Source organism: Macaca fascicularis, chromosome 4 (genome assembly GCF_037993035.2).
Source record: "Macaca fascicularis isolate 582-1 chromosome 4, T2T-MFA8v1.1".
Lineage (NCBI taxonomy): Eukaryota > Metazoa > Chordata > Mammalia > Primates > Cercopithecidae > Macaca > Macaca fascicularis.
Genome location: NC_088378.1, coordinates 366,408 through 438,002, shown reverse-complemented (window position 1 = coordinate 438,002; position 71,595 = coordinate 366,408). Strand labels below are relative to the sequence as shown.

Sequence of the window (71,595 nt, the reverse complement as noted above, 5' to 3'; positions counted from 1 at the left end):
AGGGTGAGGGTGAGGGTTAGAGGGTAGAGATAGGGTTAGGGTTAGGGGTTAGGTTAGGACTAGGGTTAGGGCTAGGGCTAGGATTAGGGGTTAGGGTTAGGGATTAGGGTTAGGGTTTTAGGGTTAGGGCTAGGGCTTTAGGGTTAGGGCTAGGGTTAGGGTTCATGTTCGGGTTCGGTTTTGGGGTTGGGTTTAGGGTTAGGGTTTTAGGGTTAGGGTTAGGGATTAGGGTTAGGGGTTAGGGTTAGAGGTTAGGGTTTTAGGGTTAGGGTTAATGTTTAGGGTTAGGGTTAGGTTAGGGTTAGCGTTTTAGGGTTAGGGTTTAGGGTTAGAGTTAGGGGTTAGGGTTAGGGTAGAGTTAGGGTTAGGGTAGGGTTAAGGTGAGGGTGAGGGTTAGAGGGTTCGCTTTAGGGTTAGGTTAGGGTTAGGAGTTGGGGTTAGGGTTACGGTGAGTGTGAGGGTTAGGGGTTAGGGTCAGGGTCAGGGTTAGGGTTTTAGGGTTTTGGGGTTTTAGGGTTGGGTTAGGGTTAGTGTTTGGGTTATGGTATTAGGGTTAGGGTTATGGTTAGGGTTAGGCGTTTGGGTTAGAGTTAGGGGTTAGGGGTTAGGGTTGGGGTTGGGCTTGGGGTTGGGTTTAGGGATTGGGGTTAATATTACGGTTAAAGGTTAGGGTTAGGGATTAGGGTTAGAGGTTAGGGTTAGGGTTTTAGGGTTAGGGTTAAGGTTTAGGGTTAGGGTACGGTTAGTGTTAGGGTTTTAGGGTTTAGGGTTAGGGTTAGCTTTTAGGGGTAGGGTTAGTGGTTAGGGTTTTAGGGTTAGGGTTAGGGTAGAGTTAGGGTTAGGTTAGGGTTAAGGTGAGGGTGAGGGTTAGAGGGTTTAGGTTAGGGGTTGGGGTTAGGTTTAGGGTGAGGGTTAGGGTTAGGTTAGGGTTAGGGTTTAGGATTAGGTGTTAGGGTCAGGGTCATTGTTAGGATTTTAGGGTTTTGGTGTTTTAGCGGTAGGGTTAGGGTTAGTGTTAGGGTTATTGTTAGAGGGTTAGGGTTATTGTTAGGGTTAGGGGTTAGGTGTTAGGGTTGGGGTTGGTTTTGGGGTTAGGGGTTGAGATTAAGTTTAGGGTTAGGGTTTAGGGTTAGGGTTAGCGTTAGGGTCAGGGTGAGGGTGAGCGTGAGTGTCAGGGTGAGGGTGAGGGTGAGGTTGAGCGTGAGGGTGAGGGGTTAGTGTTAGGGGTTAGGGTTAGTGTTTTGGGGTTAGGGTTAGGGGTTGGGGTAGGGGTAGAGTTAGGGTTAGGGTTAGTGTTAGGGGGTTAGGGTTAGAGGGTTAGGGTTAGGGTGGTTAGGGTTAGGGTGGTTAGGGTTAGGGTTTAGGGTATAGGCTTAGGGTTAGCAGTTAGGTTTAGGGTTTTAGGGTTAGGGGGTTAGGGTTAGGGTTAGAGGGTTAAGTGTTAGGGTTAAGGGTTAGGGTTAAGAGTTAAAGGTTAGTTTTAGGGTTGGGGTTAGGGTTAGGATAATGTTAGGTTTAGGGGTTAGGGTTAGGGTTTCGGGGTTAGGGTCAGGGTTAGGGGCTAGGGGTTATGGTCAGGGTGAGTGTGAGGGTGCGGGTTAGGGTTTAGGTTTAGGGTCCGGGTTAGGGTTAGGGGTTAGGTTTAGGGGTTAGGGTTAGGGTTAGGTTTAGGGGTGGGACAGGGTGTCATCCCTCAGTTCACCTGAGACAAATACCTATATGATTGCTTCCTCTGCCCTGTGTAAAATGCATCTTCACTGAGCCACACTAAAGTGTAAGTCACCATTCCTCTACCCCCACTCACAAGTCAATTGTATATTTACCAAAAGGCTTATGAAAGACTCAAAACAATGCAATCCTTTGTCTCTTGTCCACCTATAACCTGGAAGGCCCCCACCTTTGTGTTTTCCTGCCTTTCCAGATGGAACTCTGTCTCCGAAAAACAAACAAACAAAATGTGGCTTTTAGACATTTGGATGTGGGAGTTTTTCTTGCAGGCCAGATGTCAGACCCTTGCCTGAGACGGCGGTGGGGCCACCAAGGAGATGGTGGCCCTCATGCTGCCCCAGTCTCACTCCTACAGGCTCACCCCCAATCTTTCCCACGATGCAATGCGACTACAGAGAAGTGGGACATACTCACTTTAGGTACTGCTGATACTCATGCGCATTCTTCCCACGAACAGCATGAACGTTGACCAACTCCAGCGTAATGAGGAACAGGATCAGGCTGAGCACAGGGGACAGTAGTCTGATAATAAAAACAGATGAAAGTAAATTCAAACGTGAGGAACATTGGTATTTTCCACCTTCATCAGGAAAAAGATGTTTCACCACATCAACATCCTTAAGTTACAACTTCTCAAAAAATAATTTTCCTAATCCTCAGATCCCAATGCCTGCTTCCAGCCCCCAGGCCCGTGGCTGGCAGGAGTGCCCGGTGTAGCCCTTGCTCCCGGCCCATCCTGCACGTCCGCATTCCTTGCTCATCAGTCATCATCTGAGACTCTCAGACATCTGACGGTCTACGTCAGGGCTGCCAGGGGCTCTGCACACTCACGGAGCACCAGGCAGGCCCAGTCTGCGCCCAGCAGCCCCCCTGCTCCCTGCCCTCTGACATCTAGGGAGGGACTCTCACCAGAGGAAAACAAATGGCCTCAATACGCTCAATGCCACCAGATTAAAGAAATCCCAACTATAGTAAGATCTTATTTTTCCCATGAAACTAGTTGAGACATTTAAAAATATTCTGGTTTTGGAGAGTGTTAATAAGAGAATGACCTTGTCTTATAAACTGCTGGTAAGAGTGTAAATTGAGTAGCACCCTTCTGAAGGGGAATCCAGTGGTATCTATTTAAAACTTTAAAAACACAGATACCACTCAACCCAAAAGTTCTAGAAATGTATCCAAAATGGTCATTTCTTAAGGATGTAGCACATTCTAAAATATATACTGTAAGTGAAGGAACCATAATGCTGTTAATCTGCTATTAAGTTAATCTGCTGTTATATTTTAAATCCAAATCCAGTTAATCTGCTGTTATACTTTAAATCCAAATATTCATTTAGGTAGATAGAACTCACATTTCCATAGGCCAAATTACAAACACTATTTAAAATAGTATGTACTATAACTTTCTATGAAAATCAGCATAGGGAGTCCTCACAGTCCTCAGGTAACATCATTTCATTCCACACCGTTTCATCACAACATCAGTGAGAAAAGAAATCGATACACCGTGAGGGCCACGGTCTGTGTGGAGAAGCACGTTCTGCATGGGTTTTCTCCCATCCCCCAGTTTCCTCCCACATCCCAGAGCCGTGCACATTAGGTGAACTGGCACATCTCCATGGTCCCAGAGTGAGTGTGGGTGTGTGACTGGCCCTGCGAAGGAACCATGTCCTATCCAGGGTGGGTCCTGCCTTGTACCCGGAGCTGCTGGGATAGGCTCCAGCCACCCACAACTCTGAACTGGAATGAACAGGTTGGAAAATGAATGAATGAATGAATGAATACAAATTATAAGAACTTGTAAAGTCTACCATCATCATACAAGTGCTTGACAGTGCGTGTCGGTACAAAAGTGCTCAGTGACCCACAGATTTGTTCCTGTTGGTGCTGGAGCTGTGGGTGGGGGGAAGGGGGCGGGCCTGGGGAGGTCTCGCTCTGCAAACATTTACTGCCTCATTTAACCACCACAGGACTGCCGTCACTCACTGCCTCGCCAAACACTGAGTAGTTCTCACTTGTTTTTATTCATCTTTCTTAAATGTCCATAGAGCTCATATGTGCCTCAATGTTTAACACTGTAAGTGTTTTGGATCTTTCTTTAGAAGTTTGGCAATATTTTTATGACCAGAAACATGCTGTGGGAACTTAACTTTTGTTTCCACCGTGCAAGGAAAATAAATCTCAGTACCCCAAACTCACTAAGCCAAAGGGAAAAGTCAAGCTAGGAACTGCCTCAGGCAAACCTGCCTCCCATTTTATTCCTAAATAAGGTGGCTACAAGAGAAAAAAGCTACATACAGACCTCCCTCACAGTTTGTCCACAAGGAAATGCCTCGTGGGCCTCAAGATCTCTACCTGGAAAGACTTCTGCTGAATTTCACCCTGGCAATGCAGTTGCCAGCTGATCTTCCCAGGTGTGGGACAGGGCGTCATCCCTCATCTCACCTGAGACAAATACCTATATGATTGCTTCCTCTGCCCTGTGTAAAATGCAGCTTCACTGAGCCACACTAAGGTGTAAGTCACTATTCCTCTACCCCCACTCACAAGTCAATTGTGTATTCACCGAAAGGCTTTCGAAAGACTCAAAACAATGCAATCCTTTGTCTCTTGTCCACCTATAACCTGGAAGGCCCCCACCTTTGTGTTTTCCTGCCTTTCCAGATGGAACCAATGTACACCTTACACCTACTGACTGATGTCTTATGTCTAATTAAAATGTATAAAAATGTATAAAAGCAAGCTGCGTCCCAAGTACCTGGGGCACATGCTGTCAGGATCTCCTGAGGCTGTCACAGCACGTCCTTAACCCTGGGAAGGTAAACTTTCTAAAAGGATTGAGCCCTGTCTCAGATACGTTGGGTTCATACTATCCGTTGTGAACTCCAAGTATACCAACACCTGTCGATGGGTTCAGTGAGGGGCCTACTGTGTGTGTCTTCAGTAGGGACTGGAACTGCATCTGTGACAGCTTCCTGCCCCACAGTGCCCCTCCAAAACAGGAAAGTGAGCGCACACCTACTCCATATACGCAGGTAGTTCTGCCGCTGGCGAGACCGCAGCGTCCTCTCCACCCACTGCCTGTGTCTCAGCTCCGAGGCAATGGTGACCTGGCCAGACACGTGGTGACACTGCTTGCCGATGCTTTGGAGCACAAGAAGCACTTCCAGCACAATCCTGGGGCAGAAGAGGGTAGGAAAGGGTGTGCTGCAGAGCTCACGGAGCAGCTGGGGCCACCTGCAAACAGAGCCAGACTTGGAGCAGGCATTGTGATCCTCACCTGTACCTCACTCTCCTTCTGTACCTGCAAGGCTGCGGCTTTCTGGGAGCCAGGGCTAGCTGCGTATCACTGGTGGGTCTGCAGCGACAACCGTGACATGCGGCAAGTGTTAATTAAATACACTGAATTGTGGCAAACAGAATGTGACATTCACAGCCTCATCAGATGTGCCACGCTTGCACAGAGATTGTCATAACTGATCTCATAATTCCTCTTGGAGCAGTTACAGTGGGATTCTAAGACTACTTTATAAAATCTAAAACATAGAAAATGTCTAAGTTTGCTATGCTAATCTGCAGAATCAATGTTTCAACAGTTGTCAGGATGTCCTGGAACTTACGTCTCAGTAGGAAGATGATCCAAGTCCTTTAAAACACAATGATTCTCAGGCACATGATGATACAGTCCATCCGTCATTTTTGTAATTAAAGAGTGGCTGGCATTTGTTTCAGAATTATCTTCTAATCTGAAAAATAGAAAATATTTAAAGATATATGACAATTAAAATGCCCACATTAGTGCCCATGCACAATAATGGTTAATGGTTCACTGAGCAGCAACCTGACTGTGAATCTTAGTTTCCCCAAATATAAAATGTAAAAAGCCACCATCACGGGACAGTGGAGAAAGAAACGATGCCCTAAGCCATAAGCAAAGTCCAATGATGACTGATGACGAGACGACGAACCACCTGCGTATTCCTCCTGCTGAACAAGTATGTCTGCTGTTGTCTACGATTCCAGAATGCATGCCTCCATCCCCACTTCTCTCCTGAGCTTCAGACCCATCTTTCTTTCTGCCTACTCAGTAGTTCTCATGGACGCCATTGTCTACCCTCAAAACCTGCCTCTCGTTCCATGTTCAGTCTCCACCAGGGCCCCAGGCCAGCTGGAAGATCGCGTTCAGCATCACTTGCAGCTCCTCACAGCCACCAAGGCCCAGAAATTCCTCCTTCCCCTTTTATCTTCCAACAGCCTCGCTAAAGAAGAAATGCTGCTGAAACTAACAGTACCAGACAAGCTTGAGGTCAGCCAGGCCCCAGGATGCCACGTACCTGACTGCTTCCCAAGTGAGTCCTTTGGGGAAAGGCAGCAGAGCCCAAACCCTGATACTCTCCTCAAAGCTCAGCACCTGCGATGAAATGTTTTATTGATTTTGTAGATTTCACGGTAACTTCCTAGAAAATCTGTTTTTAGATTGTTATGGATGTTACATCTCTCTCTAGAAAATACGTATCTATAAAATTATTACAAATTCTAAACATTTTAAAACCAGATGGTGGGTGTCAGTTCTTCAGTACAGATGGGGGAAGGCTGGGGAAACTACCAGGGGATTGGTAGGGAGTGAACGTCTGGGGTGGCTATGACCATATCCACAGGTTCTTTCGACACCTGCCATTGAGAGGGAGGACCCCACCAAATCTGTACCAGCTCTGGTGACTGGCCTGGAACCAGGAGAACACAGCAGGTGTGAAGATGCTGCGTGTTATGTAAAGCCATGTCAGAGGCGCAGGTGCCTCTCTAGTTCAGGCCGTCCTTGGGGTGCAGCCGCTGTCACCTTGAGACTGTCCCTGCAGGACCCCCATGAGGCCTCTGGCCAACTTCCAGTCTTCTCAGACGCAACATCCACGAAGCCCTGGGGGACCACAGCTGTCCACACCCAGGCCAGGCCACAGGACAGATCCCTCGGCAGATGCTCCCCATTTCTAACCCACTAGCATATGAACAAGTCAAACGGTGGCTGCTGACACCACAGAGCGTGAGTGGTCTCAACAGCAGGAATATCCGAAAGCCCAGGATGCAAAGCTGCCTGAATACCTGTGAGATGCCAGGAGGGGGACAGGAAGTGGTAAGGACCCAAATAGCCACCGTGGGGCACGGGAGAGGATGGTCTGGAGCCTCAGCTGCTCTGGTTGGAAGACAAAGGCTGCCTTCTTGAAGCTCCTCTTCCTTCCTAAATCTTCCCTGCTCCACCTTCCTAAGGGCTTGCACTTGGAAAGCACGTCAATCCCCACTGGTAAAGCTGGTCTGCAGCGCCAACGGGGAATGGCATCCGACCAGTGCAGCCCGATGCTCTGCCTCCAAGCCACACCTCCAGGAGGCTGTTTTCCCAACCTCACTGCTGACAGCCCCCTTCTGACAGTATTTTCCTTAAGGCATTCTCAAGGAGGCCTCCGAGTTCTCAAGGCACCATTTCTTTAAAGCACCTTTGCAAATCTCTCCTGACCCGCTGTATGTTGATTTTACAGCTTCGTTTTAGAGGTAGTCTCATTCATGAATTTTCACCTGCACAGCTGTTACGATGCTTATATTCTTGGAGACTGTCTTTTTCATCCCCTTGCACTACCCTTGTATCCTCCCGTATGTAGAATAAAACACCTTCGCTGATTGCCAAATTGGAGCTTCCTGGCAGAAATGCTTAAAAAATTGTTTGTTTCAGTAAGTTAACAAAAGCTAGTCCGTGTAGGAGAAGAAAAACTGACATTACTCACCACTGACAAATAAAAACTGCTCCCAGCTCTGCATTACTGCCTACAGTAATAAAAGCCTGCCAGGGGATTCAGCAAAAACACTTCCCAGTGCTCATCCATTTAACACTAAAAACCTCAGTGTCATCAGCACTGCATTACTTTCAACCGTGAGACATGGAACTTGAGGCTCAGAAGACTGAGCAACCAGGCCAGGGCCACAGCAAGCACCACGCTGGCTAGAAAGCTGGATCTGCCCAACTCAAAGTCTGACTCAGCAGGCAAACTGCACCCTTCCAGCATCTCTGCAAAAGACAGGTGGTTTCAGAGACGTACACACCCCTCCCAGCACCCTGCATTCGGCATACCTGTTTTTTAGGCTGAAAAACCGGATGGCAGCGAGAACTATAGCCTTCTGCAAGACTAATCAACAATTCTACTGCTGCTTTTTCCTAGTTTAGAGAAAACAGTGGCTACTATAGTGTTTGGGTAGACTTAGTTTTCTTCTATCGAACTGTAGGCCAATTAGAGTCCCCATTTCTCATTATCTTTCTTCAAACAATTTTTTGCAGCTAGAAAAGCTGCACTAAATAGGTTCACTAAAACGCTTCACTAAAATAGGTTTCACATGGCAAGGAAATCACAGCCAATAAAATGATTTTAAATGGAGGCCATTAACAATAATAGATCACAAAGGCCACACCCACCCTCTCTGCACAAAACTGGAGATGAATAAGAAAAAAAGGATTCCAAACAATTGGAAATTTAACTAGGAAATAGTTACTTAAACACTAAAAAACAATACAACTAAAAAAAATCACATAATCATTTAATTGCTAAGCACATACATATTTTTACAAGCATAAAAATTACATAATTTGAAGCTAATATAACCACATAACTTAAAAATCCAAGTCAGTCAACTGAAACCTATGAGAAACGAAGTCAGTGAATTGATAGTTGACAAATTAAAAAATCTGTAACTACCTACAGTTCTTTTTACTTTTCTTTTTTCTTTTTTTTTGAGACAGAGTCTTACTTTTTTTGCCCAGGCTGGAGTGCACTGGTGCGATCTCAGCTCACTGCAACCTCTGCCTCCCAGGTTCAAGCGATTCTCCAGCTTCAGCCTCCTGAGTAGCTGGGATTACAGGCACCCACCACCAAGTCTGGCTAATTTTTTTGTATTTTTATTAGAGACGGGGTTTCACCACGTTTGGCCACACTGGTCTTGAACTCCTGACCTCAGGTGAACCACCTGCCTCGGCCTTCCAAAGTGCTGGGATTACAGGTGTTAGCCACTGCACCCGGGCCGCTACCTACAATTCTTAAAAGCACAAAACAAACAACTCAAGTAGCTAGATGTTAACTACAGAAGAAATGTGCTGGCCTTCCCTTCACTCAGATGTGTGAGAGCCTGGAGTGCACCAGGGAGTGTGCTGGGCAGAACACGGGAGGCACACACATGTGCCTGCACGGGTGATGTCCCCACAGGGCAGACCCACACGCAGCATATGTGTGTCACTGCAGAGCAGCGTATGTATCCCACTGCAGAGCGGCGTATGTATCCCACTACAGAGCGGCGTATGTATCCCACTACAGAGTGGCATATGTGTGCCACTGCAGAGCAGTGTATGTATCCCACTACAGAGCGGCATATGTGTGCCACTGCAGAGCAGCGTATGTATCCCACTGCAGAGTGGCGTATGTGTGCCACTGTAGAGCAGCCTACATATGCCACTGCAGAGCAGTGTATGTGTCACTGCAGAGCAGCGTACATATCCCACTGCAGAGCAGCATATGTGTGCCACTGCAGAGCAGCGTATGTATCCCACTGCAGAGTGGCGTATGTGTGCCACTGCAGAGCAGCCTACATATGCCACTGCAGAGCAGTGTATGTGTCACTGCAGAGCAGCGTATATATCCCACTGCAGAGCAGTGTATGTGTGTCACTGCAGAGCAGCGTATGTATCCCACTGCAGAGTGGCATATGTGTGCCACTGTAGAGCAGCCTACATATGCCACTGCAGAGCAGTGTATGTGTGCCACTGCAGAGCAGTGTATATATCCCACTGCAGAGCGGTGTATGTGTGCCACTGCAGAGCACCTGGCTTCTGTTCCAAGACGTGAACCCACCTGAGGGCTTCTGAGGAGAGGATGACATGTTGCAGAAGGATCAGTCTGGCTGCTGTGTTATGACAAGGGGAAGGGCTCGCAGAAGTCGGTGGGCAGACCAGTCAGTGCCAGCGACATTCCAGGGAGGGACCAAGGCGGTATGGCCAGGTGGTGGCACAGGAGGGACAGGAAGAAGCAGATGTGGAACATATTTCTTTTTTTCTTCTTCTTCTTTTTTTGAGACGGAGTCTTGCTCTGTCATTCAGGCTGGAAAGCAGTGGCACAATCTCAGTTCACTATAACATCTGCCTTCCGTGTTCAAGCTATTCTCAGGACTACAGGCACCCACCACCATCCCAGCTAGTTTTTGTATTTCTATTAGAGACAGGGTTTCACCATGTTGGCCAGGCTGGACTCGAACTTCTGATCTCAGGTGATCCACCTGCCTTGACCTCCCAAAGTGCTGGGATTACAGGCATGAGCCACCGTGCCCGGACTGTGGAACATATTTCTAAAACCTATTCCAAGGACGGAGTATGAAGAGAGGAGAGGAATCTGAGGCTTCCAACCTGAGCAGCCACCTGGGAGGCTGGAGGTGCCACGTAGGTGAGAGGACTTGAGGAATGAAGATGGGGAGACACTGTGTCCCTGAATAAGCTTCAATATTGTGAAAAATGTCAATTATCCCTAACTCAATCCATGAGGTGTTCTTATTTGTTTTGGGGGTTTTATGTTTGTCCAAGTTTACACAGAATAATAACTATTAATTTTTTTTAAAGTAAAGCTAGACTCTGTACCTTACTCTCAAGATGAAATAAATTCCAGTTGGATCCAAAGACATAAATGGAAAATAAAGAAAAAATAGGTAGGGCACGTTGGCTCATGCCTGTAATCCCAGCACTTTGGGAGGCTGAGGCGGGTGGAACATAAGGTCAGGAGTTCAAGACCAGTCTGACCAACATGATGATACCCCGCCTCTATTAAAAATACAAAAAAACTAGCCGGGCGTGGTGGCAGGCACCTGTAATCCCAGCTACTCGGGAGGCTGAGGGAGAGAACTGCTCTAACCCAGGAGGCAGAGGTTGCAGTGAGCTGAGATTGTGCTACTGCACTCCAGCCTGGGTGACAGAGTGAGACTTTGTCTCAAAAAAAAAAAAAAAAAAAAAAAAAGAAAGAAAAAGAAAAAATAGAAGTACCAGGGAAAATGTACACCTATATTTTTAATTTTGAAAAGCAAAGATTCTTTTCAGAATGACTCCAAATGTGAAGCCAGAGGAAAAAAAAATCAAAACCTATGAACAAATAACAAAGCAATATGTACACAAATAAGGCTAATGAACCAGTGGGAAAAATGAAACTGGAATAAATGGAGAAAATACATTAATAGGCAATTAATGAAATAATTATAAACATCTAGTAAACATAAAAAAAGAATGAAAATAAAAACATAATCTTGGCTGGATATGATGGCTCGCGCCTGTGGTCCCAGCTACTCCGGAGGCTGAGGCAAGAGGATGGCTTGAGCCCAGGAGGTCGAGGCTATCATAAGCCATGACTGCACCACTGCACTCTAGCCTGGGCGACAGAGCGAGACCCTGTCTTATAAAAAATAAATAAATAAATAAAATAAAAGAATTTTAAAAACCTTATTGATATATTTTGTCTTAGAACTTTACTTTTTAAGAGTATTTACATAAGTGCCCAAATGAACAAAGATGTTCATTTCAGCATAATAATTAGGAATTTTCTACATCAGGGAATATTACAACTCATCCATCAATGAAAGACTGCTTAGGTAAATAATAACATATTGATAAAATGGAATATCAAACAGCTGACAAAAAGAATAAGGCAGAACAAAGATGCCAAAAACACACTGTTAATGAAAAATGCTAGCTATAAAACACAACGTACCTTCCTACGAACTCAGTTTGGTACACTCATAGCAAAAATGTGGTAGCAATACTACCTAATTATTAACAGTAGTTATTTCTGGGAGATGGAATTCTTGAGGGCTGTTACTTTTCACATTAGTTTTTCTATTTCTAGTAATTTTTCTTTGAACATTTAAACATTTTTAAAATAACTGTCAAATGTATAATCTGAAAAAAAGATTAAAATGTCAATAACAAACATTCTAACCTAAATTATTTACTTTGAAATAATAAAAGAATTAGTTTATTGATGATGCAAATATCCTACCCCATGGATGTAGCAAACATCTGTAAAAGTTTCCTAATATTTGGTTAATCCTGTTTTATAATTTGCTCTTTGATTTTCAATACTTAGCTGCTGCTACATACAAAAGCAAATGTGTTTTTAAGAAACAAGTTAAATTATTTTAGCTAAGATTAATATTGATTGATCTGTGATAGAGAATATAAACTTATGTGTAATCCAATCACTTTTTTTTCTGATGGAGGATACTGTAACTCAGATATACTAAAAGATGATTAATAGTTAATTACATTTGAAAAATAAACTATATCCTTTCATAGCTGAATGAGTTAATCTAATTAATGATTTTCTTCCCTGTAAATTACCTTAAAAACTGATAGTAGACCTTCATGAACAGATCTGAGTAACAGTACAACAGAAAATGCAAGCAACTGATTAGTTGTTTCTTTTGAAAATTCATGTAAGTTGATCTCCCCATGGCTTAAATGATCTCTTACGCGGGGACCCTCCTGATGGTTCAGGAAATCCCAGAGAAATTCCTTTCAGAAATTAAACAGAGAAAATGTTTTGTTAGTATCCGCAGCAGAGAGCCGTGCCTGGTGTTGCTAACAGAAGGAAAGAGTGAATCCATCAAGTCCTCTGAAGCCCTGGGTGGGACCCTGCTGCGGAGAGCTGTTCTCCTACACCCACGGGACAGAAAAGGGAGCTGGAGAGACTGTGGGGAAGGCATAGCTGCCCAGGTGGTACTGGAGTCTCATCAAATTCCAGTCTTTCTTGTTTTCACAATTCATATTGCCTCACAATATCGCAGTTGGTTGTACACCCCCTGCAGTACAAATAATAATATTCTCTTCTCTTCCTTTAGCTCTTGAGAACAATATCACATGGCGGGGGACACGCCGTGCACTATTGGAAGTAATATCACTCTCTCTTATTCTGGATAGTAGGAACAATATCTCAGGCGGGATGGACAACCCCTGTGATATTGAGAGTAATATCATCCTCTCGCAACGAAGATATTAGGAACCATATCACAGGGGGCGTGAACATTTCTTCGATATTGGTAGCGATATCATCCTCTCCTCCCTGGGTATAAGAAACAATGTGACAGGCGGGGTGGACACCCCCCACGTCTTGGGGAGTAATTTCCCTCCCTGGATATTAGGATCCACGGTGGACATACAGCGTGTTTACAATTCTGAGAGTAATATCATCTCCCCCTCTAGACATTACGAACAATATCAAAGATGGGTGTACACCCTCTGCAATATAGGGAGGAATATCATCCTCTCCCCGCCTGGGTATTAGGAACAATATCAATGGAATGTTTATGACCCCTGCGACATTGGGAGTAATATCATCCTCTCCCAGGTGGAAATTAGGAACAGCATCACCGGGGGCGTGTACAACCCTGCAATATTGAAAGTCGTATCATCCTCTCCCCTCTTGGATCATGGGAACAACATCCCTGGGGGGTGTACACTTTCTGTGATATTGAGAGTAACATCATCTTCTGTGCCTTGGAATATTCAGGATAATATCACAGGGGGAGGGGGTGTGTACATCTTCTGCAATATTGGGAATATTATCCTCTCTAGCCCTGCAAATTTGGAAAGATATCACAGAGTGGGTGTTCACCTCCTGCAGTATGGGGATTAATACCGTCTTCTCCCCTTCGGGATATCAGGAAGAGTATCACACGGGGGTGTACAGTGTCTGCGATACTGGGAGTAATATCAGCCTCTCCGCCTTGAGATATTGAGAAGAATGTCACAGGGTGGATGTACATCCCCTGCCATATTTGGAGTAATATCAACCGCTCCCCTCCATGGATATTTGGAACAGTATCCCAGGCTGGGTGTATGCCTCCTGCTCGACGGGGAGTAATATCATCCTCTCCCTCCCAGGATATTAATTACAGTATCACTGGGAGGGTGAACACAGCCTGCGAATTATTATCATCCTCTCCTCCTCCGGATACTAGGAACAATATCGCAGAAGAGCTGTACCCTCCCTGTGATATTGGGAGTAATATAATACACACTTTCCATGAATATTAGGAGCAGTATCACCGGGTGGCTGTCAATTCATTGCTATGTTTGGAGTCATGTCATACTCTACTCCCGTTTATATTAGGATCAGTGTCACGCGGTGAGTGTACACCTACTGCGATATTAAAACTAAAATCATGCTCTCCGTCCCTGGATATTAGGAACAGCATCACAGGTAGGTGTACACCCCCTGCGGTATTAGGAGTAATAATATAATTAATTATTAAACATCAATGATCAATTTTAATAATTATCAATGATACTATTAATTAATAGGAATCCATTTATTATGGATAATTATTTTAAACATATGATTATGCACACTTAAAATTAATTATTAACATTAATCACGTTTAACAATATTATTAGTTCTTAATATTAATTATTTTTTATTACCAGCATCACTTAGCATTGATTTAAGTAACATTAATTGCTGATATCATTATTTTATTATTAACAGTGATATTACTATTAATTATTAATACTAATAATTAACATTTTTAACGAGTATTAATTTTTACTATCCTTATTGTGATTATAACATCAATGATTACTCTTAATTTTTCTTATATTTATTAATTTAATAATTAATCGACTTGTTCCTGATATCCGGCGGGGAGAGGATATTACTCCCAATATCGAAGAAAGTGTACACCCCTCTATGATGTTATTCCTAATAGCCAGGGGGTAGAGGATGACATTATTGAAACTATCGCAGTGGGTGTACAACCCTTTGGTCATCTCGCTCCTTATATTCTGGGTGGGAGAGGATGATAGGACTCCAAATATCGCAGGAGGCGTAGACCTCCCCCGTGATATTGTCCCTAACATCCAAAGGTGGAAAGGATGACATTTCTTCTGATTTCGCAGGGGGTGTACACCACCCCTGTGATATGGTTCCTAATATCCAGGAGGCGAGAGGATGATATTAGTTTCAATATTGCAGGAGGTATACACTCCCTAGTGATATTGTTCTTAATATCCAGGGATGGAGAGGACTATATCACTCCCAATAGAGCAGGGGGTGTACACCCCTTCTGTGACATTGTTCCTAATAGCCAGCGGGGGAGAGGAAGATATTACCCCCAATATCACAAGGGGGTGTATACCTTATATCCTGGAAGGGAGACGATGATACTACTGGCAATATCACAGGGAGTGTACACACCCACTGTGATATTGTTCCGAATATCCAGAGAAAGAGAAAATGATATGACTCCCACTATCACAGGAGGTGTACATCCTCCTGTGATATTGTTTCTTATATTCAGGGGGAGAGGATGATATTACTCTCAATATCACAGGGGTTGTACACACCTCCTGCGATATTGTTCTTAATATCCCGAAGGGGAGAGCATAATATTACTCTCAATATGGCAGGGGGTGTACACCTCCTTTGTAATATTGTTCTGAATATCCATGATGGGAGAGGATAGGACTCCCAATATCACAAGAAGTGTACAGCCAAGGCTGGGCGCGGTGGTTCAAGACTGTAATCCTAGCACTTTGGGAGGCCGAGACGGGCGGATCACGAGGTCAGGAGATCGAGACCATCCTGGCTAACATGGTGAAACTGCGTCTCTACTAAAAAATACAAAAAACTAGCTGGGCAAGGTGACGGGTGCCTGTAGTCCCAGCTACTCGGGAGGCTGAGGCAGGAGAATGGCGTAAACCCGGGAGGCGGAGCTTGCAGTGAGCTGAGATCTGGCCACTGCACTCCAGCCTGGGTGGCAGAGCTAGACTCCGTCTCAAAAAAAAAAAGAAGTGTACAGCCGCCTGTGATATAGTTCCTAACATCTAGGTGGGGAGAGGATGATATTACTGCTCATATCACACGACCTGTAAAACCACTTCAATATTTTGCCTACAATCCTGAGGGGAGAGGATGATATTACTCCCAATATCGAAGAAGGCTTACACCCCCCTGTGACACTATGCCCAATATCCACATTGGAAGACGAAGACATTATGCCCAATATCGCAGGGGATGTACACCCACCTTGGGATATTGTTCCTTATATCGAGAGGGGGAGAAGATGCTATTGCTCCCAATAACACAGGGGCTGTGGAGGTACACTCCTCCTGTGATATTATTCTTAATATCCTAGGGAAGAGAGGAGGATACTACACCCAATATTGCAGGGTGTACACCCACTCAGTGATAATGTTCTTAATGTACTCCACCTCCCACCACCAGGGATATCAGTCCTAATATCCAGGGGAAGAGAGGATAACATTATGCTCAATATCGCAGGAGAGTGTACACACCCTCTGTGATGTTGTTCCTAGTATCCAAAGGTAGAGACGATGATATTACTGGCCATATTGCAGGGGGTGTACACCCTTCTATGATACTGTTTTTGACATTCAGTAGGGGAGAGGACAACATTAATCCCAATATCGCAGAAGGTGTACAGACCCCTGTGATGTAGACTCTAATGTACTTGGGAAAGAGAAGAATATTGCTCTCAATATCGCAGGGCCTGTAACCACCCTGCCCCCCGTATATTGTTCCTAATATGCAGCCGGGTGGAGGCTCATAGTACTCCCAATATCCCAGAAGGTGCACACACCTGTGATATAGTTCCTAATATCCAGCGGGAAAGAGGCTGATTTTACTTTCCATATTGCAGTGGGTGTACAGCGCCCCCAAACCCGGGGTATCGTTCCTAATATCCAGGCGGGAAGAAGATGACATGGCTGACAATATCGAAGTGGGTGGACACTTCTTCAGTGATATGGTTCCTGATATCCAGGAGGTGAGTGGATATTATTCCCAATAAAGTAGGAACCGTTCAGTCACCCCGGGATTTTGTCCTTAATAACCACAAGGGAGAGGTGATATTACTACCAAAATTGCAAGGGGTGTACACCCCTCCTGTGATATTGTTTCTTATATCCAGAAAAGGAGAAGATGGTATTAGTACCAATATTGAAGGGATGGACAGCCCCCATGGGATATTGTTTTAAAGATGCAGGTTGAAAGAGGATGAGACTCCCTCCAATACAACAAGGGGTGTACACCCTGCCTGTGATATGAATCTGAAAACCTAGAAGAAGAGAGAATGACATTGCTTCCGAAAACACACGGGGTGTACACCCACCCTGTGATATTGTTCCTGTCATCTAAAGGAAGAGATGATGATACTACTCCCCGTACCAGAGAAGGTACACACCCCCCTGTGATATTGTTCCTCATAACTTGGTGGGAGAGCATGATATTACTTCCAGTATGACAGTGGCTTCACACCCAGTCAGTGATATTGCTCCTAATTTCCAGTAGGTAAAGTATGATGTTCCTGCCAAGAGATTAGTGGGTGTACAGCCACCCTGTGATATGTCTCCGAATATTCAGGGAAAAATAGGAAGACATTACCCCAAATCTCTGAAAAAGTGTACACCCATTATGTGATATGGTTCCTAATATCGGGAGGTGCAGAGGATGGTAATGTTTCTCCCATCGCAGGCTGTGTACATATAACCTGTGAAATTGTTCCTAATATCGTGAACAAAAGAGACTGCTAATAATGAACACACATTTCAGGGGGGAATAATTATTAAGATCCACATCGTAAAGGGGAGTAATAGCGATCCTCTCTCTCCCCCTCACTGTTACAATCCACATCGCAGGGAGTGAGAAATCCCCCACGATATGGGGAGTAATAGCATCCCCCTCTATCCCCCTGGCCTTATATAAGGAGGCTGGCCTTATATAAGTGCCCCCCAATGCCATCGCAGGCTTTAATGTATTCACTTTAAGTTTTTTCCTCATTTAGATCTGCCATTCTCTTAATAGTTCTAATTGCTGCCTGACATTCTGTATTAGCATTTTCATGAGCAAGCAGCTGAACGATCACTTTCTTGGCATGAGAATTGGAAATAGCCTTTTGAGCCGCATCCTGCAAAAGGGCGATAGAATCAGGATAAGGCTCCCTTGGACCCTGTTGAAATGTGTGAAAAGAAGGATAAGCAGTAGCAGGGTCGTGAATTTTTTCCCAGGCTCTTAGGCATGTAGTTCTGAGCTGATCTACAGCCTCATCACCCATTACCATCTGTTGATTTAGCATACCCCATACCTGTCCAATTCCAAGCAATTGATCAGGTGTGATATTAACGGGACATTGGGCTTGAGCATTTCTGCCTGATTTGTTGCTTCATCCGTCCACCAGGTTTTCAATTGGAGAAATTCAGAGGGGGACAGGGTGGATCGGGCTAATGCCTCCCAATCCATATGTATTCAAAGTCTGTTATAAGCCACACATTGTAACAAGGAATGAACGTAAGGGGAATTTGGCCCATATTGTCCAATTGCTTGCTTTAAGTCTTTTAATATTTTAAAAGGAAATGGCTCCCAGCATGCTTGAGTAAGTTCTCTGGCCTCCTCAGCTGGTGAAATAATTACCAGAAACTGCCAAGCATTCAAATCCCCCATTTCTTGTGCCTGGCGAATGGATGCCTGGATTGTCCCTGTGCCGTAATTTGTATTTGGACCCACTCGCAGCACTCCTCTACCATAATTAAAAGGTGGGCAAGCCTAGATCATTCCCTCATCCTAATTGGCTGTTGGACAAGCCTGAAGCTTCCCTTCGCCATAGTTACTGGTGGGGCCTGCAACAATGGGAGCGGCAAGGCGCGGGTCTCAGGCTCCCCTTCCAAATATTCACAAGGCTGGCCTGGGGGTGGCCATTCCAGACCTTCCCCTAAAGGTGCAGTAGGTGGCACAGTTTCTTTTATAAGTCTTTGGAGATTAGTATACATACCTTCCCGTTTCTCACCCTTTTTTAAACGAGACTGTCATGGTTCACTTAGCTGATAATTAGACTCCTGATTATTCAACTTTCCTATGTCATCCTGAAAATCCTCCTTCTCCTTCTCAGTGTGGAAGGGCTCCAGGGCTGTTTTAATTGCAGACCACACAGACCAAGCAGAGACGGGAATATCGCGGCCCACTTGTTGTGCTCGTTTTAAGTCTGACCCCACCTTGTCCCAATCTTCTACATTCATGATTCCATATTCCAGGAACCAAGGAGAATACTTGTCTACCAGACGGAACAAAGATGTGAGATTTTGGGTGCTGACAATTACCCCTCCGAGGCGCAGTAACTGCTGCACAAGGCTTAAGTAATTAGCGAACTTACTCTCAGCTCCACCCACATTTTCCCGAGGTTTCCCTGGAATTCCCCGAGCGCCCTCCTTACCCTAGAGCTTGAAGTGAAAACCTACTCGGGAGTCCTTTGTCGGTCGTCCTCAGCTTTCCACGCTCTGGTGTTCCTTCACTGGATTATTTGTAGAGATTACGGGGAGCCCTGCGTTGGGCACCAGAGACAGCCTGGGCAACCAAGGGAGACCCCCGTTTCTACCACCAAAAAAAAAAAAAAAAAAAAAATTAGCTAGGTGTGGTGTCGCTCGCCTGTAATCTCAGCTACTCCATGAGAAGTCAGACAAAACCTGCCACCAGAGACTGATTTTCTTCTAAAATGCTTTCTCCAAAATATTACAAAAGGGGGAAATTGGAAAGGAAAATATTTTGGGCCCCGCAAATCACTAAGATAAAGGGAAAAATCAATCTGGGAACTGCTTAGGGCAAACCTGCCTCCCATTCTATTCAGTCATCCGCTGCTCGTTTAGAAGAATGCATATCTTATTGCCGCCTTTGGAAAGGCTCATCAGAAACTCAGAAGAATGCAACCGTTCCTCTCTCACCTACTTGTGACCTGGAAGCCCCCTCCTGGCTTCCAGTTGACTCACTTTTGCTTCAGGTTGTACCGGATCAAACCAGTGTTCATCTTACATATGTTGATTGCTGTCTCCTGTCTCCCTAAAATGTGTAAAACTGTCAGATACAGTCAGTTTCTCTTCCAAGGTTTGACAAGTTAACGTTCTTGTGTTTTGTTCTCGAACTCAACTTTCTTGCTCTCCATGCCTCCTTGCCCTTAGTTACTGTAAACAACCTTCCCCCCGTCAGTTCTAATCAATAACTCACATCTTTTCCCTTGGTTACCTGCTCTGCACCTATTTCTCCCTTCGAAACCACACGTCCCACCGTTGTAACTCACGACTCCCTTCCCCCTTCCTTATTTGGGAAAGTATTCACAAATAGCCAACGGGGTCAGTTTAGATCTTGAGGTCTGGCCCCAGCCCATGCCAGAGGTAGGGATTGCATTAGGAATAAAAACCCCTGCTTTTCTTTGTTCCGTGTGCTCTTGCGATTGTGATTGATGCGAGCAGCACGCTTCTGCAGAGGTAAACTGCGTTGCTGAGAAAACTTTTGCTTAAGTGCTGGTTTCACTTTGTGTCACCGAGCATTTATCTCCAACAAAACCCAGCTGTGCTCTGACCACCTTGGGCAACTGTCATCAGGACGTCCTGAGGCTGTGTCATGCACAAGCATCCCCAACTTTGGCAAAATAAACTTTCTAAATACTCTTATCCCCAAATGCTCAGGGAGACTGATTTGAATAATCATAAAACTAAGAGGCTGCACTCCAGCCTGGGCGACAGAGCAAGACTTTGTTTCAGAAATAATAAAATAAAATAAAATAAAATAAAATAAAATAAAATAAAATAAAAATCAAATCTCCGGTCTCCTGCACAGCCGACTCTGCGTGAATTACTCCTTCTCTATTGCTATTCCCCTCGTCTTGAGAAATCGGCTCTGTCTAGGTAGCGGGCAAGGTGAACCCACTGGGCAGTTACAGAATTGCCATTATATTGCTTGCAATTTTATATCTTATTACGTAAAATAGCTATAATCTCGTATACAAGGTTAAATGCGAATGTGCTCCTTGCCTGGTCAGATCCCAGCGCAGGAAGGACGCACACCCCCTATAAACCGCTAGGCCAAAACGGTCATTCTGGCCACATCCAGCCTCACGTGAGATCGCAATCTCCTGTCACTCAGGGCCTGAGGGGGCGGGGCCTGAAGCCCCATACAATCACGGGCGCTGGGGTGGCGACCCGTCAATCAGGCACGCCGCCGGAAAGGAGAGGGCGGCTTCCGGGATCCGGCTGGCGGGCGCTTTGTCTCGCCTTCGCCACCGTAGGCTCTTCCTGTGAGTCTCCGCTGCTACTTCCTGGCTCTGGGAGGCCCGGTGCCTCTGCAGCAGCCTCGGCCACCCTGTGACCTGCGGGTGTTGGGACATCCTTAGCTGACGCCGGGACACCCGGGAAGCCGAGGAACGGTGAGTGGACTGCGCCTGGCTTCCCGAAGTGGGGAAGAGGGCTGGGTGAAACCTGCTGGAACCAGCCATGGGCTGCGGAACCTCCGGACTGAGTCTCCGCGGCGCAGCCGGGCCTCAGTCCCCTTCTGTGCAGGGCCGGGCGGGGCGGGCAGCGGGACCCCTGCGTCCTGTCTGTACCTGCGGGCGCCACTTCCGCCGGCCGGAGCCCTCTCGGGAACCCCGCGCCTCCCCCACCCAGGTAGTGCGGTGACCACGGGAGGGTGATCCGGGAGAGCCCCGACTCGGTGTGTGGGGTTCCAGCGTGGGAGGAGCTGTGGTTCACGGAGCTTCCAGTCCCACCTTTCTCCCCCTAAAATTAACCTGAGGCTTTGTTAAAACGTTAAAGGGCGTGTTTGAGCAAACGCGATTCATAAACGGGTACTGCAGTCATGGTTTGTGGTTTGGGGTCCACGGGAGGGGCGTAAATGAGAGTCTTTGATAAGGTGAATGAGGAAGCAAACCATACATATATATACACACACATATATATACATATATACACACACACACACATATATATATATATATATATTTTTTTTTTTTTTTTTCTTCTTTTTTTTTGAGACGGAGTCTCACCCTGTCGCCAGGCTGGAGTGCAATGATGCAGTCTCAGCTCACTGCAACCTCTGACTCCCGGGTTCAAGCGATTCTCCTGCCTCAGCCTCCCAAGTAGCTGGGCTTATAGGCGCCACCACCACGTCCAGCTAATTTTTGTATGTTTAGTAGAGACAGGGTTTTGCCATGTTGGCTAGGTTGGTTTCGAACTCCTGACCTTAATTGATCACCCTCCTCGGCCTCCTAAAGCGCCGGGATTACAGGCGTGAGGCACCTTGGCCAAAATATTTTTCTGTTTCCAAACATTTTACATGAGAGAAAAGCGGAGAATAAATCATCTGACACTCTACTGTAAAAAAAATCTTTGTACCTCTCTTCTTTTCATCTTTCCTAAGTGTACATATTACCAAAATGTCTTTAGGTTGAGGTCCCCCCGTGAAAACTTGACAGGGTGTTGTGTCCTCAGCCACTCTCCTGTCTTTTCCTAGTCCTGGCATTTTAGAACTGTCTGGGGATGACCCAGGATACCCACTGTGGCCATGTCTATTGGAGGGTCTAGTGAGTATCAGCCCCCGGGGTCATCTCATCCCCAAGGACAGCCTGAGGTATGGGGTAGAGTCTCTCAGGGGAGCAGCTGGATGCTCTTGGCCTTAGAGGAATCTCCTGGTATAGTTTCATCTAAAATGGTGACCCCTTAGGGTCATTAAAATTTTAGGACATTAAAATTAATGGACAATACAATGTAATGTCATGAAAGTTAGGTCATTAAAATTATTCCTCCGGCCCGAGTTTTTATTCCTCGAAGACACATTGATGGTTTGCCAATTGGATGCTGATATTGAGAGGAAAAGGCAGAAATGATTTCTGCTCTCTAGCTTGTCTCAGACCTGTGAAGAGAGAAAAACCGTCCCAAAGGACAAGGAAAACCCACCCCAGAGAGGATGTGCAAGAACCTGAATATTAAAATGCACTTAAGGCACACAGGAGGACAAAGAGCAGTGTCAGTGCCTCGTAGGTGGTCATTGAGTACTTTACTGAACAGGATGGGTGTCCTAAGGGATAGAATGGCCTGCCGTGACACTTAGAAAGGTCTGCGTTGGAGTCAGTACTGCCTCTCCCTGAGTTTGTTACCTTGAAAAGGCTTGTCCTCTTATTTGAGTTTCAGGTTTTCACTGACTGTAAGATACATTTTGTCAGTACAGCTTGAAAGATAAAAATACTATTTCCAAAGAGGTAGGGTAAAATGATGTATTTCATTTGCTAAAAATTCGTATTTATTTCTTCCCCAGAGTGAGTGTAGTAAGTTTTAAAGTTCTGTTCTTTTTAAGGGTAATTTCAAATGGAATTGTAGGACTTAGCTTTGTAAATGCTACTGGTGAAATAAAAGTGTGTTAGATAAATTGATGATTTATAAAGATTCACCAAAATGTCAGTTCCCCTCTTATAGCTTGGTGAAGAATTTATGACAGTGGACACATGTGTATCCTCTTATCTGGGTGTCTGAGTGTTGTTTTTTGTTTTTTGGAGATGCTGTCTTGCTCTGTAGCCTGGCTAGAGTGCAGTGGCGCCATCTCTGCTTACTGCAACCTCCGCCTCCCGAGTTCAAGTGATTCTCCTGTGTCAGCCTCCCGAGGAACTGGGATTATAGGCACCCACCACCACACCCAGCTAATTTTCATATTTTTAGTAAACACAGGGTTTTAGGCCTGGCACGGTGGCTTATGCCTGTAATCCCAGTCCTTTGGGAGGCCAAGGTGGTTGGATCACGAGGTCAGGAGTTCCAGAGCAGCCTGGCCAACATGGTGAAACCCTGTCTCCACTAAAAATACGAAAAAATTAGCTGAGAGTGGTGGCAGGCACCTGTAATCCCAGCTACTCGGGAGGCTGAGGCAAGAGAATTGCTTGAACCCAGGAGATGGAGGTTGCAGTGAGCCAAGATCTTGCCACTGCACCCCAGCCCAAGGGACAATGCGAGACTCCGTCTCAAAAACAAATAAACAAACAAACAACAAAAAGACGGGATTTTTGCCATGTTGGCCAGACTGGTCTCAACCTCCTAACCTCAGGTGATCCCCTGCCTCAGCCTCCCAAGGTGCTGGGATTACAGGCGTGAGCCACGACACCTGGCCCACTCTATTTTCCTTTTATCCCCTAAATTTTAATATGTTTGAGTTTGTCTGTTCCTTTATCACTTTTTTCTTACATAAAAAAAATTCTGCCTAATCCTTCATTAAAAAAAAATCTTCCTGTGACTTCTGAAAGTATTCTGGTTTTATCTTTTGTATTTGAATATATAATAAGATGATTATTGTTCATGGAATAGAGAAGAATGCAATGCATTTTCCCAAGTAGATGCCAGCCTGGTTTGCCTCATATTTTAAAGTGCATGTAATTTCTTTTTCTATTCTATAGTGCCTACTCTATCATTCTTCAACTTTCCATATAGATGCTGGGTCATTAAGACTTTTTTTTTCCTTTGGTCTGCTTGCTCATCTCTTTGCTAACACTGTGCTGTCCTGAATATTTTTGCTTGAAAATCTTAGAAGTATGTTAGACAAGCCATCACTCTTTTTTTAGATGACTAAAAATGATTAGACATTGGTCATTTTTACTGCATATGAAAGAGTAGCTTTTCTTGCCTAAAACCACCTGATTTGGGAATTTATGTGGTTTCATAGGAATAGCATCTGGAAGTGGTGACATTAATGTCATTTTAAAAAGCATGTGTCCTATTTCCTCTTATTCCTTTCTGCCTTGATATTGTGCAATAGAAATTTGAAAAATTGTTGTATTAGTATTGTTAAATATCAATTATTGGTTTTATTTACTACTCAATTAAATTTAATAAGCCTATTCTCTCTTGGTGTAATCACGTGGAATGGGTTCACTTCCACAGTTAACAAGTGACAGCACATGTAAAATATTGTCTACCAGGGAAATTCATTGAACACTTAGTGTTCAGACTGTGTTTTTGTGTCTGGTTCCCTAAGCACCACTGCAGTGACACAAAATAATAGACTTTCAGCAGAAGAAGTTTTGGAAAATATACTGCATAAGCCATTTAGATGCAGTGAGTCATTCTTATTACTTGGGTTGGTGGAATCCCTCTCAAAATGTAAGTTCCTAATACAAACAAAGATTGAACTTTGCGAGCAGGTATTTTTAAGAATAAGTAGTCTCAGGACTGATAATATTAACTCACTTATGCACATCAGGTAGGACTTTAGTATGACAGGTACTAGAAATGTACAAAGTGAAGTTAAAAGGTAACTCCTAGCAGCATATCATAATCTCACTCCCTGGATTCTCTAATGAGATGGGTGTTTCTACTTTGCTGTTGCATTTTTGAATAGTTCAATTCTAGCATTAGTACTGCTGTGTGGGAGGGAGTATGTGTGAACAGAGTAAGAGTTGTGACAATCAAGTCATAGAATAAATGCTTGGAAATTTTAGAATCATGTAAACAGCTTATGAATTGAGTATACATTCCCAGTGCTCTCAGTCTCACTCATCCTTCTATCCACATATGTGGAATGTTTTAGGACTCCATGGCTTTTGAGGATGTGGCTGTGAACTTTACCCAGCAGGAATGGGCTTTGCTAGATTCTTCTCAGAAGAATCTCTACAGAGAAGTGATGCAGGAAACCTGCAGGAACCTGGCTTCTGTAGCTAAGAATGACAACACATTTCACTTAATTACAGAAGTATTTCCCTATCATCAGTGCTATTTGTGATTTGGAATGGTGCAAGGGAATGATTTGGTGAATAAATCAGGCATGGGCACTGTGTACAATGAACATGAAATCTAGTAATGTTTCTATAGTTTGAAATGATTCATGATAATTTTGTGCATCTGCATTTTAGGAAAAAACGGAAAGACCAGAATATTGAAGATCACTTCAAAAAACGGGAAAGATAGAAGATAATTTGCACCGAGAAGAGGAAATAAAGTCCTCTGAAGGAATCTTAGCATGTCATGAATTTAAAAACAAGCAATCAAAGCAAATAAGAGTCACTTGAAATTCATTTCCTTTTAGAAAAATTTCACCCAAAATGTAACATACATCAGTGTAGCAGTCAGTGTTTGGAAAACAGTTTACTTGAAAATAGTACTACAAAATTGTATATATGAATGTTACTATTTTGGTCATAGCCATGTAGGTGGTAGCTGTGTTTTCAGTAGTAGCCCATTTACTTTCAAATAATTCAGTCATGGCACAAAAACAAAAACAAAACAAAACAAAAATGCATTTTCCCTAGTATTGGTAGCAGTGTAAGTCGAAGACCTATGAATGAGTAGAAAGTTATTAAACCAACCAATAGTAATGTGCTTGTCATTTTTTTACAGAAATCATATGGTACAGAGACTGTGTGAAAGCAAAGAAGGCAGTCAGTATGGACAAGCTGTCAGCCACATTCCAAATCTTGATCTGAATGAGAACATTTCTACTGGATTAAAACAATGTGAATGCAGTATTTGTGGAAAAGTCTTTGTACATCATTCCCTCCTTAATAGGCACATCCTAGCTCACTCAGGATACAAACCATATGGAGAGAAGCAATATAAATGTGAACAGTGTGGGAAACTCTTTGTTTCTTTTCCAGGTGTTAGAAGACACAGGATAATGCACAGTGGAAATCCAGCTTATAAATGTACGATATGTGGGAAAGCTTTTCATTTTCTCAATTCAGTTGAAAGACATCAGAGAACTCACACAGGAGAAAAACCCTATAAATGTAAACAATGTGGTAAAGCGTTCACTGTTTCCGGTTCTTGTCTAATACATGGACGAACTCACACTGGAGAGAAACCCTACGAATGTAAGGAATGTGGGAAAACACTCAGATTTTCTTGTTTTAAGATGCATGAAAGGACTCACACTGGAGAGAGATGTACCAAATGTGATAAAGCCTTCAGCTGTTCCACTTCCCTTCATGACCATGGAAGCATTCATACTGGAGAGAGACCCTATGAATGTAAACAATGTGGCAAAGCCTTTAGTTGTTTGAGTTCCCTTTGTAACCATAGAAGTACTCATACTGGAGAGAAACCCTATGAATGTAAACAATGTGACCAAGCCTTCAGTCGCCTCAGTTCCCTTCACCTCCACGAAAGAATTCATACTGGAGAAAAACCCTATGACTGTAAGAGATGCGGTAAAGCCTACACTCGTTCCAGTTACCTTATGCGCCACTAAAGAAGTCATGATATAGAGGTTGGGTGTAGTGACTCAGCCTATAATCCCAGCACTTTGGGAGGCCAAGGTGTGTGTATTGCTTGAGCCCAGGAGTTCATAACCAGCCTGGATTAAAACAATGTGAAACAACCTGGGCATCGTGATGAAACCCTGTCTCTACAAAAAATAAAATAAAGCCGGGCCCAGTGGCTCATGCCAGCTACTCGGGAGGCTGAGGCAGGAGAATGGCGTGAACCTGGGAGGCGGAGCTTGCAGTGAGCCGAGATCGCACCACTGCGCTCCAGCTTGGGCGACAGAAGCAAACTCCGTCTCAAAACAAAAACAAAGAAAATAATTAGCTGGGCATGGTGGCACATTTCAGTTGCCTTAGTTCTTTTTCAAGGACATAAAAGGCCACAGGGGCTTGGGGGGAAGCCCTGTGCATGCGGATCACGAGGTCAGGAGATCGAGACCATCCTGGCCAACATGGTGAAACCTCGTCTCTACTAAAAATACAAAAATAGCTGGGTGTGGTAGCATATGCTTGTAATCCCAGCTACTCAGGAGGCTGAGGCAGGAGAATCACTTGAACCCAGGAGGCGGAGGTTGCAGGGAGCTGAGATTGTGCCACTGCACTCCAGCCTGGCGACAGAGTGAGACTCCATCTCAAAAATAAATAAATAAATAAATAAAGCCCCTTGAATGTAAGAAATGTGGTAAAACATTTACTCTTTCCCATTCCCTCATAAACATGAAAGAGCTCACACTGCAGAGAAACCTTAAGAATGTAGGAAATGTGGTCAAGACTTCAGATTTTCCTGAAGATTTGGGAGGGGTCAGAGTGGAGAAAAGGTTTTGAATTTAAATTTATGGTAAGGCCTTCGGTTGTATTAGTTCCATTTGAAGACATCAGCTCATTCCTGAGAAAAACCCTATGAATGTCCAGAATGTTTGAGTGTTTCATTTCTCTCATACCCACTCAAGGACATATGAAAATGCACGCTGTAGCTGGCTGGACCTTGTAAATACAAGAACGTACACAGGATTAAAACTCTAATAGTTTAGAAACTGCAAGAATATTTTCAGTTTTAACATTTACTTGAAAAGCCGTGTGAAAACTCCCACGGGAAAGAAGTTCTATAAGTGAAGCTTTTCTAATTTGGAAAGCCTGATGCAAATTAATTATCGTGCAGTGCTTGAAAAAAATCTATGAAATGTTACACAAGTTACAAGTATATTGTTTTTATCAGTGGCCCATTCTTAAAGAGTCTTGAGTATGCATTTCACCTTATTTTGCGGGGAAACCTTGAGGTGAGAGTTCTGTAAATGTTCTTTAAGCAGTAGTACTTGAATTTCATAGATGATATTTTCTTCAGTTTGTTGGTAGAATTTTTGTCTATTCATTTGATAATGTGCTGGATTCATGGTTGAATTTGGATGTTTTTCTAATATGTAGGTAAGTTTAATTTTTTTATTTCATTATTATTTCTTTTTGAGATGGAGCCTCACTCTGTTGCCCAGGCTAGAGTGCAGTGGTTTGATCTCGGCTCACTGCAACCTCCGCCCCCTGGGTTTAAGCGATTCTCCTGCCTTAGCCTTCCGAGTAGCTGGGACTACAGGTGAATGCCACTACATCCAGCTAATTCTTTTTATTTTTAGTAGAGACAGGGTTTCACCATGTTGGCTAGGCTGGTCTTGAACTCCTGACCTCATGATTTGCCCGCCTCGGCCTCCCAAAGTGCTGGGATTACAGGCATGAGCCACTGCGCCCGGTCAGGTAAGTTTCATTTGTATGTATTGTCCTGTGATTAATGGACCAGTGAGTAATGATTGTGAATTCTTGGGATTGTCTTACTAGCCTCATTTGGCAAATTTTGATTATCCCTTGTCCATTATACACATCCCACCTATTTTTATTAAATGAAAAACTACTCTTGATGTAAAGATACTTATTTTTTGCTAATAATGAGTTGGTATTAATTCCTAAGTACATACAGTTTACCCAGGAGACGGAGCTTGCAGTGCGCCGAGATCACACCACCGCATTCCAGCAAGGGTGACAGAAAGAGATTCTGTGTCCAAAAAAAAAAAAAAAAAAAAAAAAAAAAAAAAAAAGGAATATCCTCACTTTTTAAATGCTATACCACTCTCTACACTCAAGTTAATCCCTGTTTGGGCCTGTGAGAGCTTACACCATCCTCCTGTATGTAATTAATAACTGATATCTGGCTTATCTGTTTAGTAATAGATGTTATATGTTCAACGGTGCCAGTAAACGTAGGGTGCTAATTCCTTCCTCACCAGTGGGGTGCATGAGACGCTATTGAAACAATTGGCAACACGAATGGAATGGACCAGCCCTCATGCAGGACACCAGCTCAACTTGACCTACCTGCTGTGGGCTGACTGTTCCGTAACACATCAGCAGTCACCTGGGTCAGAACCGTGAGCGGACGATGGGCGTTCCCTTTGGTCTGCACAGTGTTTTGTGGTCTTCAGGTGTTGTCATCTTCTTCCACACGAAAATGCTCTCATCTCCTAGACATCAATGTTTAACTGCACCCCAGCATGACCTTTGGCCTGTGCTTAGCAGGCAGTTTTGAGGCCCTGGCTTATGAATGCAGAAAAGCACAGCACGTAAGCCAACACATAAGTCCTAATTAGCAAGAATCAGGCTGTATGTCTGTAGTCCCTGCATCTGCTCTGGTCACCATCTCTGTGTGCTTAGGGCAGCCATGTGAACATTATTAATTATTTTACACTCCAAGACAATAGTTATTATGTAAGCAGAAGTAGTGGCCTCGTTTGTTTCTTGTGCTGCTGCTCCCCTTGCTGCTGTACCATACACCCTCCTGATGAGGTGTACATCTATGGTGCCTCATGGTTCAGGCACTGCTGAGTAAAGAAAATGGGAAGAAATAGTTTGATATTAGCCCCTACCGAAGCATATGAAGAAGCGTCTCAGCTGCTTTCATTGAAAAATTCCTGACCAGTGTGTGGGCTTTTCTTATCACTGCTGCTTATCAGCATGTCAAAAGTCTCATCTTCGGACTGCAAGTCTTGACGGCCTTAGTTATAGTGGCCTTACTGCATGTGGAGCTAACCCCAGGAAGATGGAGTGACACTCTCTGGAGGATTAGGTGGTCTCCTCCAATGTGGGTTGATGGGCTTCTGAACTCTTTCCTTTAACCATGCAGAGAGTCTACACTGCCAGTGATCATGTGCCACAACTCTATAGATGTAGAAATTCAAAATATTCTGAAATAGTTTCCATTGAAAGGAAATAGAAAAGCAGTCTGGTGCCACGCTCCGGTTAAGAGAACTAGTAGATGGCTCACAAGAACACTCTGTCGCTACTGTCTGTGCCTCTGTCACAGCAAATATCCTGATCCTTCAGTTTTAAGAGTGCAGGGCCATTTTCTTCCCTTTCTTACTGGTAGTTCTCAAGATAACTGTATGGTATGCTGGGAAGGCAATATCCTGATAATCAAGTGACATTGGTCAGAACAGCCCAGCCTCTGTTATAGGCCCTGCTCGAAACGGAATTGCCTTTAACGCTTGTGTCCAGCAAACCACATCCTGGGAGAAAACCCAATGTGGGCTTATTTCTGGGGTCCCTCAGTTGTAGTGCAAGTGAAGCATTTATAGTCAAAACTCCATCCGTCTGCTCTGGGTAGCCTTCCTGATCTTGTGGTAGTGGTTCATATTGAATCCTAGACTTCTGTTGTCTTTTGTTTGCTATTTGTAAGTAATAAATTCACTTCATGGAATTTATCTATGAATGTATTTGGCCTCATTGTACTCAGAAAAGTTGGTAGCCATTGCACAGTGAACCCGCTTCATAATTGGTGAAAACACCTGTGGCCCCCTTGTGCCACAGCAAGGAGGTTCATTCAGCCAAACATAAACTTCACGTTTATAAAACCCTATAGCACAATTATTACCATGTGGGCGGCCTTTAACAATGGTGATGCTGATTTGAAAAACTCTGAAGGAAGAAATTTACCCAAATGGGTTGGGTACATGGGAGTTCCTCCTAATTCCAAGAAACCCTTACTCCCCTCCACCTGAAAAGATTGGAGAGGCCGGGTGCGGTGGCTCAGGCCTGTAATCCGAGCACTTTGGGAGGCCGAGGTGGGCAGATCACAAGGTCAGGGGTTCAAGACCAGCCTGACTAACATGGGGAAGGGCCATCTCTACTAAAAATACAAAAATTAGCTGGGCGTGGTGGCAGGCACCTGTAATCCCAGCTACTCGGGAGGCTGAGGCAGGAGAATCGCTTGAACCTGGGAGGCGGAGGTTACAGTGAGTCGAGACAATGCCACTGCACTCCAGCCTAGGTGACAGGGCAAGACTCCGTCTCGGGGGGGCGGGGGAAGTGGATAAGAACTGAAACAGGTTAAAAATTTCAACTAATTGGAAATGCAAGTTTACAAAAATAATATTTAAAATAAAAGGTTAAATGAGTGCTCATTGAATTTTATGCCTCCACAAAATAGGTTGTGAGTTAACTTCCACATTTATTGAAAGCCACCAAAGTTCGGAAGCCTCCGTGTCTGAAATTCACAGGTGGCTCAAATAAGAATTATACCTCGGGATACCCCAAAGTTTAAATATGGTATCCCCTATGATATTATGAGGAATTACTGTACATAAATCAGGTTGTCTTCCTTTAACTCTGAAAATCATATTATCTTGCCTAAATTCTCCATAACGCATTGCTCCGCAGTATCCTATAATGGACATGGCTTTTCTGACCAATGAGCACTAAAATTAAGTGTGTGAGACTCACCTATGTTCTTATCAAAATGGAAATCCCTGAATCCCACCAGTTAGAATAACATGACAGAATGTCAGATTTATGGAATATATAAGTTTTCTGTAAGGTTATTAGGTATTGATTCCATTTTATTAGTAGATATCAATATATATAGATTACCTATTTCTCCTGTGTTTTAGTATTAATAGATTGTGTCTTTTAATTCATCCAGTTGGTCTAAGTTACCAAGTTTGTGGGTTATGGAGATTGTAATATTCTTTATGATTTTATCATCCATGGGCTCTCTAATATAAAGGCTTCTTTTAATTCTTAAACTATTAGGTTGGTGCAAAAGTAATTATGGTTTTGGACCATGAATTTTAAATTTGTATAACTAGGCTGCAACACATCTTTATTAATCAAAATAGAACCCATTACAATGGGCTGGGCACAGGGGCTCACGCCTGTAATCCCAGCACTTTGGGAGGCTGAGGCAGGCGGATCAGGAGGTCAGGAGTTTGAGACCAGCCTGACCAACATGGTGAAATCCCGTCTCTACTAAAAAGACAAAAAGTAGCCGGGAGTGGTGGCATGTGTCTGTAATCCCAGCTACTCAAGAGGCTGAGGCAGGAGAATCTCTTGAACCCAGGAGGCAGAGGTTGCGGTGAGCCGAGATTGCACCTTTGCACTCTGGCCTGGGTGACAGAGTGAGACTCTGTGGAAAAAAAAAAAAAAAAAAAAAAGGAAAAAGAAAAGAAACCATTACAATGAATACATTTTTGCCAATGAGAAATAAACTTGTTTATTCTGTGCTTTCAGGGTTGGATGAACTCTTGAAAAGCATTTTCTGCATCCTGCTGGTTGTGTACTTGTTTTCCCTGCAAAAAGTTGTCAAGATGCTTAAAGAAGTGGTAGTTGGTTGGCGGTAGTGGGAGTAGTATCATCATCTCTTCCTTTAGATGACAGGAACAATATCACAGGGTGGGTGTACACCCTGTGTGTTTTTGGAAGCAATGTCATTCTCTCTTCTTTTAGGTTTTAGGATTCATATCACAGGCGGGGTATACACCCCTTGTTATATTGGATGGAATCTCATTTTCTTTCAACCTGTATCTTTAGAACAATATCCCATGGCAGCTGTCCATCCCTTCAATATTGGTACTAACACCATCTTCTCCTTTCCTGGATATAAGAAACAGTATCACAGGAGGGGTGTACACCCCTTGCAATACTGGTAGTAATATCACCTCTCCCCTGTGGTTATTAAGGACAAAATCCCAAGGTGGCTGTATGGTTCCTACTTTATTGGGAGTAGTATCATCCACACACCCTCTGAATAAGAGGAACCATATCACTGAAGAAGTGTCCACCCACTTCGATATTGTCAGCCATGTCATCTTCTTCCCGCCTGGATATTAGGAACGATATCCTAGGGTTGGGGGCTGTGTACACCCACTGCGATATCGAAAGTAAAATCAGCCTCTTTCCCGCTGGATATTAGGAACTCTATCACAGGTGGGTATGCACCTTCTCGTATATTGGGAGTACTATGAGCCTCCACCCCTCTGCATATTAGGAACAATATACAGGGGGCAGGGTGGTTACAGCCCCTGTGATATTGAAAGCAATAGTCTTCTCTTTCCCCTGTACCTTAGGGTCTACATCACAGTGGTCTGTACACCTTCTGTGATATTAGGATTAATGTTGTCCTCTCCCCTACTGAATGTCAAAAACAGTATCACAGAAGGGTGTACACACCCTGCGATATGGCCAGTAATATCATCGTCTCTACCTTTGGATACTAGGAACAACATCACAGAGGGTGTGTACACTCCCCTGTGATATAGGGCATAATATTATCCTCTCTTCCCCTGGATATTAGGACCGATATCCCTGGTGGTGGGAGGTGGAGTACATTAAGAATAATATCACTGGGTGGGTGTATACCCCCTGCAATACTGGGTGTAGTATCATCCTCTCTTCCCTAGGATATTAAGAACAATATCACAGGAGGGGTGTACCGCCACAGCCCCTGCGTTTTTGGGAGCAATAGCATCTTCTCCCCCTCTCAATATAAGGAACAATATCCCAGGGTGGGTGTACATGCCCTGCGATATTGGGCGTAATGTCTTCGTCTTCCAACGTGGATATTGGGTGTAGTGTCACAGGGGGGTGTACGCCTTCTTCGATATTGGGTGCAATATCACCCTCTCCCCTCAGGATTGTAGGCAAAATATCAAAGGAGTTTTACAACACATGCGATATGAGCAGTAATGTCATCCTCTCCCCACCTAGACGTTAGGAACTGTATCACAGGCTACTGTACACTTCTTGTGATATTGGGAGTCATATCATCCTCTCCCATCATGGATATTAAGAACAATATTACAAAGGAGGTGTACACCCCCTGCCATATTGAGAGAAATATGTTGCTCTCCCTTTCGGGATATTAGGAACAATATCGCAGGAGGTGTGTATAACCACTGCGATATTGGGAGTAATATCATCCTCTCTCCCTGAATATAAGAAACAATATCACAGGAGGATGTACACACCCTGTGATATTGGGAGTCACATCATTTTCTCTCCCTCTGGATATTCGGAACAATATCACAGTGGATATGTACACCCCCTGCGATATTGCCACGAGTATCATCGTCTCCCTCCCAGGATATAACAATATCACAAGGGGGTGTGCATCCCCTGCAATACTGGGAGTAATATCTTCCTCTCCCCCGCTGGCTATTAGGAGCAATGTCACAGAAGGGGTGTACACTCCCTGCTCTATTGGGAGTGATATCTTCCTCTACTTCCCTGGATATTAGGAACAATGTCACTAGGGAGTGTACACCTCCTGCAATATTGAGACTAATATCATCCTCTCGCCCCATGGATGTTAGGAACCATATTGCAGGGGTGGTGTACATCCCCTGCGAAATCGGAAGAAATATCATCCTCTCCACCTTTGGAACACTTTTTAACATAGCTTCGTATGTGGGGAGGACTCGAGTGATTAATCGAATGTTTCATCAGGTGCGGTTCTTCTGTTTCCCAGTTTTGACACAACATTTGGTGAAATTTCCAGGGACTCCTGTGGTCAGCTTCACGGTTTCACTGTGTCACTTTCTAATGCAGTATTCTTTGGGAGTCTTTCAAATTAAGTGCCATCATTTAAAAATAAGTTTTATAATATGCAGTTTCAGGTGAATTCTTTACCTTCGTGTCTCAGGCAGTAGCTACCTACCTGTGAGTTGTCAGAAAGGTTCACGCAGTTTTCCAGGGCGGCCTTTGCATTTACTGGAACTATTAAGAGCTCATTCCTGCTTCGGCCGTGATTGACACGCAGTGCACGTGAGGCCGTGTGTGGCTTAGTGTCTTCTGCAGGCTTAGAGGTCACTTTCTGTTCTTCCCCAAGCCTGCTCTGCTGTGCCGAGTGTTCACTGCGGGCGACGGTCACACTGTCTGGCACATGCCACCGATGCCACAGGGCAGGCTCCATGTATTGGAGCCTGCAGAATGGCAGAGTCCGGCCTCCTCGCCGCCCTTCAGGGGGAGCAAAAAGCGCAAGCCTGTTATCAGAGCTGTGCTAGCCCAGAAAGCCTCCGAACAGGTTTAATTTAGGAATCAGCTCCTACCAACTGCCCATGTTTAGGATGTGTTTGAGTTTTTGTGATTTTTCCTGCACTGAAGCTACTGGGCTGGCTCTGAGTCACTGTCATGGGACTTCAGGTTGCCCCGACGGGAAGCGGAGGGGGAGGAGGGCCGCAAAGAGGCTTGCGGCCGTGATAATGAAGGGCTTGTTGCCTCTTGGGACAGCGAGTTCAAACTCTTTGTAATTGTCAGCGTAAATAGTGACCCGCTGAGGACATGGCTGTAATTCAGGGTGGCATGGTGGATTGTCATCCTTGATATCAGGTACCTGCCTCTAAAATGACGGTACCCGTAGTGTGGCTCCAGGAGGGCAGCTCCTGCCAAACACACGTGCTCCTGGGCCCGCGCCTGAAGCCACGGTCATGCTGCCAGCCAGGCCTGCAGCTGTGGGTGCAGCGGGGTCTTCATGGCACTGAGCGCCTCCCTCGTTTGCTTGTGGGGCCCAGCCCTCCGTCCCTCCCTGTCCCCAGTGCGGCTTCTCCCAGGTTTCTCCCAGCCCCGTGCACACCTCCGTCTTCACAGCTTCCCTAGTTTTCTCGTGGGCGGCCCAGGTGGGCGCCTGGGCAGGGATCGTGTGTTAGTCGAGTTCTTTCCAGCCTTCCCTGGCTAGTGGCTCAACAGGTCCCTTCAGATGAGTCAGCCAGCTGTGTGCCCGCGTGTTCAGGATACTTGTCAGGGTCCTTCCTCAGAGCAAGACCGACACTCACCTCCTCCATAGGACTTTGGAGCCCGCCCTGGAGAGACGCCAGCCACATCCAGAGGGGCCGCCCGGGTCCCCGCGGGCTAGTGAGAGTGACTTCTGAGCCACTCGAGGCCCCACTTTGTGTTCCTACACCCCACAAAGCCACTTAAAGCACCATGTTCTGGTGCCGTGTGCCTCTCGAGTGTGGCACACAAGCCTGGACGGGGATCTGAGCGGGCGCTGCCTTCCTCAGGCTGCGCTTGTGTTTTAGGGCCCCAGGAACACTCGTGGCTGTGATTCTAGCCACTGTCTCGGCTTCCCTAGAGGGTTTCACCCGCAGCCTGAGGGCAACATCGGCAGCCACCGAGGAGCCAGCAGGTCCGACATTGGTCTCACTCAGTCCTTCTCGACTTTGGTGACAGAGGAGACAGCAAAACTTCAGCTGGGAGCCCCAGGCCTTCTCTGCTTGGGGCGCTGGGACTGACATAGCACAGATCCTGCCATCCACGTGCTGGGGGCCCCGCCGTGCGGCTCCCTCCTCTGGTCAGGGGCCGCTCCCTTGGGCTGGGCAGCTCCGGGTCCTCGCACTCAGGGGCTCAGGGCGGGTCCTGGATGCAGAGAGAAGGAGAAGGGCGGCGATTTGAGCCCAACTGTGTTGGCTTCATCTTCTGCCTCTTGTCGCTAAATACATTTGCAAAGTTTTCCAGATGAAAACTCAGAAGGGATTTTTAATGACTGGAATCTGTGAATTCCATGGAAGCCAAGTCTGTCCACCTCTTTCACCCATTTCACTTCTCCCCGTTGGGGCTGATTTTGGCAGCGATCATAGAGGCAGGGACGCAAGGGATGGTGGCCAGCCCTTGGCCCTGTGTCCCTCCTCTCCTTCCCTCAGCGCCACAGCATTTCGGTGTCATCCCCTTCCCTGTATGTGTCCTCTTGAAAACCAAGTGCGGCTGGAGGGAGATGCCTGTGCCCACTCCTGTGACCTTCCCGCTGGCTGCAGCGGCCCCTCGGCAGGCATCTTTGTGGTGCTGCCTCCGTGCCCCTCCCATCACCTGACGCTCGTGCTCCTGAATCTTCACGCGTGTGCTCTGTGCAGCCACCTCACGGGCTCCCTGGGAACGGAGACAGTGTCTCACACTGGTCAGAATGCTCTTCTCTGTCCACTGAATAGTCCAACACAGAATCATTCCTCTGTGATTATTTACGCTTTGTTATGTAGAACTGGAATAAAGAAAAAGTGAATTTAGACATTACAGCCATCAGGTTGAAGCTTAGTAATTGCATTAGGGAATTAAATGGAAGCATTTGAGCTGCTCGAGTTCTAATTCCACATCTTCGTATCCCCATCACCCCATACCCAGTGTCTAACAGAGCTCTTGGTCTAGGAGTTTCTTGATAAATGCTTACTGAATTGAACTGGACTGAGCTTAACATTCCCACCCAGAGTTAGAAGCCAGTCCCTGAACAAATTGCATTTAGAACATGAGTTTGACGTTACTGTGGTAAGGGGTATCCTACACGTCATAATTCCTAGTCAATATCGGGTATTTAGTCAAATAGACTCAAGTATAGAGAAGCATAGGCCCATCTGGCAAAAGGGCAAGGCACGCTGCTTTAGGTCCAGGTCCCCAATATCAACTATGAAAATAAAACGTCAACTCCAATGACAGCCCTGTCCTCAGCTGGTCACTGTTTACGCTAACAATTATAAACAGCTTGAACTTGCTGTCCTGAGAGGCAACACACCCTCCATTCTCTCTGCAGTGTAGCTGCCTTGGTGGATGGAACATGCCCCTCCTCCCTCCCTCCCCCATCCCTCCCTCCCCCCTCCTCTCTCCCTCCTTCCCCCTTCCTCTCTCCCTCCTTCCCCCCTCCTTCTTCCTATCTTCTCTCACTTTTCTCCCCCCACCTTCTCTCCTGGACAAGGGGCAGAAGAGAGGAGACCTCCGGAATCTTCTGCTTCATCCAAGCAGCTTGGGGGCAGCATCAACAGCTGCAATTTGGCTGCCCCAGCAGGTGCCTCAGGGCAGCCTTTCTAATGGGAATCCTGGAATCATGTCTTTCCTTAATGTGTCCTAAAGGCTGGAGGACATGAAGTGAAACAATGCTCCATGCTCAGTCCTGTGATTTTGTGTATTTATTGGACTTACTTTGAAATTTAACTAAATGATACCCAAGGTAGAGCATGAAAAAAAAAAAGAAAAAACAGGCTATGGTGTTTGAAAAACAAACAAAACCGTTTGGTTTGTTGGTTTGTTCTTAGACTTTCACAGGCTCCTAGGTCACACGTTTCAGTTCTCAGCAAGTGACATTCTCTGCAGAAGCTGTGTCAGTCTCTTGTTTGATGATGTCAGCCACAGCAGAAAGAAGCACTCCGTAGGCCCCGTGCTCAGCACCTTGGCGTGAGCTCCTGCCATCTTCTGTTCATGCTCATCACAGCTCTGTGCAGTGGGCATCCTCCTGATCCCTGTGGGAGGATGGAGGATGGAGGCGGAAGGGTGAGTGATGGCAGGATCACATGAGGGGTCTCTCTGGAGGTAGGGAGGGGAACCAGCCCAGGACCTTAGTGCCCATCGCATCCTTCTTCCTCCTCCTCTGCCTCTCTGTGACTGTTTGACTCAGGCTGCAGGGACAGACACGAGTACGTGCAGAGCCTGTGTGCACCCCTGGGAATGTGTGCTCATATTGGCAGGGAGGGATGTGAGTGTGTACAGAGCGTGTGTGCACACCTTGGCGGTGTATGCTGGCGTTGGCAGGGACAGATGTGAGCGCGTATGGAATGTGTGTGCACACCTTGGGGATGTGTGCTGGCATTGGCAGGGACAGATGTGTACAGAGCGTGTGTGCACACCTCGGGGTGTATGCTGTTGTTGGCATGGACAGACGTGAGCGTGTACAGAGCGTGTGTGCACACCTGGGGGTGTGTGCTGGTGTTGATAGGGACAGATGTGTACAGAGCGTGTGTGCACACCTGGGGGTGTGTGCTTATGTTGTTTTGTAACCGGCAAATACGTGGCCCGTTGCGTCGGGCGGCCCTGCGCCCATGCTGAGTCCGTCAGTGGCTCTCGGGTTGGGGTCTCCATCTGCCCAGACAGCACTCGAGTGGCTTGAGGTTTCAGATTCTTCCTCTACGGATACTTGGGCCTCCTCAGGACCAAACATCAGAACCAGCCAACTGCAAACTACAAGAACGTTCAAATGCATCTTCAGTAGGAAAAACAAAAGCAATTGGAAAAATTTTCCAACGTGACCCCGTGGTTAAGCCGTTAGATACTCCAGCCAACAGATTGAGTCACTTTAAAATTCACACCAATTAAAATGGTTGTGAGAGTCGCAGAGCTTTACCGCTAAACCTTGAAATAATTGAAGCATTCTGCTCCACTTGCTTACAAACTAGAGTTGGGGATACCTTTCAGTCCAAAGTAGCAACCTTCTAAATCCAGCTTAGATGCGAGGCTCCCACTGACACAGGAAGAGACAGTGGCCCTTGATTATTCTCCTGTGTTCAAATACTGTGTCATTTCTTTTTTTTTTTTTTTTTGTATCCTGATCATCACTTCTGCTTTTCCAATTCAAACTAAAGGGAGTTTAGTTCTGTTTTGGAGAAGCTGTGGTTAGTGGTTTCTTTTCATGGTTTGCTTAATCTCTTAAGTCTGGTGCTTACTTTACCCAAATAGATTTTTCTTTAGTACGACAGTGCCTTAACCCAGGGCTTCTCCCTCCATATCTGCTCCCCAGGAGGCTCCCTAGGAATGGGTGCTGGAGATCCAGCCCCTCTCCATGTGCCGTTTTCTTTGAGTCCAAGGTAGCTTTGGCTCAGAGAAGAAAAGAGGCCTCCGGGTTAGGTGCCTCTGACTGCTTGCTTGTGAAATGTTTAATGATAAGGCGACTTCCAAACTAATTTACACATTGATAGTTGTAGCTTGAAGTATCACCGCAGTCATAAGAACAAGAAACACTCCCATAAGGTAGATAAGCAGAAAAAAGCCATAGAAGTTTAATAAAGCGCAAATAAAATGGTGTTGTAAGGATGTCCAGTGGGAAATGCTCTCAGTCCAGCCCGATCCAGCTGTGGCGTCAGTCCAGCTGTGGCATCCTCCTGTAAAAACATTCAGCCACGTGTGGCCCTGATCGCAATCACTACTCTGAATTGTGATCCAGAATGTTGTGGGGGCCGATGCCGGGACTGTTCCAGCAGTTGAGTCTGATTGGGCGTCACGGTGGTGATGTGGTTAGCGCGGCCAGCTGGGCTGAGTGGTGGCCACCCGTGCACTCGCCACGTGCAGCCGTTATTCTGGTGATGGGGTTGCATGCGGAGCGGCTTGTCCACCTGGGCAATTAAAGTACTGAGAACCCAACCGCGGGCGGGTGCCTCCCGACATGGGAGCTGTCTTTTTTATCCAGGGCCCTGTGGCGCTGCAGACCCCTGCCGCCAGTCTGAGCTCACAAGGAGGTACCGGAGGGCTCTGCTGGGGCATGGAGGTCCCTGAGCAGGTGGTCACTTATTGCTTGTGGAGTGGTCCATGGCCTGTGAGTTTATTCTCGGGGTTTGTGTGGGCGAGGTTAACCAGTTCACAGCTGGGCACTTACCCCTTACACAGGTGACACTAGTTAAAGTGGAATCTATATTAGCTCACACGGGAGTGTGTGAGGAGCTGGGAGGGTAGGGGAGGCTTGGCCCTAGCACTAGATCCCGGTCTCCTGATGTTTCTGCGTCTTCCAGTTGAGGGGCCGTCAGAGCCGCTGTGGGTCCTGAAGACAGTGGGTGCCATATGGACCAGGGGATGCGGAAGCCTCTAGAGGCTGCGGGAGGCAAGGAGACGGTCGCTTCCCCAGAGCCAGCCCTGCCGCCACTTCGACGTTAGATGGTGGGACCTGTTTTGGACTCCAGCTTCCAGAAATGTGAGAAAATAAGTCAGTGTTTAGGGCGCTAAATTTGGGGTGATTTAGTGGAGAAATAGAAAACTAGCCCACAAAGGTGCACGCATTGAAATGTGCTCTGTCCAGGTGTTCACAGTGGTGTGAGGGGGATGGCATCGGGGTTCTGGGAACTGTGCAGTTTTACTGAAGGAAGGGGGCTCGCCACGCCTTTCCTCATATAACTGAAGGTATGTATGCCTGCCACACTGCCCAGGAGACAGGGACTAGAATTCTGACTTTATTTCTTATGGGAACCAAGCCACAGTCAGAACACGGTGAGGGCCGAGACGAGCTTCCTACAGCCTGAACTGGGAAGAGGAATCGCAAGTAGTTTGTGTTTTTCTACACAGACCTGTCCTTTTCAGGTTTTGTTAAGTTTTGGAAAAAGGGAGAAGCCAGGCACACCTCGGCGAGGGACAGTGTTTCTGGAGGTGGTGCGGCTTCAGCCTGAACGTGGCCGTGTGGTTGGGAGGCTCAGAAACTGCCCTCCAAGGGCACTCACCTATTCCTTATTGCAGTAATACCTCGTTTACAGAAATCCACAGAAATTACAGTGTGGGAGGCTTCTGGTCTGGATGGGTTTGTGTGGACCGAGGTCACGGGGTGTTGTCCCAAGTGCTAACCCTGATCTGGCAGAGGCTCTGTTCCCAAATAATTATTCCACAGTTTCAGAGCCTATATCTGAGTGATAGTCTTTTAACTTGGTTGCATAAAAGGAAACAAAGTATGTCTTGAGGGTCCAAAAATCCATGTGGTAATCATGGCTGTAAACTCATACCTGGGGCTTTGGGATGGAGTGAAAACCACCGTCACCTGGCGTGGACGCTGCGTGGTATTTTTAGCGTGGTGGCCTGCTCGTGCCTTGAACTCTATCTGCAGTGTGAGCAACAGCTGTGCATTTGAGAAATGTGGACAGGTCAGCTTGCTCCTCCAGGGGCCTGCAGGCATCCGGGTGAGGGGCCTGGGATGAGGCCACATCAATGGGAAGGAGCTTGGTGTCAGCAGATATGTCTGCCTCTACAGGCCCGCAAGCCAGCCAGAACCCAGTTTTCCTTTGGTCATCTAATGCCAGAAAAAACCTGTTTCTTAGAGATTCTCATAATTTATATTAATGAACCATTTCACCGTACATAAAATGTTATAAATGCATGAGGCTTTACAACTTGGCAGATGTGTAACTCACATGTCGTTGTATCAAACTGTTGAAGATATTTGTTTCACTTGAAGGTTTTTAGCATTTTATGTGCAAAGCAAATGCCAGTAGCATTTTGCAGGAGTATTTTGGAATTTTAAACACAGTGGGATAGTGCTGGGTCTCTGGGATACTGGTGAGGTGGACGTGACCTCAAGCTCTTGTAGCTTGCAAGCAGGATTGCTAAATTGTCACAACTGCAGTGCTGGAAAGTCAAAGTGGATTTCTGTAAATGAGGTATTAGTGCAATAAGGAACAGATGAGTGCCCTTGGAGGGCAGTTTCTGAGCCTCCCAGACACCCCAGGAGGAAGCGGGGGACGGGGGCAGTTACCCACCAGAACCTGGACGGTGAAGCTGGGTTTGCTGGTGGCCCTGCTTGGCAGGTCATTAAGTGCAATAAGAAACAGGTGAGTGCCCTTAAGAGCGGTTTCTCGGCCCCCTTCAGAACCGCAAGTGGAAGACGCTCCAAGGTGGGGGGTGGGGGTTCGGTTATCCACAGGAGCCTGGATGGTGGAGCTGGGTTTGCTGGTGGTCCTGCGTGGCAGGTCATTACATGTACTAAGGAACAGGTGACTGCCCTTGAGGGCAGTTTCTTGGCCTGCTTCGGAACTGCAAGTGGAAGACGCCCCAAAGTGAGGGGGAGCTGGTGGTTGGTTATCCAGTGGGGCCGGATTTGCTGGTGGCCGCTGCGTGGTAGGTCACTGCGTGGAGCGATGGGAGTGGAGTGGGAATAGAGGATGCACCCTCCACAGCTACTGCTGGGAGTTGGCTCTGGTAGCAGAAGGGGCATAGATAGAGGGATTCCCATCAGGGGCAACACGACTGGGGTCCCACGTGTGGTGGATGCCGAGGTGTGGCTATATGTAATCTCAGTCTGCACAGCCGTCCTGGTGAGTGGGTTCAGTTACCTTCCCATCTCACATTTGAGAAATCTCGGGGGCTCACATCACAGCTAGGTGGGTTGGAACTAATGTCTCAGGCAGGACGTTGGCCCCAGAGCCCAGATCTTACCCGCCCCCGCTCTTTTCAGTCCACCAAGCTTGTAGAGAGGGTTGTGTGGTGGTGGGTGGCGGCTGAGAAACCAACACAGTAGAAGGGGGGGAGGAACTAAACCAGGCAGGAGACACAGGCAGTGCTTGGGAGGTCTGCACGGGGTGTGGGTGTGGGAGACACCTCTGGGCCTGTGAACCCCGTTCTGTGCTCCTGGCTTGCCCAACCTTGGCCCTCAGCCACATGCTGCGTGCTTTAGGTGAAATCTCAGTCGCTCGTGTGGTGCGGGCATCTTTTCTCCCTGGCTTTGCCTCTCTTTAAATCACGGAGTCTCAGTGGGGATGGCGGGGCGGTTGGTGGTCCATGGAATTTGCCCTCCACCTCCCCATCCTTGTCCTGCCCTGTCTGGCCTGTTACCTGAATCTGCCTCTTCAGAGCCTGCAAATGAGTGGAGGCCACGACAGCCTCTCGCTGACCGACCTCTCAAACTTTTATTCATCAGAATAGTGTTAAATGCTGATTCCTAGGCACCCCATTGGACTCTACGCCTGCCTGGCATGGGTACTTTGGGGAAGGTACAGAGGGATGCTGGGCTGTTCCAGGGGGGAATTTGCATTGTTGAATGTCTATTGTGTTCCTTCCAGCACTCTACTTTCCACGCACACGTGGCATTAAACTTGGAAGACCTCTGGGTGCTGTGCTGGTGAGGAAGCCCCGGCTGGACGAGGGGCTGCTGGGGCTCGGACTTGATTCCCGGGCTGGGGGCTGGGGGCTGCGGGCTTATTCTCTTCAGTGGGCCTGCTGATGGGATGCCCTGAGAAGTCCTGCTGTGCACTCAGGGGAAGGTGCAGAGACAGGCTCAGAAAAGACAGACCATGGATTTAAAAATTCCTACTGGAAAATCTTTTATGAGCAAAGTAATTTGCATCTAACTGAAGACAATCATTGCTTGAATAATTGGTTTGTTTACAAAGTTGGTCCTATGAACATTAAAGTTTTCATTCATGCCTTACCTATAATGTAAATAGGAGCTATTACCGCAACTTAAATTAGCTTTAAATTTCGTATCAGATTGCAGTCCAGATTACAAATGGCTGCTTGATAATCTAATTGATAAAATGGAGGAATTTAGTGCTTGGAACCCAGAGTGAAGGGAACAGAATTGCTTTGGTTTCTCAAAAGCGTGTTGACTGAGTGGTGACCTGGGGTGAAGAGAAGTGGCTAGAGTCATTACACTCGAGGAGATGATCTGCCCCTGCCTTTCTCAGCTGTCTTCTGGACAAAACAAAGGGTGATAAATGGAAAAAATTCAGCACTGAGTTCGTCTATGCCCTGAGCTTCTCATACAGTCATTAATGGGCTGTATCTGTGAAGCCTCCATACAGGCACAAAGGAATTAGGCTAGAGTAAGGCGGCCGGCGACCTCTGGCGTCTGGACCGCGTGTCATTTCCTAAAACGCTTTTGGGTGAAATGACAGTCGCAATGTCTTGTTCAGAGGAGTGTAATCTCACGTATGAGATACAGATTTTAAACGATGGAGATTTTAAACACCAAAGCCAGGAAGCTTGGTGGGAGTGGCTGTCTTCCAAGTGGTTTTCTGTGCTGCCATGGATGAGGTGTGGATGTGTCATCTGTTGGTGAGATCCACTGGTGAAGGGGCTAAGCAAACCATGGAGGTCGGGGGTGTGAAGCTGCATCTCTTCTGGCATGCCAAGTAAATACATCTTGTAAAACTTGTGAATTTGACCCTGACCCTAACCCTAACCCTGAGTGTTGAAGTCTGGTGCAGTGTCTTGAGCCCTCTTCTGCATTGAGGGTGAGTGACTGTAAATGACCGATTCCTCAGTGGTGAAAGTTCAAATTTAGCTTCCCTGAGGAAGCCAGAGCTCAGTCACCCTTATCTCCATTGTAAACACTGCGGCCCCTACGCGGGTGGCTGCAAATTTCCAGGCCTTCCTTGGAGAAGCAGCCGTGAGGTGCTTGATTATTTGATAACATCAGCCACCTTCTGTCTTCTGTCTAATCACGGTACAAATGATTCTCCTACAAGGAAATGGATCTGGTTTCTTCCTGATCGTTGGAAGAAGCAGCCCGCCTAGGGACACCACTGTCCTCTGCACTTTCACAGCGAAGCCTGTGCCTGTCTCCAAGGAGTGTCACGTGTGTCGTGGGAATCGCTTCCTTAATTCTTCCTGCTTTTGATAGCTCGGGTAGCTCTGCCTGTTTCACCCGGGATGAGCAGCGGGTGGTCTCTGGCTGCTGTGGGACTAGGGCTTGGGGGTGCATCATCACATCCGGTGGCCTGTCTAGGTGGACATCATTGTCTTTTGCCTGTTGCCTGAGGCAGCTGTGATGCCATGGGGGTCATGCTTGTCAGGGCCAACCCAGTTCTTCCCGTGTACACCTCTCCTGCTGGAGTGCCTTTCCTTATAATGACTTGTTGAGTTAACGTGGAGAATGCAGAGAGGCTCTGGGCCTCTCTCTCTCCCATTCTTACTCCCTGGAGCTGTGAAGCCCGAGAAGGGAGCCCATAGCCAGAGGCTCCTTTAAATTGAATTAGAATAAAGATTTGATTACATAGCTAAACACATTTGAAAAGAACTTCACAGATTAAATTCCAGATTCAACCCTTCAGGCCCAGTGGCCACGTTTCGGGGCTCAGCAGCTGTAGGTGGCTGTTGTCTTTCTGTGTTGGCTGAGCAGATTGGGGCGTTTCCAGTTCAGCAGGCAACTCTCTTGCATGGCTCTGCCTGTGGTGAGGGCACCTAGGCTGGAGAGCCTCGTGGGGATCCCTTAGGCCTCTGGCTGCAGCCAGGCTGCACGGTTCCTGTGCCCCGGGTCCTCTGCAGGCCCAGATGGATCCCACCACAGAGCCAGCACTGCTAGACTTGGGTACTGTGTGCAGACAGCAGAGGGTCATGTCCGGGCCTTGCAGGGGATGGGGTGACTGGCCTCCTTGGCCAGGCTCCTGTTTCCGAGTCTTCAGGGGAAATGCATCCACCATCCACACCGTGCACCAGAGGAAAACTGCAGGCTTCTCTGTGGATGGTGAATTGAGATCATGCAGAGTGACTAGGTTTGGGCTCCTGACCAGCGTGGAACCTGATACCTTTAGGTGGAACCTGACATGCCTCCATGTGTACATGGCAAAGAGAATGCAGCATTGTCAGCTTGAATCCAGATGTGCTCCCGTTTTGAGGTGGAAGGTTCTGGGAGTATTGGCCATTGGTGATTGTGCTGCCGTGGAGGACTTTGAATGCAGGCACTGGTTTGGGATAACCCTGGTGTCCTGGTCCTGTATGTGGGCATCCCTGAATATCCCGGACTGGAGGAAGGCAGGGCAGATGGGAGGGTGACAAGAGGTGTCAGGTGTTTCCAGCTTTGGGGACTGATGCCATCAGATGGCCGAGATCAGGATGGTGGTGGCCAGGGACCAAAGCAGGGGTGCGTGGAAATGCCATGTTCCTCGGAGCATGGGGAGGACCTCTTGAACTCTATTCCTGGGCAACAGTTCTTCCATTCTCAGGAATCTGTGCCATTGTAATTGAGTAGCAAATTCTGTAATTGCTCTAATTACTTACTGTTAAGTCCCCATGCCAATTACCATAAATTAGCAACAGTGATAACAGTTTGCCTGGTCAAACCTTACCAAGAAAAACCAGTGGACCTAGTTTTAGTTGCCTCCAGTTCCCTCCAAATCAGATTCCTTAGCGGCTTGTGTCCCCACACTTGCTGCAGTTCCTCCTGGGCCTGGCAGGCACATTCCAGACATTCACATCTCAGCTCAGATGCAGGCGTGCACATTATTTATAGAAAATCGCACTGCGCTGTGATCGGCTTGAGCTGACGTTCTCTAGGTGGGAGGTGGAGGTTCAAAAGTTCTAATGGGATGAAATTAGAAATATGAATTTTAAAAATTCACGTGTTATGAACTCTGTTCAGTGATTTTCTCTGAAATGAGAGACTATTTGCAGATGAGGCAGTCAGCCTGCAGCTCTCCTTAAATCTGTCCTAGACCTCGATGCCATCCTTCAGCCTCTTCCTGGGTGTGGGGTGCTCTGCTTGAAGCAAAACCAAAGGAAAGAACGTGGTCTGCATCACTACTGCAGCCAGCTCAACGCGCACACCCACTAGGAGGGGCGTTTGATCACTTAACATTTTAAATGCATTTAACATTAAACCAGCAAGTCAGCCAGTGCTTTCTGTAAGCAAGTTGCCTGGCTCATGGGAACATGACACTTGACTTTTTGGAAGAGAGTACTTGCTTCTGTGGAGTCTCAATATTTGTCTCATTTCTTGAGACTCTGCTCAAAGTGATGAACGTGAGTAAATTAGGACTTTTTTTTTTTTTTTTTTTTTTTTTTTTTTTTTTTGTAAATTGGGCCACAGAGCTCTCTAGGCACAGTCAGGGGAGTAAACGGCTGTGAAAGATGCTGCCTGATGTGAGCCATGGCCAGGCACTTTGGAACCTGGGATCCCATCTCCAGCCTTTCAAAGGACACAGACGAATATAAAATGCAGATGGGAGAGTTCATAATTTGGGCATCTCTGTTCTTTTGAAATCAAAGTGTAAAGAAAAAGTTTTGCCTTGAGGTCTTAACCCATATTTGTTTTTCTCCTGAGGTTTTAAAATTTTCTTAACTGCTTTTTTCTCCCCCGATCCTTGGGGAACTTCTATCTTCATATCTTCTTAAAAGATATGGTTAAATTCAACACTGAAATATAAAAACATGCTTTCATATTTTTCTTTAAACTGATGTATCTGACATTGGTGAAGAACTGGGAGTATTGGTTTATTTTTATTTTTTTGAGACAGTCTTGCTGTGTTGCCCAGGCTGGAATGCAGTGGCACGATCTTGGCTCACTGCAGCCTCACCTCTTGGTTCACGCCATTCTCCTGCCTCAGCCTCCTGAGTAGCTGGGATTATAAGTGCCTGCCACCATGGCCGGTTCATTTTTGTATTAGTAGAGACGGGGTTTCAACATGTTGGCCAGGCTGGTCTTGAACTCCTGACCTCAGGTGATTCGCTCACCTTGGCCTCCCAAAGTGCTGGGATTACAGGCACGAGCCACCACACTCGGCCTGGGATATTCTTGATTATAATTGTAACATATCCCTTTAATAAAAACAAAACAGAACAACAACAACAACAAAACAGCTGTCTGAAAAGTCTCGAAATTAAAGAGCTCACTTGGTCGGGGATTTGGACACCAGTTGAATGGCCCAGCACACCATAGTTACATGGGCCACTCGGCCTGTTAGGTCCTTAGGGTATTTGAAGTCATATGGATATTTGCATTTCTGCCTCTGGATATAGTGTTAGTATTCGCCTAGTGTTTGAGGGCCAGGCTCAGATCCGGGAAAACAAGAGCCCCTGCCCTCACGGCACTTCTCTTCCATGTGTGTGTGTTAGGAAAATAGCATAAGATATTTTTTTCAATGAGCTGGGAAGATGGAAAAACAAGCTTAAGATGTTTACTTGTTCAGAAGAAGGGAAGTGCAAGGAACACTCAGCTTTGCTGCTGCTGAAGGAGGCCCCTGGTGGAGGCTGTTTCAGAGGTGGGGTTTCTCTGAGAAAGGTGGTAAGAGGCAAATAGGATGCCCCATCTGGTTTGCCAGAGATGGGGAAAGTTAGTATCCCCAAAACAGCTTCAGCATTCTGGCAAAGCTTTGGAAAACCAGCTACGGTGTAGGACCTTGTTGGCCGCTGGGTAGAAGGAAAACATTGCTGGTCCTGAGGACTGTACTGTTGTTCCACTGCTATAAAGAACTATCTGAGGCTGGGTAATAAGGGAAAAAATATTTAATCGGCATACAGTTCTGTGGGTTGTACAGGCTTCTACATCTGGGGAAACTTACAATCAAAATGGAAGGTGAAGGGGAGGCCGGCATGTCTTCACATGGCTGGAAGGGGAGAGAGAGTGAAGGGGAAGGTGCCATGCACCTCCAAACAACCAGATCTCAGGAGAACTATCATGAGGACAGCACTTGGGGGATTGTGCTAAACCATTAGAAACCACCCCCATGAGTCAATCACCTCCCACCAGGGCTCACCTCCAACATAGGGTTAGAGTTCAGCATGAGATTTGGGTGGGGACACACAGCCACACCATGTCAGGCTTCCCATTCTTCTCCTCCACGTGCTTCGCAAATGGTTCTGTCATTGGTTTTTGTTTCTGTTGATACATAATATATGTACATATTTTCAGAGTGCATGTGATACCTCGATTCACCCCTATATTGATGAAATCTGTGTACTTGGGATGTCTTTCACTTTAAATAGTTTCTTTTCCTTGTGCTGGTTGTGTTAAGTTATTCTCTCCTAGCTGTTTTGAAATACACGGTAGATGACCCACTGCCATCCCCCTGCTGATTTATCAGTAGTAGGTCTCGTGTTCCCATTGGGCTGTGTGTTTGTGCCCGTTACCAGCCTCTGCCCATCCTGCTTATGAGTGGGCTCTGCTGGGCCCTGTTGACCACCTACTTTTGGCCTCCACGAGATCTGCTCTCAGCTCCTGCTTATGAGTGAGAACATGCGCCGTTTCGTTGCTTGACTCGTTTGCTTAACGTAATGTCTTCCAACTCCATCCATGCTGCCGCGGATGATAGGGCTCTCCGCTGTGTGATGGAGTATTGTTCCTGTGTGTGTTCGGGCCACGTTCCCTTCATCCCCTGTTGACGGGCACTCAGGTGATTCCAGACCTTGGCTACTGTGGATGGAAGCTGAGAGCAGTCACTGGCTTTATACTCGGGGGACGTGAGCCACTTTGATGTTCTCAAGCAGCCTATCCCCAAAGCCCTCCTTAGAATGCCGCATTCGTTTGTACTAATGGCTTCTTCCACTAGGATGAACAGCTAGGAAGGGGCTTTGAGTGAATGCTCGGGTTTCTGTCTTTAATTGGTACCCAGCTACACTGGCCAAGCAGGGGTCCCAGTGACCCTGGACACTACCTCACATAAGGTCCAAAGATGCAGTTAGGTTCTTTTTTTAACTTAAAAAAAAATGCTTTTGACCTGGGTAAGCTATGGCATTATCAGTTAGAGTTTTTCATATTGGAAAGGTGTATATTTTATTTTCTAAGAGGGAAAGAAATCCTGTTAAATACTCTAACCACAGATTAAATCATGTCAAGGAAAGAGGTACTATTTTGGGGGAAAATTACCCCTTCATGTCAAAGATCAAGGAGATGACTTACATTGTTTAATTGAGTTAATTATGAAACCTTAAGTGGTTTTAAGAAGATGATCTGTGGATCCTGCAAGACATGAGACTGATACTGATTTAATGTTAGCCCTGACAGAATGTGGCTAATATTTAAAACTTGCTCCAGTATTGCTTGATAGATTGTAAGTTAATGTAAAGATCTGTTTGACGCTTTTATTTTACAAAATATTATTGAGAAAAAGTTTGACAGCCAAGGAACCGCCTTCAACCAATTTCTTCCTAATTTCTATCACCAGAAAATTTTGTCCTGTTAATTCCAGAATTTACTTTTGGAAAGTTCCCGTAAGTTGAGCAGAGGTATTGGTGGTTGAATGGTGACTTGAATTTAGGTGAAGATCGTTAAATATTTCATAGTCATGTTTGTCTTGGTGGTTTTAGCAATTTTATATTAAACTTAGAACTGCGAGTCAAACCAAATGTGTTCTTTTGCTTTTGTGATACTCCTTTGTATGACTATACTGGTAAAGAATGATAAAATGTGTATTGGGTATTTTTTCTGTGTAGATATTAGGATTTTTAGGGGAACAAATTAATCATTCTTCTAATATACACTGTGCTGTGTGTTGGGTCCTTTGTATATTAGTTGAATCACTATAATGAGGACCACTTGAAAGTCTGTTTCTATAGCAGATCTTTTATATGTTGACTTGTGTTATGCAAAATCCTTCATCTTCTAAGAAGACTAAGCAATGGGTTGGAGGAGAGATTTAATCACCCATTAGGTCTATTCCGAATGCCCAGAATTGAATGCAAGTACTAATTATGTTTTTGAAGTGGTGTGTGTGTGTATGGGTGTGTGTGGTGGACTCCTTTTTAGGTCATGGGAGGGAGGTAAAGCGAAGATGAGATTTGCTGATGAACATTTGTGCATATGCTAGTGGAGAAGTCATATGACTTGACTGCACCTGCGTACTCTGATTTTGGTTTCGTTAGTGTCCGTAGCCACAAGCCTCAACCGCCTCTGGGACCGACCCACCCTGAGGGGCTGTGGTGAGGGTTATTACAGAGTCGTGCGTCTTAGTGAATGACACAAACGGCCTTGTGTGCCTACTTTGGCTTTGTTTGAACCTCTACATTGTTAAACTAAGTTTAACATTTTGAGGATTATAAATTGTGATTCTTGTCTAAGAAGAGGTTTCTGTTGTCTCTGAAGACAGGAGCCCCAATACAGATGGTCCCTGGCTCCCAATGGTTACATTTCTGATTTTTTTTTTTCAACCTTGTGATGGTGTGAACTAGTCACACTCAGTGCATTGTTTGGCCCAAGATGGGCTGCCTCTGGATGAACCCGTTGTAAGTTGAAACTATGATGTCAAATGCACTTTCTATTTAGGATATTTTCAGCTTATGTTGGTTTATTGGAACAGTTTCATCCCATTGTAAGTCAGAGAGCATATGTGCTCATAAAAGTAGAGACGATCTCATAGATACCGTGAGATATAATGTCTCTGATGTTACAGAGATACGATGAAAACAATCAAGTGGGACTTGGAAGCCTTGGGAGGGACTCACATGGGCGGCTCCTGGAATGCAATCTTGAGCGCCACTGGCTTCTGGATGTGACATCTGTACCTTCTGCTTAGCCCAGTGTGTTATCAGCTGCTCTCGAGGGCAGAGAGGTCCAGCGTTCCTGTGTTTAGGTATTTGAGCTGCCTTAAGAGGCTAGGTCAATTCTCACTGGTGTCTTCAGGGCTTTAGGCCTTCTGAACAAGCAGGAGGAAGCACGACTTTGTAGAGCTTTGGAAATCTCAACGGACTTCAGGGCCATCCCCCTTGGCAGGAGAGAACCCCACTGGAGGCGAGCAGGGTTCCCTGCGTGCCTGTGCTGGGCCCAGGCATGTACGGACGTTGTGAGGGCCACAGGACACAGATCGGTCTTGGTTCACAACTGGTGTCGATGGCCACGCAGCATTTCTGCCAGGTACATGAGTGCGGGGACTTGGGTTTTGGGGTGTGCGTCCTGGTTGCCTAGTTGCTTGGAAGACCCCTATTCAGACCCCAGCCTGAGTCACCGTGACAGGCCTCCTGCTTCACACGCCACACGGAAGCCGTGGCGTCGGTCACTGACGTCCACCAGGTGTCAGATGTGCGTGTGTATCTTCCTTGGTCTCGGGATGTGTCTTGTTTTGAGGTTATAGTAAACGTTCTTTACAAGGGGTTTTGGATTTTTTATGTTGTTTGCAAGGAGGCAGCAGGGAGTGCTTGAGCAATGAGATCCCCTTTCCTACCAATGCAATTTCAGATCCCAGCAGGTAATTAAGGCAGCGGAGCTGTGGGATCACCTTTCCAACCAATGAGAATTCAGATCCCAGGAGGTAATGACGGCAGCGGGGCGGGTGGCAGAACCCTGAACTGTGGCTGTTTCTGGTGTCTTGCCCCGCGGACAGAGCGTGCTGGGGCCTCCGTGGTCCTCTGTGGGGTGAGTGGAGCGCATGAGCTGGGTGCTGCTGGGCCCTGGCTGGCTCCCCAGCCCGGGGTTTATGCAGGACTCGTTAGACAACTTGGAACCCAGAAAGCAGCACGAGGAGAACGGGATTGTGCCTTTCTGGATCCTTGGTGCTTCCCAGTCTCAGACACTGAGTAGGCTCTGAGGGGTCTCGCCGGGAAGACTTGCACAGTCGGCCCCCAGGATGGAGTGAGGCTGCAGCGGGTCTTGCAGGAGCTGGAAGTGGGGGTGAGTGTCTCGCAAGCGGGACCTTTCAAGTGGGCCCAGCAGGATGCATCTGTGGAAATGGTGCCACCTAACGCAGGGCTGCGGCCAGCAGGACCTGAAAGGCTATAGCGGGCTGTGTTTCTGCTCTCTCTCTCGAGTCTCTGCACGGTTTTCCTTGGTTTTTGTCTGTTTGGAGGACGCTTCCCCCTTTCTTGCGCTTACCTAGCCTTCTGAGCTTCTTTGTTGAGTATGACAAAGCCCTGAGAAGGCATTTTTATCGCATAATTGTGTTATCCTGGTGGCTGGATAAATGACCTGCAAATGTGGGTGACTCAGTAGCTCTGAGGGTGTTCAATATCCAAGCCAGAGGTGGGAAGGAAATGTTCAGGCAGGCATCAGAGGATCTGTTCTCTGCTTTACACTGGGGCCTTGGTTCGCTGACAGTCTTCACACTCGATCCAAAATGGGGATAATGAAGTCCCACGGATTCGGCTTCAGCTGAGAGCTGCCTCCAGCACAGTCTTGTGTGAGTAACAGTTTCTATGTTTGGTGCGAAGGGCGGGCGTCAGTTGATCTTATTTGTGGTGGTGCTTATGGTGGGTTTTCCTTAAGGAATGTAGACTTCATTAGCTTTGGCAAGGGAATCCTGAGTGATAAATTGGAAGAATGTCTCAGGAAATTCTGGAACCTGCAGTGAATCTGGAATCTGTATGAAATTGAGATTTGGATTCTCACGATTTCCTAATGCTACCCCGAAACCCAGTAGTTGAGACAGTCGTAGAGCTTCGGTTGTGCGGCCCCGGTTCCTCATTTTCAAAGGAACACGTTGCTTTCCTCTAGAATGTTCTGAGCTCTGAGTGCTGCTGGCAGAGTGACCAGCTCTCTGCATCAGAGGGGAAGCCAGGGCTGCGTTCACGGCGTCGCGGCAGCTGGGAGCTGACCCTGGACCTCAGGCAAGTGTGATGCTGACCATTTTCTGTAAACTCCAAGGGTGTAGTGGTCTCCTTGGCCGTTTACAGTCTTCTGAAGCTTTTGATGTGTCTGCACTTTGTAGATTTTTCAGAAGTAGACAGCCTTTTCCCACACCCTTGGGCTGAGTTTCGTCAGAGGCTGGTGTGTGGGAAGCACCACACCCACATTCTGACAGGGAAGACTCTGGTGCCCAACTGAGGTCAGAGTGGAAATTTGTTCTTCCTTCCCTCCAGTCTGGTCCAGCTGCTCCCTGCTTGGCCAGAAGAAAATCATGCTTATCCAAGTCGTAGGCAAATCCCCGAAGTCAAACATTTGTCTTTTTTCTTTAATATGCCCATTTAGTTTATATAGAATGATAGCTAGAGAACTGCCTTTTAGGGGAAAATTAATTTCCTTAATTACAGAGAACTTTTTGGATAAAAACTGCAATCAGGAGGCTATTTTGTAATAAGATCTAGTTAAATACTACAGTGGAAAGCTCCTTATATTTGATCTTAAACTTGGGCCCTGTGTGCGTTTCCGCATGCTCGTGCTCATGACGCCAGGGGCAGATGTGAACTACAGGCACAGTACATACTTTCTGGTTGCTTTTTTGAACGTCTTATTGCTTGACCTCTCCGACTCAAATGTTGAGTTATGTTGATTCTGTTCAGAATGTTTATCCCTCCGTCTAGGGTCCAGTCGTCTTTCAGGGAGGAACCGTCTTCCTCATCTCTGTCTCCTACAGTATTGTATATTTAATAGTCAAATATTTATAGGTTACATGGGTGACTGATCTGTTCATTAGGAGGAAAACAATGCCAAATTTCACATCATTAGAATGGACTTGTTAAATGATTGTTAGTATAATGAAGTTTCCATGGCAAAAGAGGCTTTCAGATGTGAGTGTAACGGACAGTGAGATGGGGGAGGACCCTGGGTTGTCCAGGTGGGTCCAGTGTCTTCACATGTGCCTTTTGAGAAGGCAGTACGAGGGTCTGCCTCAGAGGAGGAGACCTGAGGACGAGATAGAGGCCAGAGGGCTGTGGGGGTGAGGACGAGTGTGGGGCAGGGGCAGGGTCCGGAGGAGGTGCAGGGCTGAGGCCAGGGCAGTGGTAGGAGGGGTGTGGGGCTGTGAGTCAAGCTGCATGGTGGCTTCTATGAATTGGGAGACTCCAGGCAGGAATACAAGCTACTGACCCCTTGACTTCAGCCCTGGGACTCCTGACTTCCAGGGCTGAGAGGAGGTTTGCATTTGTGGTAATTTGTTGCAGCAGCAATAGGAAGCTAATGCATTGTATCTGTTCTTCACCTCCAAACCTTTGAAAAGTAACCCTGTTGTATCGGCCTTTTGTGTGCCCTAAATTCTAATGAGATGGTTTGTAGGAAATAATGGACACAAACGATGGCAGAACACAAAGTTGGACAGAAGCAGTGTCTTCTGTGGTTCTGTAGTTTGGGTCTGGGAAGTTAGATTTTGGTCAGAGTGTGTGGTCTTGTTCAGCGTATACCTGGAGTACTTGTTCAGAGCTCCTGGGGGAGTGGTCTTTAACACTGTTAGGATTAAAACTCCAAGCACATGAGGGCCAGAGTTCCTGAGTCAGTGTTAGGCGACCTTTGAATAAGCGTTGGCATGTAGAGTCTGCCCACTTTACTAGTATGAAGCAGCAAAATCTTTTTTTTTTTTTAATTTTTTGAGATGGAGTCTCGTTCTGTCACCCAGACTGGAGTACAGTGGCGAGGCCTCGGCTCACTGCAACCTCTGCCGCCTGTGCTCAAGTGATTCTCCTGCTTCAGCCTCCAAATTGCATGATTTATTTTCCTGTTTTATATACTTAGTATGTGAAAACTCTGCAAACTTTATTAATACAAATGGCATGCCAGAACTTAGGAGAATCTGGTATTTTCCCATGCAAATTAGTAGTGATGTGGAATTCCTGGGCTGATTTGGTTTTATAAGTCATGGGGCAGATTCTTTGCCTTATTTCTGTGGAACTAACAATTGTTAATCACCCAGCACTCTTACCTCCCCCAACAGCTCAGGTGAGGGGGGTGTTACCCCCACTGTCGTGATGGGAGGCAGGAGACTGAGGCTTAGATGAGCAGGTGACACATTACTGTCCAGCCCCACCCACCCTGTAGTTTCCTGCCATGGCTCAGCTGTCTTCCTGCAAGAAAGGACAGACACCCTGGTGCTGGGTAGAATTCCTTGTGAACCCCTTTCCATCCTCCAGGGAGTTCTTGCTTTACAGTGGTGGCTCATGGGGAGTCCTCTGGCCCACTGAGAAAGTTGTGACATTACTCATGTTGTGACATTACTGCCTCTGTCCAGCTGCTGTCGATTAGGTGATTTGTAAAGAGACATTTATTGCTCACAGCTCTGGAAGCTGGAAAGTCCAAGGTCAGGGCAGTCCAAGGTCAAGGCACCTGCACATCTGGTGCCCCAGGGCCTGTGGCTCACAGACAGCAGCATCTCAACAGGTCTTGCGTGGCAGCGGTCGTCTCGTCAGAACTCACGTGGTGGAGGAGCAGGAGGGCTCCTCTAGGCCTCCCAACAAGGACACCAACCCCAGTCCTGAGAGCAGGACCTCCCGAAGGCCCCACCTCTTAATGTATCTCTTTGGAGATGGTTTCAGCATGAGGTTTTGGGGACATTCAGGCCAGAGCCATTGCTCTGCTGTGGTGTTAGGGCTGCATGGCATCATTACTGCAGCAGAGCCACAGCTTCTTATCTGCATTTGCTGCAGGAGGAAGACGCAGGTGCCTGTGTAAGTTGGGGTTCGGTGCAAGAAGTGGAGACTCTCTGGGAATCTTAGCAGGAGGAACTTAAGGGCTTTGAGAACAGACACCTTAGGACTGTAGTTTTCTTCAGACTGTAAAAACCTTGGTGTGTGACAATACTGAACATTGCCTGAGCCCTGTGATCCTGTAAAACAGTGATGGTTAAGACATTCCCCCTCCCCACAACTGCGCCCCCACTTTTACTGCAAGAAGCCCCTTCCCATGTGGCTTAGACTGACTGGCGGATGACCATTTACCGAGGACAAGACCAGATACAGGCCTTCAAACCCCCCTTCTCTGCCTTATAACTGATTAGCTAAACTGCCTGTTCCCACTGATCAATCACTTCCCACCTTGAAATGGTTCTTCGTGGTGCAGTTGTGCCTAGGGGGGTGGACTTGTCTTTGACTGTTGCCTTCCACAGAGAACGGTTAGGGTGGGCAGGAAAGAATTCTCTGCTACACGTCTGCATTCCTGGCTGTTTCCAGAAGTGGGAATTCTGGTGCCGTGGAGTCTGCGAATGGATTTCTAGTGTCCCAGCTTCAGGTGGAGTTGAAATTGAGTGAGGCAACCCACCACACCCATCTGGAGCCAGGAACTAGAGCCATTTTTAAAGTGGCAGTTTCTCCATAAGATTACCCAAAAAATGCGCTCAGCACGTTTCTTTCTTTCTCATATGCATTTGGCCATCTAAAATGAGAATGGTGGTTTTTTGAAGCATGGATGTAGTTTTAAATTTTGAGTATCGTAAACCTTAATGTAGCTTCTTAAAATGTTTGCCTGATTATCTGGAGATTTACTAAACCTTTGGAGTGGTAATAATGAGTTGATCTATATGACTTTGCTTTCTATGATGCAATGAAAGTACTCTAATTAAAACCTCTGCAGTTGGGTCAGCAGGCGATTGGCCAAAACAAATTCTGCTTTTTGGGTTTCTTTAACCAAACAAGGGAGTAGAGTGTAGGCTGAAGTGGCAAATTCATTTCAGAGCACGCCAGAGCCCTCAATGATTCAGCAGCCTTCTCAGGTGAACGTGTAACGTGTCGTGAGTCTTGGCAAGCCTGGCTACTGATGTGTGCACGTGACACCACAGAGCCACACCTAGGAAGATGTGGTTTCTGTAACAAGCTTTGGAAAACCAAAGTTCAACTTAATTATCCAACTTTGTTACAGAAAAAGCTTAGACCAGATGGCCAAAGACCTGATTGTTTCATGGTTGAGACATGGTTATAAAATTGCCCTTACTTGGTGCCAATCAGTGTTGGTCCACAGTGATACTCCTCCAACCTCACTGAATAGTTTGGAGACTGATATGAGACTGTGAAAATCTCCTTAAGGTGAAAAGGGCTCTGGGGCACCCGGGAATATCCGCACACCCGTGGCCATTCCCCTATAAGGTGGAGAGGACGGCTGGGTCACGCGGGAGCATCAGCACACCCGTGGCCGTCCTCTTTAAGACGGAAAGGGCTGCTGGGGTGCCCCGCAATATCTGCACACGCGCGGCCATTGTGGCTGTCCCCCTTTCTGCTCAGTCACCTCTGTGTTCCCGCATTCAGGCTTTGGGACACTCATGAACAGCTCATCCCCTGGGCTGGTGAGGAAGGAGTGGGAGGTTGTTCTGAGGCTCTGTCACTGTCTGCACTGTCATGAGCTGGGCAAGGCAGTGGCAGTGACCCTGGAGGAGTCTGGTCAGTGAGGGCTCCGGCAGGAAGTGCTGAGGCTTGAGGTGACTCTGCCAGTCGTAACCAAATGTCTTCCCTCTTATTTCCATGATTCCTTCTAGTTCTGCACCTTGCACTTCAGAGTCTCTGTGTATCTATAAATACACATGAGTTATGATACAGGTGTCTCTTTCCCCTCTGTCTGGGGCTGGGCCCAGGGAGTGAAGTGCAAGACCCCCTTACTGCTGCATGCCCACCAGCACGAGGCACTGCCTGCCCTGCTGACGAATGCCTACAGCGAGTCCTGGAAGCCTCCTTCTGAGCACCTGGCCTGTTGACGGTGTATACGGGAGACAACGGAGCTCCCCTTGCCCCACCCTGAGTAGAGACTGGGGAGGCGGCGGCAGCACTGCCCCCATGGTGCATCCTTGGTGCATGGAGGAAAGTCTGTTCATGCTTAAAACACAGCCCATCCTCTCAAAAGCAGGGTGACAACCACATTTACTTCTGAAATCTTAAAAAAGGGCCCGTCTCTTTGAGAGAAGAATGTGGCATGTATGTGTGTACCTCCTTTTTTTTTTTTTTTTTTTTTTTTTTTTTTTTTTTTTGAGACAGTTTCCCTCTGTCACCCAGGCTGGAGTGCGGTGGTGAGATCTCAGCTCACTGCAAGCTCTGCCTCCCGGGATCATGCAATTCTCCAGCCTCAGCCTCCCAAGTAGCTGGGACTACAGGCACCCGCCACCACGCCTGGCTAATTGTTTGTATTTTTAGTAAAGACGGGGTTTCACCGTGTTAGCCAGGATGGTCTCGGTTTCCTGACCTCGTGATCTGCCCACCTCGGCCTCCCAAAGTGCTGGGATTATAGGTGTGAGCCACCACGCCGGGCCGTATGTGTGTACCTCTTTACAAGTCTTGCCCGACCTTTGCATTTAAAAATTATTGAAAAAATTAAGGATGTAACTGACAAGAACTTTATAGGTTTCTCCAAGTAAAAATTTGGAAAAGTTAAGTGAACCCATAATGTGTTTTATTTCTTTGAGTCCCACACTTGGATTTTTAAATGTGGGCAAAACATCTATATGTTCTTTAGCCTGATTTCCGTGGAATCGTGAATGAAACGTGCTGAAGTTGCCGTGCGGATTTTGTTATGTGGCGGTGACAAGTGGGGCTGGTCATTAAACAACTGGAGGGATCTCTGTCCTTTCTGTGCTCCTGTTGGACACTAGGCACGTGCTTGGGTGTTTTCTGTGTGTGTGGACAAGATGAGGACAGAATTTCCAGATTCACACGGTGGTATCTTCTCCCTTTTCTGTTAAAACGTGTCTTCTGCTGCTTCTACATAGACCAAGTGTTTCTTTCTCTCGCCTGTCTACATAAACGCTGTTTAACAAAAACCGTATTGTAGACATGTGAAGCTGAATTCCACATGATCAAGCAGATAGAGATGACTGAGTATACTGTTTTGTGGAAGGAAGGTTTAAAATGATTTTTAGCTTTTTCCCTGAAATAGGGAATACTTTTAACTTTTTCCCTGAGATAGGGAATAATGAAATGGGAAAATAATTAAATTTTCCCATGTAATTGTTAGATTATATTTAATTATTAGATTATTCATGTATTGCAAGGGAAAAAGGAACTAGATCACCCCATGTACCCAAATGAAAATTTAAAGGGTATGGGCGAGTTCATTTGAACTCCTTTAATTTGTTTTTGTTTGTTTGTTTTTGACAGTCTCACTCTGTTTCTCAGGCTGGGTGCAGTAGTGCAATGACAGCTCACTGCAACCCCAACTTTCTAGGCTCAAGTGATTCTCCTGTGTCAGCCTCCCCAACTGCTGGGATTTACAGGCGTTAACCACCACACACAGCTTATCACCTCTTGGAGACTAGCTTTGAGTTTGGGCATTCACTGAACTATATTTTAGTTAATTCTCAAAGTTTGTCACTGTTTATCTTTAATTTGCTAAAAATCTACATGTATTGTAAAATGCGTTACATTTCCTTAGCATTCACGGATTCCCTGTTAGTGGGGCCGAGACACAGAAGGGCAGAAGGCGTTCAGACATCATCAGGGTTGCAGTTGAGTCCTTGCCCCGAACACACTGGAGCTCTGGGCTCTGTGGTCCCACGGGGGTCCTCTGTCCACTGAGGGGGCCGGGTTACCTGGAAGGTCCCTCCAGCCTCTGCAATTTTGCCCTTTTCAGGTTAACATCTCATCATTGTCCTGGACAGCACTGCCTTTCGTTCACTGATCCACGAGTGAACAGCTGGTCAGTGGCCAGTGCTACTTCCTTCAGCTGGGAGGTGGTGATGTGATAACACTTCCGTGGAATTTGGTTCTCGGTGTATTAAGGGTTCAGTTGTATGTTGATTTTTAATCTGCACCTCTGAATTGGTCTTTTGATTGCAAAGAGATTGCTTACTGGATTTGTTTCTGAATATTTCGTGGATAACAGGAGAACCTTGCTTATCTGTGTGTTCATTTAATGTGTTTTTGCCAGGCATTTATATGGTTGTGTTAGCCCTCAGCCCACTTTCTGTGTGTGGTGGAGTCATTGAAATCATTTATGTGAAGTCTCTCCTCTTTTAAGGCCAGAGGACGTGGGGTGGTGTCTCCCTAAACTAGGGGGAAATGGCATTGTTCTGCCCTCCTCCCTGGGAATGCTGGTGTTTCCAGGTCTCTGAACTTGGCTCCCACACTGGGAGAGTAGCTGTGGCTTCTGGAGCCCGTTTTGTGCGGGACTGACTCCTTCACTTGCTTTATTCCCCACCGTCTTTGCTGCTTTATGACGCAGGGATGAGGGAGTTGGGCCCAGGGGCCTTGCCTCTGCCTGAAGGGCCCGATGCAGAAAACTCTTCATGGGAAGGATGTTCCTTGAGGGCAGCTTTTGGAGTCTTTTCCTACTTTTAACTGAGAAGCAGCTATTCACATGGTTCTATTCTGCTGGTGTGTTTCAAAATAACTGATGTAGAGTTGTGAAGATGTCCGAGACACCCATGATCCACTCCGGGCCAGTGCCGGGCATTGTGCTCAGAATCCTTCAGACCACATTCAGATGCCAAAGATTCTTGCTTGGTTATTCTCAAACTTATGAGAATCTAAAACGCGAGCCACGGTATGGATTTTCTCTTGAGCCCCCATGACTTTGCCTTGTATTTTGGGCATGAATGACTTCATCAAGGGGAAAGAATTTGAGGAAGGAGCCTCTGAGGCTAGAAGGGGCTGGGAAGGGGTCGGGGGGAAGAGGAGGGAAAAGGAGCTATAGAGGGAGGAGCCAGGCTGGGGCTGGGGCGTCTCCCCATGATGCTCCCCCACCCCTGGCGCGAGGCCCCAGAGACTGACTGATTTTCCCACAGGAAATGTGTATGATTGCGTGTCTGTTTTGTGGGCTGGCCATTTGGATTGAGGGAATGTCTGTGTTGTGATTCCTTATTGATTCAAAGGTTGGAAAGGTTTGTGCTCAATACAGGGGTCTCTTGGTGCGATGGGAAATGTGATCGCAGCCGCCTTCGGGATGGGGAGAGCCCTCGAGGCCCTCAGTGGTGGCCGGTGTTGGCCTTTGCTTCCCTGGGTGAGCTGCCCTCAGGGTGGGAAGGGAGGTCCTCGGTGGTGGCCGCTGTTGGCCTTCGCCTCTCTGGGTGAGGGCTGCTCCATCCCCGGCTCTCCGACTCCTTGCCTGGCACCTTCCTCGTTGGAGGCCGTGATCCATCAACTTTGTCCACGTGTGTCCTGCAGACTAATGCTGACTGGAGGTTCAGGAGTGGTCAGAAGAGGCCAGAGGAGGCCCTCGTGATGCGAAGCTAAACGTTTAATGATGGCGCTGTTGAGTGCATGAGCCGCGTCAGCCCAAGAGTCTGGGTAAGAGGGAACCGCGGGCTGGAGGAAAGACTGGACAGATGGGTGCTTTCCTCGGCCCCTGGGAGCACGGCCAGGTCCACGCTCAGACCTCCTGGTTTCTCCCATATTTCCATCAATAGCAAGGGAAGGACTCGGGGCAGAAGTAGTTCAAGGGCCTCTAAAGACTTACGTAATTGTTAATAGGCCTAATTTTATGCTTTCTTATGTATTAAGAGCAAATCATGAAACAAACTCATTTCTGTTTGAAGAAATCTTTACTGCTCTCATTTTTGTGGCAAGCAACATTGATTCTTTGCTTAGTGAGCGTTAGTGCCCTCCTGCCCAGTGCTGCTGCCTGGCGTGTCCTCGCACACACCTCTGTCCATTGGTCTCCGTTCACCTTTCCGCCTAGAATTGTAGGAGGGGCGCTGGGATCTTAGGGCTAGAAAGAAATTCTGAAGACCACTTTTAGGGGCGGCTTTTAGTCAGGGCTTCCAGAGAGACAGCCAGCCGGGTGTGCGTGTGTCTCCAGGGCGAGGCTTGCTGCAGGGGCTACAGAGTCCAAGAAGCCCCAGGACCCACAGGCTGCAAGCTAGAGTCCTGGGAGGGTGTGGCTTGAAGACTTGAGAAGCGGAGGGTGCAGATCCCACCGGGGTCTGAGGAGCTGAGACCCAGAAGCACGGGCTGCAGAAGACAGATGTCACTGGCCCATCAGCCAGACAGGTGGAGTGAACCCAGTTTTCCCCGCCTTGCTGTTTTACTCGGGCCCTGGGGGTATAGGGTGGTGCCCCCCCACACCGGCGAGGATGGGTCTCCACTCAGTCCAGAGGCAAACATGCATCTCACACAGAAATAATGCAGAACCAGCCATCTGGGCACCCCGGGCACGCTCAGGTTGATGCACAAAACCAACACCGCGCGTGGCCCTGACATCTGCGTGTTCGCATCACTCCACACACATTGCTCAGTCATCGCCTCGGTGAGTTTGTAAGCTCGTTGTGTGGTTCTGGGGCTTTTTGTCCTTGGTGATGACAGGCTCCCCACTGCCCCAGCTCAAGTATGGAAGGTGATGGCACCAAAGGCTCCTTGTTTCTCAGACACTTGAGTGGGTGCTCTGTGCAGCCAGTTCCACATGCAGCAGCATCTGTTCCCTATGCCGATTCCATTCGGAGTATGTGCCTCCCTTCTGTTGAGGGTGCAGCCTTCTTTCAGGGAAGAACTGTGTCCTGTTCGCCTATATCGCCTGTGGTGTATCTCATGGCTGAATAAGTAGCTATAGGATACCTCGGTGGCTGAATGATAGGTTCATTGGAAGGAAAACTTAATATTTTTTTTTCTTTTTGGGATGGAGTTTCACACTCAACGCCCAGGCTGACGTGCAATGGCACGATCTTGGCTCATTGCAAACTCTCCCTCCCGGGTTCAAGTGATTCTCCTCCCTCAGCCTCCCAAGTAACTGGGGCTACAGGCTTCCGCCACCATGCCTGGCTAATTTTCGTATTTTCGTTAGAGAAGGGATTTCACCATGTTGGCCAGGCTGGTCTTAAACTCTTGACCTCAGGTGATGCACCCACCTCGGCCACCCAAAGTGCTGGGATTACGGCCATGAGCCCCTGCACCCAGGAACTTAATACCGTTTTTTTTTTTCCTTTAAATCGTAATTGGCTTGTTAAATGCTTACGTTAATGTTTATTTTTAAAAATGTTATCTGTGACCTTTCAGCTTTTCATAGCACTTCTCGTGTGAATATTTTAAAAAGGCCCTTTAACCGTGGGGGAGAAGCGGTTATCCCTTTCAGCAGAGGGAGATGGAGGAACAGGCCCTGGTGGGTCTGAGCACAGGCAGTCACCCCAGCCTTGGTGCTTGCTTAGGTCTGTTCTCCGTTCACTGTAGCCGCATCCACTCTCATTGTCAGCTTAAAAATAAGCTTTTTCCTCTTTCTAATCGGAACAGTTAGTTTGTTAACCGTCACATTAAGGTATCGAGAATGATGGCTTTCAGGCCTCAGATATGACACAAGTAATAAATGCAGCTGACCCTGAACAACATGGGTTTTGAGCTTCGAAGGATCACTTGTGTTAATTTTTTTTCCAACCAAACCCTTACTGAAAAAGCCTGGCTTTGTGGAGGGCCGACGTTTCCTACATGTGGTTCCATAGGGTGGCCGTGGGGTCCTGTGGATACGTAGATTTGGGTAAACTCGGGGCATGTTCTGGAATCCATGTCCCTGTGTATACAGAGGGAGAATTGCAGCTTTTTAGAAGTTTGTGTCCTGCCTTGTCCTAAAAAGGCTCCAAGGTGGATGCAAAATTATTTCATTCCTTTGGTTTTCTTGGTGGGATATTGATGTTTATTCTTCAGTGTCTAATATCCTGAGTGAACAGAGTTACCGCTTCAGGAACAAAACCAGTCTGGAAACACATATTGAGATATCCACCTTTTCTTCATGGTTTCACAAAAGGCCATGATCATATTTTATTCAGTTGAACTGTAGGAAACTGCCGATATTTGCTGTTTTTGGCCTACAAAATGGCAAGTTCGTACGATATTAAAAACAAAGGCTTCCTGGATGGGGAAAATAGGAATCGGTGAGAACCTGAAGTTGTCTGTCATGGCCTCTGAGTCACAGGTAAATAAACCTGCGTGAGGGGAAGTTGGCTGTACAGTATTTTCCTTCTGTTTTGAGACTGTCAGAAAAAGGTCAGTTCCAACGTGTTGGGTCCCTTTGCCTCAGCTTTGCTGCATAGGGGACTTGCCATTATACCTCTTGTTCCCAGTGCCCAGGAGGCTGATGCCACATAGAAGACCTGCAGGTCGGTGGATGTGAAACAGGCATCGGACACGCTGTGCACCTTGGGACGCATCTGAGAAGTGTGTGCTTGCAGCAGATCTGAGGTGAGGGCGTGTTCCATCTCCTCTCCCTTCTCTAGCTTTGCAGGCCTTTGAAGTTGGTCCTGGAAAGTGAAATTAGTTAATGCTAATTTAAGCTCCAGGTCAAAGCCTGGGGGCCGAAGAGACCTGCCCTTCACTAGGGGTGTGAAGCATTGGGCCCTCCCATCAGGAGGCAGCAGGGACTCGAGAAAGCCCCACATGCCCTCCAGTTCCCTTATGTTGAAATTTCTTGTACTCGGCCATGCCGGGTCATTTTGGGAGGTGAGTAGGGGATTCACTTGGGGGTGTGCAGTATTCTTAGGTGTCAGGTGCGAGAGTTGAATTTGTAGAAGCTGTGCAGATAGGAAAGGGCCTGGCAGGGAGTGCTGTTTACACGGAGCCGATTTAACGCGAGGTCTGTGCTCTACCTGGGTCCGTGTCTGACTGGTGTCTCCCAGTCTGCAACAGGACGTTGACGTGACTTGGCGCCATCGTCCCACTCTGTGTAGATGTCTGAGGATCTGTGCGCAGCTGCTCTGTGAGAATGAGTTGTGATAATGAACTGAGAAACAGTGAACAAACCCTGAATTGGTTAGCACTGGTTCCACGGCCACTTCTGCCGTGGTTGGAGTCATTCATAATAAAGTGTGCTGGACTCCTATGCAGAGCTCTGAATTTCAGAGGCCCTTCAACTCGGCAGCTAACCAGCTGCTTCCTTCAGAAGACATTTGAGTCCCCTTTACCTACCAGGGTGACCCTGGGAGTTTGAAGATGAGTGAGACAAGCCCTCCGTGTCTTGTGGATTTTACTGTCCAGTGGGGAGACAGATGTGGATGGTGAAGGAGGCCCTATCAGAGGTCATCGCATGTCAGTTTTATTTCTTCAGCACTTGCTGTGTTCAGGCGGTGCCCCGGGCCATGTGCAGAGCATCTGTGGACCCTGCCCTTGGCATCCCAGGCACAGCTAGCATCTGCGCCATCTTCATACTTGGCCTGAGTTTTGAGGAAGTTACCGAGGACGGCTTCTGCCTTTGCTGGAGAGAGTTGGAAGTCAGGGCAGCCCTCCACAAGGAGATGATCGCCAGCTGATTCCTCAAGAAAGAGAGGTGGTCCCCACATGGGTAGAGCAGGGCAGCATGTACAGACCTGGGTGTGGGGTCTGGGGCATGTGCATCTGAGTGGGGTCTGCTGGAAGACAGCAAGGGTGAGGTGTGAAGGCAGTTGGAATTTACAGGATAAATTATCACTAAGGCGATGCCTGGAAAACATAAAATGGGGACTCTCTGGGGTAAACGTGGACTTAGGGTGACCCTGGGCGTGGGTGTTTTCAGGCTCTGAAGGCAGAGATTTAGGAAATTGGGGCAGAGCTGAGCCCCAGACGAGGATGAAGACCACCCTTGGGATGTTGAATGAGACGGGGTGGAAACCCAGTGAATGTCCTGGGGGGCCAGTCCAGCAGGCAGGCAGCAGAGGAGACCGGTGTCCTCAAAGGCCCCTTGGGCCTGCCTCTCAAAGTGCTGGGATGACAGGCATGAGCCACTGCTCCCTGCTGATACTTTTAAAATTTCTAAGCTACTCTCTCTCATACCCACTCCCGTATTTTTTTAAAAAAACCAGGTTTATGGCTATATGTTTTCCAAGGGAACCAAACAGTTACCTGTTTGAAGTACAAATAACACCGTGTTTAAAAACCGAAAATGCCACTTTGCATAGAAGTTTCCAAATACCCAGTTGGTTTGAGCCTTGCATTGCAGTGTCACTACCTGCTCTTAAATTTCTACACGATGTATAGATAGCGAGGCAGGGACGGCTCGTACATCTTCAGGTTTCAATTCTACTACCTTGGGCTATATTTTCATTTATTTTGGCACAACTGTGGGTGTGGCAAGCAATGCCAGGGTATTTATTTTGAAGCGTGTCCAATAACAGTTGGGAAGATTTTCACATTTTTAGAATTTTCATAGTAATAGTTATAATTTACAAAGAATTTAAAATTGTGTAGTCATTATTTTGCTTTTTTCTAGATGTGCCCCGAAACAGGGTTGCTAACTATCATTCTACATCACAGGATTAATAACAGTACCCTTTTGGAGCAGATGCCTGTAATCAAGGAATTCTGCCTAGTCAGTTCACTTTAAGCGTGTTTAAAAGGTTTTCTTTATCCTAGTTGGCACCTGTGGCTATAGTTTGTTTTCACTGCTGAAGAATATTCCACGATGGAAGCCGTAATTCATCTGTTTTTCATATCGGTGGACATTTGGATTATTTTGAGAGGGTGTGTATGTCTATTCAGCCTTCATTTTTTTCAGGATTTTTTGTAGAAGATAATGTAACAGTGTAACATCCTCTGCTAGGGAACCAACACGAACCCTGATTACAGCCACACTGACTCTCACACAGACTCTCAGGCCTTGTTACCAACACACAGAACCATTTTCTTAAGTTGAAACCCAGTAGCAGAACCTGAAGCCATGTGAACGGTTCCTCCGATCTTACACTTGGAATTCACTTTTTATTACTATGTCTGCTAATTAGGAAGCATATCAATTATACAGAAATCTGAGAATGTAAAATTATACGTTTATAACAGAAAAAACCTTATTTAATAGCCCAGAACACATGGCTATGTTTTTCCCTCATGCCCCACCACTGTTTTCTTTGCTTGAAATGGGAAATGACACTTGAATGTCGTTTTCTAGCGACTGTTAGACTGGCATAGTTCTTCAGAGACAGAGGATGTAAAGCACATGGAGAATTTCTGTTTGTGGAATGTGATTTCCCGGTCGCCTCATTCAGGCTGCCGCCGCCTTCCCCTCTGGCCGCCTGCACCGTGGGACGTCTGAGAAGGTCCCTGTTTCATCCTCTGGAAATTCTGAAAAGGAAGGAGAGGAGGGTGTGCAGGGTGTGGTGCATTTGTGTTGGTCCTTCCAGCTTTTATTTGGAGTCTCGGCTACCTTGGTGGTTCCTGCCTTTATGTCCCCAGCTCGTGGCTTCGTCCTTGTGTCTAACTCACAGGCAGACAGATGGAAAGGGAAGTTGTATTCAGCCAACAGCTTGATCTTATTCTCAATCGACTGGGTATTTGGAGACTTCTGTGCAAATGGGCATTTTTGGTTTTTAAACACCATGTCTTATTTGTACTTGAAATGGGGTAACTGGTTCTCTTGGAAAAAATATAGGCATAAAGCTGGTTCTTTAAAAAAAAAAAAAAAAAAAAAAAAAAAGGAGTGGGTGTGAGAGAGAGTGGCTTAGAAATTACACCAGTAATGGTCGGGAGTGGTGGCTTATGCCTGTAATTCCAGCACTTTGAGAGAAGGAGGCAGGTGGATCCCCTGAGGTTAGGAGTTCGAGACCAGCCTGGTCAACATGGTGAAACCCCGTCTGTACTGAAAATATGAAAATTAGCCGGGCATGGTGGCAGGCACCTGAAATCCCAGCTATTTGGGAGGCTGAGGCAGGAGAATCACTCGTACCCGGGAGGCAGAGGTTGCAGTGAGCCAAGATCGCACCACTGCACTCCACCCTGGGCGACAGAGCAGAAACTCCATCTCAAAATAGAAAAAAAACAAAAAACTAAACAAAACAAAAACCCGGTAATGAAAACCTGATTGCATCATCTGTGATGGAGATGGCGGATTATTTCATTTTTAGTGACAGGATGAATTGGATATGTTTGCAGTATTGATTTGACAAGGGAAATGGTGAGAACCAAATGTGCCGCCCAGCTTGGGCCTCACCGTTGGCAGAAGACCGTGGCGGGCAACAGACTGGAGACTCGGAGACCGAGGGGAGAATTCTCACGCTGTGACGCTGGTGCAGTGTGTGCTTCTGGACTCCTGCTGGAGGGAGCTGTCCCTTTGCCTTGCAGGCTTTGGTGCAGTGGAGACCTTAGGACCTGCCCCTCCTGGAACACCTGGTGGGTGTGGCGAGCAGTGCCAGGGCTGAGGCACAGGTGCTGAGCCCGGAACGTGGGACAGGAGAGGCTGCACACGCCGGCAGGTGTCTGCTCCAGCAGCCGGGGGTTTCCGCAAGGGGGCGGGGCGTTGGTTTTCCTCCTTGAATTTGGGTGGAGAGGGTGTCCTGGGGTGCTATGTCTGCACTTGTGTTGCTCTGAGGTCAAGTTGTGGGCCGAGTCCCTGTCCCTCTGCCAAAGTGAGGGTTTGCCCATTTTCAGGTCAGATTTCCCTTGGGTCCGGGTCTCTAGGAGTGGGGCGCATTCCAAGGGGTCGTGAGCACGGTGGACGCGCGTGGGCCTCTTCCTCTCCCCTCAGCTCCTGGGCTGTGTGTGAAGAGCTGCCCAGCGGAATCACCCTCCTGCCTGGTGTTTCATTCACCAGAAATCGTTCTCACTGTGGACTCTTGAGTCAAATGTAATCCAGGAATGGAACGTGCTGTTGCTAGATGCCACACACAGCATCAGGAGCTTAGTTGGGGATTATATGATCTTACCCCACACCTTAAAAGTAAAGACTATCGTTGTCAGGCCTCTGAGCCCAAGCCAAGCCATTGCGTCGCCTGTGACTTGCACGTATATACGCCCAGATGGCCTGAAGTAACTGAAGAATCACAAAAGTGCAAATGCCCTGCCTGGACTTAACTGATAACATTCTACCAGAAATAAGTGAAAATGGCCGGTCCTTGCCTTAAGCGATGATTTTGTGTGTGTGTGTGAAATTCCTTTTCCTGGCTCATCCTGGCTCAAAAAGCTCCCCCACTGAGCACCTTGTGACCCCCACTCCTGCCCGCCAGAGAACAACCCCCATTTGACTGTAATATTCCTTTACCTAACCAAATCCTATAAAACGGCCCCACACTTAGCTCCCTTCGCTGACTCTTTGGACTCAGCCCGCCTGCACCCAGGTGAAATAAACAGCCATGTTGCGCTCACAAACCCTGTTTGGTGGTCTCTTCACATGGATGTGCATGACAATAGTTAAGGGGATATTGAAGTCTTTGGCAGCTCCAAGAGCTTTTTCAGTTTGTGTCGGGCCATTTTAGGCAGAAGGAAATGCTTGCTTAGAGAATCTTACAGAAATGTTCGGTGCAGTGCCATTAACTCGTAGAATAAATGTGTAACTTTCCATGGCGGCCCTCTGGAAAGAGATGCACTTTGAGTGCACCCTGGCCTGCTTGCTACAAGAATCGGCCGTGTCACCCCGCTTTCCGTGGGTCTGCAGGTGTGCGTGGTCTATTGCCCTGCACTGTGGCCATGGAAGGGAAGATGATCTGGAATGCTGGCGACAGTTATCAGTGCGTGTTGATGTGTGCTGTGTGCTGCTTTCTATAGGGGAGAACATTTCCGTTTAATAAACATCTCATCACGATGATGACTGCAAGATATTTGAGTCTCATTCAATAGTGTTTCTGGGTTCCTTCTATTTTTAATCTGCTTTCTAGCACTAGGCAAGTGAAGACATGGAAAGTAAAAACCCATGGAACTTGTAGAGACATGGTGTTGTGTAGGAGCAGACTGTAGCCTCTGGCTCTGTTTAAAGATTGTAGTAAACCTCTTACCTGGCATGGTCAGGGTGTAAATTATCTTGTTTAATCGAAATGTGTATGAGTCAAAGCTGGCGCCTGCATTGTTGATGAAATACCAGATTTTAAGGGAACATGTCAATGTGCTGTAAGATACCAACAAAGTTCCTCACTGAGGTTCGGCGCGGGTTCGGAGGAGCTGGGCCTTAGGTCACCAGGGTCGTCTCTGGGAGCAGATGCTCAGTGTGGGCATTAGTCACTTAGCCTTTCCAGAGCCGAGGAACAGCTCTCTGTGGTGGTTTTTGGAACCTGTATTTTGAGTCAGTTTGTCCCACTTGACTCGAAGTTGCCGCGCGATTTCAGACCTTTGCCTCCACCGTGCGCTCGTTTTCTTGTCCCCTGATAACTGCCTCGGTTGCCCCCGCCTGACATTTGAGCCTCATCGTTCATGGACACAGGCTCCGTGGTGGGGCAAAGGCCGCGACTCCGGCTTGCACAGTTCTGTGACTCTCACCATGGCTTATCACATCACTCCCGGGATCTCCCGTTTAGAGGAAGAGTGTCCCTTTCCTGCAGGCCCTGTGTGGTGTGGAAACCACCCTTACCTACCTTTCTCCTGTTTGAACTGTACCGTGAAGCTATATCTGTTCTAGTCAACCGTCAGAATTTAAGGAACAGTGATTTATGTAACTTATCACACGCTTCTCAGCAATTCTTTATGAATTTCATTCTGTTGTGAAATTATTGCAGTTTTCATGGCTATGCTGGTCTCATGTTGTGGCCCTTGAAATGAATTCCCTTCCCCATTGTGTGTTAAGGTTGTGCCTGGGAGCTGTTGAGGCCTCACCTCTGCTTAGGGCAGTGGCTTTGCTCTCCTGACAACAGGAAGAATCTTATTTAGAGCGCTTCTAATGTAGTTTTTGCTTCCAGACAGAGTTACTTTTTTTCACAGAGACAGCCACTAAAGTCATAAATTATGCTCAGGATGCACACACACGGGTCAGCTGACAGAGTGGAGTCCAGAACAGATCCAAAGATGCAAAAGCAGTTCAGTGGAATTTGAGTCTTTTCAACAAATGGTGCTGGAATTATGGGACAGCCGTATGCAAAAGAGTGAAAACAGGGAGAAATTTCTGTATGAAAATTAAGGTGGACCATAGCCCTGAAT

The 71,595-nt window shown here is 46.8% G+C and overlaps 1 protein-coding gene and 1 long non-coding RNA gene across 3 annotated transcripts; both read left to right on the top strand.

Moving 5' to 3' along the window:
• Positions 1-20,841: 20,841 nt before the first annotated feature.
• On the top strand, positions 20,842-27,123 carry LOC135970489 (uncharacterized). Of its 2 annotated transcripts, none has more exons than XR_012433243.1 (2): positions 20,842-21,000; positions 25,137-26,967. XR_012433243.1 is itself a non-coding variant. In XM_074036668.1 (2 exons), exon 2 carries the CDS (start codon positions 25,887-25,889, stop codon positions 26,790-26,792), a length of 906 nt encoding a protein of 301 aa, XP_073892769.1. In that variant the 5' UTR covers positions 20,842-21,000; positions 25,459-25,886; the 3' UTR covers positions 26,793-27,123. The 2 variants fall into 2 exon arrangements, 1 of the variants encoding a protein (XP_073892769.1); XM_074036668.1 differs by having other exon boundaries at positions 25,459-27,123.
• A 13,400-nt stretch (positions 27,124-40,523) lies between these two features.
• Positions 40,524-70,286, top strand: LOC135970488 (uncharacterized). The gene is made up of 3 exons (XR_010586136.2): positions 40,524-40,768; positions 64,857-64,974; positions 68,629-70,286. It is a non-coding gene; the product is annotated as an uncharacterized lncRNA (long non-coding RNA).
• The last annotated feature ends 1,309 nt before the right edge of the window (positions 70,287-71,595 follow it).

Bases quoted from the DNA above. Each gene is read 5' to 3' on its own strand.
- LOC135970489 (XM_074036668.1), top strand. From the start codon at position 25,887: ATGAGTAGAAAGTTATTAAACCAACCAATAGTAATGTGCTTGTCATTT.